Source organism: Humulus lupulus, chromosome X, assembly GCF_963169125.1.
Source record: "Humulus lupulus chromosome X, drHumLupu1.1, whole genome shotgun sequence".
Classification (NCBI taxonomy): Eukaryota; Viridiplantae; Streptophyta; class Magnoliopsida; order Rosales; family Cannabaceae; genus Humulus; species Humulus lupulus.
In genome coordinates, this window is record NC_084802.1 from 88037033 (window position 1) to 88109121 (window position 72089).

At 38.1% G+C, this 72089-nt stretch overlaps 2 protein-coding genes across 2 annotated transcripts; both read right to left on the reverse strand.

Annotated features, from left to right (window-relative positions):
- Positions 1-24821: 24821 nt before the first annotated feature.
- On the reverse strand, positions 24822-26018 carry LOC133806030 (zinc finger BED domain-containing protein RICESLEEPER 2-like). The gene has a single exon (XM_062244166.1). It carries the CDS (start codon positions 26016-26018, stop codon positions 24822-24824), a length of 1197 nt encoding a protein of 398 aa, XP_062100150.1.
- Positions 26019-27125: 1107 nt separating this feature from the next.
- LOC133806031 (rho GDP-dissociation inhibitor 1-like) lies at positions 27126-43676 on the reverse strand. Its single transcript, XM_062244167.1, has 2 exons — positions 43418-43676; positions 27126-27337 (listed from the first exon to the last, which is right to left on the reverse strand). Exons 1-2 carry the CDS (start codon positions 43674-43676, stop codon positions 27126-27128), a joined length of 471 nt encoding a protein of 156 aa, XP_062100151.1.
- Between the last annotated feature and the right edge of the window lie 28413 nt (positions 43677-72089).

Below are 72089 nucleotides of genomic sequence, written 5' to 3' on the forward strand. Positions count from 1 at the left end.
AGGATCTTTCTCAGAACCTAAGTCCTTGGATTGATCACTCCCACTAATCAAGGCATTTTCAAGAAACTTTACATTCCTTGATTCCACAATCCTAGTGCTATGAGATGGACAATAAAACTTGTAACCTTTAGACCTTTCAGCGTAACCAATAAAGTATCCACTTATGGTCCTTGGGTCCAGTTTCTTTTCTTGTGGATTGTATATCCTAACTTCAGATGGGCATCCCCAAATACGTACATGTTGCAAACTCGGTTTCCAACCTTTCCATAATTCAAAAGGAGTTTTGGAGACTGCCTTGGTTGGAACTCGATTTAATATGTACACGGATGTCTTTAGAGCTTCAGTCCACAAGGATTTAGGAAGTTTAGGGTTGCTGCTAAGCATACTTCGCACCATGTCCATCAATGTTCGGTTTCTCCTTTCTGCAACACCATTTTGCTCGGGTGTACCAGGCATGGTATATTGGGCAACAATCCCATTTTCTTGAAGAAACTTTGCAAAAGGACCAGGTGCTTATCCATCTTCAGTGTATCTACCATAATATTCTCCACCTCTATCTGATCTCACTATCTTAATTTGCTTGTTGCATTGTTTCTCTACTTCAGCTTTAAATATCTTAAAGACATCTAACGCTTCGCTTTTGTTATGAAGTAAGTAGATATACATGTAGCGTGAGTAATCATCGATGAAAGAGATGAAGTATTTCTGACCATATGAGTCCATGTCTGGACTACATATATCAGTATGTATGATTTCTAATAGGTCGGAACTCCTATGGACACTACTTTTCTTAGACTTGGAGGTATGCTTTCCCTTAATGAAATCCACACAAGTATCAAAATCAGTCAAATCTAAGGTATTGAGTACCCCATCCTTTACTAACCTTCTAATTCTATCAATGGAGATATGTCCCAATCTCCGGTGCCATAATGTAGAGGAATTCTCATTCATAACACATCTTTTATTGCCAGCGTGAACGTGCACAGTATTATAAGCGGTATTATTTGGTAAATTAAGGCAGTAAAGACCATCAGACAAAATACCATTTCCAACACATTCAGATTTATTATATAAATTAAAAGATTTGTCTGAAAATGTAAACGAAAAACCAAAAGGTACAAGTCTTGAAACGGAAATCAAGTTTCTAGAGAAACTTGGTACATAAAATGTCTTTTCTAACTTTAAAACAAAACCGCTACTTAAAACTAAATGGCACGTTCCTATAGCCTCCACATGTGAGCCCATCTTGTTTCCGGATAAGATGCTTTGCTCACTTCGCACTGGCTTCCTTAGGTTTTGTAAACCCTGCAAGGAATTTGAAATGTGAATTGTTGATCCAGAATCAATCCACCATGTGTTAATATTAACATTAGCCATATTAGATTCATAACATACGAATGAAATTGGATTACCTTTGTCATCCATCCATTTCTTGAACTTGGCGCATTCCTTTTTCGCATGTCCCTTCTTTTTGGAGAAGAAACACTTGATGGAATCCTTCTTTATATCACCTTGGGGAGGCACTTTATTTTTCCCCTTGTCCTTCTTGGATGGTTTGCGTTTCTTGCATTGGGTGGCCATGTGAGCACTTTCACCTTGTTCCTGCAGGAGCCTTGCTTCTTCTTGAGCACACATGGTTATCAGTTCATTGATACTCCATTTGTCCTTATGTGTGTTGTAGGAAATTTTGAAAGGCCCGTATTGAGGTGGAAGATGGTTAAGGATGTAGTGGACCAGGAAGGTTTCAGGAATGACTACATCGAGTTTCTTCAGTTGAGCAGAAATGTCCCTCATCTTTGAAATATGTTCTCTAACTCCTTTGACACCAGTGAGTTTTGTGGATGAGAACTGGTGGATGAGGTTGTTGTAAAGTGGTTTGTCCGAAGTACCGAACTGCGCATCGATCAGTTTGATCAAGTCTTTGACTTTCTCAGGTTACTCTACTGATCCACACATTCCTAGAGGGATCTTGGACATGATGAACATGATGCTGAGGTGATTGGACCGCTCCCATTTCTCATATAGTGCGATCTGAGCAGCAGTGCTAGTCGCAGTGATTGTAGCAGGTTCGTCCTTCCTTATTGCGTAGTCCATGTCGGCGCAGCCTAAATGAAGAAGAACTCGTTCCTTCCAGATTTTGAAATTATCACCCCTAAGCTCAGGAATTTCGGTAAGGATTTCAGCGAAACTAGAGGATGATGAAGAAGCTGCATGAATAGGATTACAAACTTAGATTTTGAAGATTGAGGTTTAATGAAGTCATGTTTTACCAATGTATAACATGCTGAAGAATGAAATTTTATTAAACAAAAATTGCCTGTGGGCTAAATTTTTAATATAATAAAATTGGATGTAAATGATGATAGATTATTCAAACGAATTATTTGGGATAAAGTAAGGTTTGATACTTCTATCTTTATTAAACTTTATGATAAAACTATTAAATTAATTTTCATAACTCCTGTGGGTAAATTAAGAAAATTAATTTAATATATTATCCTAATTAATTATATAAATATAATAAAATCCCTGTGGGGTCAAATTATTATATCTATATAATTAATCACAATTTATGTCCATTATGTGATCCTTTCAAATTAATATATAATTTTATATAATTAAAGATGCTGTGGCTACTCCCTAATTATGTAAAATTATATAGTTCACTAGACATTATGTTTCAGGCTCTAAGGAAACCTAAGAACAATTTTGTTATAACATAATAGGCAATCACAGAGAGTAGTGCTCATAGTGTGGTCGTCCGACGATCATTAAAAACCGTTCTAGATTGAGCATTTGTCTCAGTTTCATGCGTTCTTATGTCAACCACAAAATTGTTTATGAATTATTCATAATTTTATTCACCCTAAATGTTTCATGAATATTTTATGAATAAATTATGAAGATTAATGTGCTAAATATTATTCAACCTATCTTAATGTTTGAATATAATCTAAATATATCTAGCATAATCAGGGAATATACAACGTATTTAAAATTATAAATCCATACATATAAAATTAAAGATAATTATACTTAGAATAAATTTGCATGAATAATAACAAAATAATCATACAATTAGCATAATTAACTATATGTACGAAAGAAAATACAAAAATTCCATATATATGCTTGGTAGAAATATTCATGCTAAATAAGACAATAAAATCATTTATTGATTTGGTGAATTAATATAATAATTGTACAAACTTAATTGTAAAACAAAAAGTAATTAGATTATTAAAATAGCACAATTATTTAATATTGCATGAATAAAAGAAATATACCATGCAATAAATACACCAAAATCAAGTAATTGCACATTTTAATTAATTTCCAAATATACAATTTACCAAAATTATATGTTTTAATTAAATGTGCAAAAATTAAAAATGAAATTTATTATCTAAATAAGCATTAAAATCAAGAAAATAATAAAATCCCAAAATAAATAAAAATTGTAATTTTCGGAATTGTTCAATTTTTCTTAATTTGTTTTTTTTTTTTTTGAAATCTGCCACGGGGAAAATGACATGTCGTTTTCCCCTTAGAATCGTCAAACGACTCGTCAAACGACGAGTCGTTTTTTCTGCAGCAGGGGGGAAAAACGACATGTCGTTTTTCCCGGTTTGGCATCGTAGGACCCGTCAAACGACGGGTCGTTTATGCAGCAAAGTGTCATTTTGGTCATCCTCTTCAGCCAATCCGAGTCGTTTTGACCCGATTTCCTGCAAACAGGTCATACAGAACCCGGAATGAAACCCGGTCGGAAAAATGCATTCCGACGACCAAAAAACTTGTTTCAAAGCACAGATCACACGTAAATGAATAAATAAAGAGATCCATGACATTATATATATTAAAAAACTGCTAAAATCGAGGTTTTAATGACAATTTTTTTTTATCATAAACGGGTCCGAATGAAACACAACGTTTTTTACATCCAAATTCATATATTTTCGCCCATAATGAATCTAAAACAATGTCTAAAGAGATTCATGATGTTTTATTGCTTAAAAAATAAATTAAAACCGAACTTTAATATCAAAGAAACTTTTGGCCATAAGCGTGTATGAACGAAGCAAAAAATGAGTTTCAATGGTTGAAAAAAATTGGTTTTTAATACACAAACCAAAAGAAATATGAATCTTAATATATTTCTAATGGAATTAAAAACATAATAATAAAGAAAAACCATACACCAAAGAAATAAACCAATCGGCAATAAAATATACACATATATGAATATGAATATAAATGCATATATAAATCAAATAAATATATATATGCAGATAAAATTAACAAGGCAGAGATAATTATGGCGACTGATACCAAATGTTAGATTAAGATGAAATGTATGCATATGAACAATTCTATATACATGTAGGCGGAATTAATATATAGAGTGAACATATACAAAAAGATGATCGAATATTGTATACTTCCATCCATTGCAATTGATAACCTCGATCTAGCTTTAGATCTACAAAAGAAAAGAAACAGAAGTTAGAATGAGTACACGGGCTTCCAAGCTCTCACTAACTCTTTTAGATGGAGTTATTGAAAGTCAGAATGAGTAGCAAGCTTGGGGACCGGTACTCTATATTTATAGAGTGAGACCTACCATCAGAGTCTCTGCCACAGATTGAGATATTTTCTCAATCAGTTGGGATATGAAAAATCGGGTAACAACAAAATCAGGTAACAAACAATGTTGACCATTAATTAGAATATTTTATTAATAAATTAAATATTGACTTTAATATATTAAATCAATTAGTTGTAACAAATTGATTTTATATACCAAATCTAAATAAATATTCTAACATATATATATATATATATATATATATATGATCGACCAAATATATAATGCTTTTAGGCTTGTAGTTATATGTATACACCTGTAACGTGGGGTTGTTTAATTAAATTTGGGTGTTTTTAAGATATAAAATTGAGAATGATACATAACTCTTTATTATTATTATTATTATTATTATTTAAAGTGTATAGACTAGCAGAAACAAATTATATAAATCATACGTGGGAGACTAATTTATAAACAAATTAACATGCATGCATGAATGCATGCTAGACGGTGAATCCTTCTTGGTTTTTTTATCATTAATTAACTATGTTTTTTTTATTTAATTGGAAATTGTAGTCAGTCAATTTTGTTTACTTTAGTCATGCCAAATGTTGTTGTAGCTTAGAAAGTTTTGGTGGTGTTTGATTATTGTGAAAGTCCTCTTAGTATTTGAAATTCTATATTTTATACTTACCCAAGTGATTAGAATTAAAAAATTTGTTTAAATGCGGAATATGAATTAAGTTGTTTAAACAGATTTATATGTTGTTACCATAGTTGCAAGAAATATCAAAACAGAAATAGAAAGCAAGTAAAAATTGACACAAGCGAATTTTTACGTGATTTAAAAATTCTTTCTAATAACCTATATCCACGAGGCCACGCCCAGAGAATAAATCAATTAGTAAAGAACCAATTTGTACAAAATCATTGATTTAAATAATGTAAGACTCCCTCATACACAATTATCGCAATCTTGTTGTACTATTCTTTACGAATCTAGTCTTGATGAAACGTTGAGTCTCTTGAAGTCCCCTAAAAGAATAGCGAGTGCTCTCTTCCTCCCTAAGTGAGACTTGATGAAATCTTCTCCCAAAGATCCATAAGAACATGTTCACAAGAGACACCACCTATTACACAAGGAACACGATAGATACATAAAAAAGTGCACTCGGCACACCCACAAAAATTAAAGTGAACAACTTAATCTATTCAAAGAAAAACTCCTCAAGAAATTAACAACAAGTGATTTCAAATTCAAAATGAAGGAGGTGATTTTTCAAAGGTCTTGGAAATGTATTTATAGCTGAGAAAAAATCCAATGGCAGCTCTTCTGAATCTTGCAATTAATACAAGAATATTTACTTATTTCTTTGATTGAAAAAATCTATCAGCCACGAAGATTCTATTTTGACAAAATAGGAAACTTTCGAGTCAACATAATCACCAGTCTTGATTGGCTGTAACGAATTTGGTTACTTTTCTTGACCATGTTCATTTTCAAATCTTTCTTTTCAAGAATAACTCAATCCTTAAAATTACTCAGTGAGAATAAGTCAAATATATTATCCTTATCACAAGGTAAGAGATGTGACTTTTCGAGAGCTCTTGCTATCTATTTATTGTTGTTTGTACGTTCAGAAAAGACTCTCTTGCAATTTGGGCAATAAAGAAATGATTAGCGAATTTCTTTATAAGGAAAAAATAAGTCAGCCTGTCTAATTTTGTTTTAACAGTTTGAGCATTCGTCTGGACAATTTTTGTATCTAGTAGATTTAAGTCTAGATTCATTTAAAAAAAAAATCAATCACAACCAGATCTTTTTTATCCTGAAAATATTGATTTAATATGTACGAAATCAATAGGATAAGATCATATCTTCGAAGACTTTAATTACAATATTAAGAAAAAAAAAATATTTTTTACATAATGACAAAGACTCAAATTTTGACAACTCAAATGAGTCAATCACAATATTTTACAACACACAAAACCAGATTTTTATTCAAAGAAATCATGAGTAAATAAAATTCATTGTCTCCAAAAATATTTTCCAAACAAGGTTTTAACATTCTCCTCGTTTTGGTATATTTTATAAACAAATCACATTTATTTTAATTTAATCAAGAAGATCATGCAAGAAGCACAAGATTAGTTTTGCAAAGGGAAGAAACAAACTCCCCCTACATACAACATCTAATTCAAAACAAGACATATCAAAACATATCTGAAGTGCCAAAACAAAACAACCAAAATAAAACAAATACTACTCCCCCTCTTTGTCTATCGAAAAGGCCAAAAGGCAAAGACAACACAATTTTTCAGGCATTCTTTGTGGTGACCGAGAAGACTGCTACAAATGGGAAATGCGTGGACTCCTTGAGGGAATATGAACCACTACCTCAAGTATCCACCATGGCTGGAAACAAACAATAGCAGAGAAAAACAAAGAGAAAAGAATAGAGCTTTTTGTTTGAAAGAATGAGGAAATGGGTCATTCTTTGACCAATAATAAAGAGAAGAAAATGACACTTAGGGGTTTGATTTTATTCCTTTTTTTAGACCAATTTTTGAATATATGCGAATTAATAAATTAATATCCCAAAAATATTTTTGCAAAGTCAAGGAAAATAAGCCAAAAATAGAAACTTTTGAAGTCAAATAATATAATAAGTGACAAAATCAAAAGCAGCATATAGATACCACACTTCCCTTTCTTGATAGACACGATCAAGTTCTCCTTCTTTATAAATATATATATAATATACTATACAAATTAAAAAAAAATAAGGATTGCAAAAAATATCTTATTCTGATTGTGCACAATGTCTTCGTGCCATGTCCTTGGAGGAAGTAACAAATATTAATTCATAACATATTTTTACTATAAGGTTAAAAAATATATTTAATATAGATCATGCTTTTGATTTAAAAAAAATCACAAAATATTTAGTCATGTCACAAAAAATAGTTTAACCAAATCAATAAGTGTGTATGAGTCTTACAAATTTTTTACAACAGTTCTCCACGTATTTGTGTATGATTGTGAAAACAGATATCATTGACCTGTATGGCAATTCTTAGCATTTTTCATGGTCATTGCCCTATGTGGCAATTTTAAGCCATTTTCTTAATTTATGCAAAAAGTACCCAAATTAGACGCTTTCGCACTACACCGAAGACAACCTTTTCAGTGGTAGAGTATCTTCTACATAATTTTTGTTACAAAGTTCTAACTTACTCAAAGACAGCAATCACACAAAAATGCAGGTAGCTCTATTCTAAAATGGAACTGGAAGATACTTTTAGAGATCATATGCTCACACACTATAAACACATATTGATTTGGAAGAATATTAATTTGAGGGACTATTTATTTTGATTTTATTTTTAAAAAAATATGCATGACATATATTAACTTTAAAATCTAACCAATAGTAAAAATACATTTTATCATAATGTTTTAGACTTTCTCTTTGGACAAGAACAAGAATATATCGAACAACACTTTCTAGCACATGGATATGACACATCGCAAAAAATATTTAATTAGTACAAACCCCCAAAGATTTCCCGAGGGAATCAAAGTTGACTGCATATAGGAATTTTGTGAAAATATCTGCAATTTGTTTGACAATCTTAACTTATTCTAAGACCAAAGTTTTATTTTCAACAAGCTCCATTGTACATTGTTAAACACCATCAACACAAAAACATTTTTATGGGAAATTTTCAAATGTTTTCCCAATCGACATGGTTCACACTTACCAAAAGAATATTTACCCAAATTAGGTAAATCATAAGCATGACCCACATTTCAAAATTTTACCAAGTTTTCAAAATCCACTTGACCATGTTTTTATGACACAAATTTGTTTCACGGGTAGAGTTTGTGTGACAAGTGTGTGATTGAGATAATGTGTAACAATTATCAATAGATTTATAACATTTCAACACACAGTTTTCATCTTGGTTAAGCACAAAACAATCATCATGAGAAAATTTTACAAACAAGTGTTGGTCACAAATTTGACTTATACTAATTAAATTAGTTTTAAGTCCATCAACCAAAAGAACATTTTGCAACTTTGGTAGTCCCTCAGAATTTAAATTACAAATACCAAGTACCTTACAAGTCTTGAAGTCATTGAGTATGTTTTTGTCACATGTCATATGCCTAGAACAACTACTATACAAATACCAAGATTTAGAAGCACATGTTCTAAGACAAGTAAAGGCAGCAAGACATTTGAATTAATTTATATTTACCCAAATTTTCTTAGGTGGTGTCCTTTGTTGGGAATATGTGGCTTTAATCTTTGCAAACCAACAATTAATAATGGGAATAGTTCAATATTTAAAACCCTAAATTCTAAGCAAGAAACTTATTCAAAGTGTGAATACAAATCTTGATAATCAAACAAACATGTTCATAATAAGAATGTCAATCTTGAATATAAGAAACTAAATGATTAAACGATGATAAGATGAACTTAGAAACATTTAATCATAAATGCTAACAATGAAAAACACAATAGAGTAACACAAAAAAAAGTTAGGGTTAGATATATACAACCTTAGATTTAGAGCAACTTGAATCTTCAAACTTAGGGAACTTCTAACGCTTATACACAATAAGAACATTGCTGTCCAAAATCTCTATTTCAAGCCTTCCCTTATTACTTGAAGCTTCAACCAACTAGAATGAGAATTGGGATTTAACAACCCTTAAAACTCATGCAAGTCAAGCAAAGCTTGACGAGTTTCTTGGAGAGAACATTGCTCTTTGAGAGCTAGAGAGAGAGAGAGGTTAGAGAGAGATTTGGAAAGTGTGATCAAGGTTTTACAACTCTAATAACCCATATTTATAGTGTAGGCATCATCGTTAGTCTAACTAATAGGATTAGATCATTTAAACACATCATTTAGAGTATTTTACATAAACTGTATGGACACCCGTAACATCCCAGGTGACGCATCGCCTGGTCTATCTCAGCTAAGGTTTTGAAGCCCCAGGCGACATGTCGCCTCCTAGGAGGCAACACATTGTCGATGCCTCTGATTTGGCACTCCAAGACTTTTCTCAAAACACCTCCAAATTCTCTCAAAATTTTTGGGAATGTTTGGATACCTCATTGTACCACTTTAGACCCATAAAAGTCACTTTTAAATGCCTTCTACACAATCTCATGATTTCACTTCTCCTTAAGTGAAAACCGTAAGAGTTTTCACTCAACGTGTAAACAACTTGTTGTCTGTATTTTTGCATCCAACATGTGGCAACTCACAATGAATGGCTCGGACGGTCATAGATGTCTTGAGAGTATGTTACCTCCTGAGGGCTCTATTCGAAGCGAATATCCTTTTAGGAGTTCGCCTGTCTTTGCCAGTGGGTAGATTACTCTTCGAGGCTTGCCCTCGGAGCTGGAGGTTCTCCAGCTGAGGCAATTAAGGCGAGGGTTCTCCTACCCTAGTCGTTTCCCAGGTCTGAGGTTTCGGTTCTCCAACCTAAGATAAGGCGCTAGGTGTCAGCCAGTGTGGATTTGCAGCGCCAGAGGATCATATGACAAGCTTTTTGGGCGATTCGTCAACAGTGTTGTCGAGTGTACGACTCGACAATTCTCACTCCCACTACGCTGTCTAACATGGAGGTACTTACAGGATGCCCTGACAGTACCCGGGCCATGTTCCCCATACAGTAGGTACCTTTCTGTGGTGGGCCCCATAGATCTCGCTTGGGCCGTGGTCTCTATTCAATGCAGCCCAATGTATTGAATTGGTATTAATCGCCCAATAATGGGAAGAATGTGTATTAATTATTGATGATTAGTATTAATGACCCCAGCCTCTATAAATAGTGTTGGGAGTCTCATTATAAATGGGTCAGTTTTTTAGAGAGAAAACACCTTGTACGTAGATCAATCTAAGTGTTGCCTGAGAATACACCATTGGAACTTGCCATCACAAGCTTCCAATCCTCTTAATACCAGAAACTCGTGGACTAAGGTTCTTTTATAACTTGTACCACGTAAAAATCCTTGTGTTCGCATTGCTTATTTCTTTAATCTTTCGTTTTAAGGTTGATAACGAAAAAGAAAGTCAACACAACTTAACCATTATATTTAACCAATCTCAACATTCCCCCACTTGGTTAAATATAATCCTCTCTTCTTTGCTTAACAATTTTGGTGCATAAAATAAAGTATCTTTCTATTTGAACATTATCTTAGTGAAAGTGTTACAAAGCCTTATCGAAGTCATCGGTGTCTAAAAGATTGAACCAAGTACTCCTTAATGATAAAACCAATAACACCTCACACATCTCCACTTGATCATTCATTTTCCCACTTTTCTCGCTTAGCACTCATATGGCCATGTGCTCATCCATTTCATGAACTTTCTGAGGAGAAACTTCAACTCCCATGAGAGGCGGCACCACCTCTAAGTTCACATAGGTGAAGTTCTTACAGCATCTTTGCTACCTTTAGAGCTGCTTGTTGCACACAACTGAACTTCATTAAAAGCCCTAGGCTTAACCCTCACTCGGTAGCAACCAACACTAACCATCCTTGGATGGAACTCGTGACTTTGTTAGTGTTTAAACAATTCACCCAATAACTTGTTCTTACCCATTGAAATCTTGCCCTTGATGTTTACAAGTTTGGAGTTGGGTTGCCATCATTGGTGAATATATTATTATAGGAGTTTTAGTCCCATCCCTTTTGAAGTGTAACTTACTAAACTCTTCGGAAAAGGTTTTTTTGTAAATGGATTCGCTAATTTCTCACGTGTCCTTATATATGAGATCGATATGATTCCTCCTCGAATCAATCGTCTCACATACTCATGTCTTAGACTTAAATGTCTAGAATTCTCATGCCATTATAAGCTCTAGCTAATATGTCTTGTTTATCTCCATTTGGATATTCCTCATGAAATCCCTAAGCCACTTGGCCACTTTGCCATTTTTCGTTTGCGCTATAAACCCATTCTCCATGGTTGAGTGTAATATATGTTTGTTTCATTGGGCCCTAAGAAACTGCTCCTCTTTTGAGCATAAACACCCAACCACTTGTGGAGAGATTATCTCCCACACTCGATATTCAACTTGCCTCAGAATATCCTTTAAGTATCTTAGAAAACATTGGAGATCTAGCTTCTTGGTCATCTCTAGGCACCCTAGAATTCTCTCAATTTGCCTTCCAATGTTCGATACTTAAATTGCTACTAAACCTACTTAGTTTACTAACCGCATATGCAATATTCGCCCTTGTACAATGAGCGGTGTACATTTAGACTCCCAAATGCACTTGCACATCAAGTTGAGACACCGCTCTAGCATTATTCTTTTCAAGTTTTATGCTTGAATCAAATGGTATATTCACCTCTTTGATTTTGAGATGACTAAACTAATCAAGCACTTTCTCAACAAAGTGAGCTTGACTTAAGGCATAACTCCCACTATTTCTTCTCCATTTTATAGCAAAAAAGGTATCGACCTCTAAAAGGTCCTTCCTTTAGAAAGTGGAAGATAGAAACATCTTCTTTTCTATTATGCCTCTCATCTCATTACTCAAAATCAACAATCTTCAATATATAGACACAGAAAGATGACATAGTCATCACAAGTCTTAGAGTATAAGCACTTGTCCATTATTATGTCTACACCCATCCAAAACAATAACTTTACCAAACTTCTCATTTTATTATTTCGGTGCTTGTTTTAAACCATATAATTATTTAATAAGCCTACACACTTTATGTTCATTTCTCCTTAGAACAAAACCCTCCGGTTGTTCTATATAAATCTCCTCATTGAGATCTCTATTTAGGAATGTCATTTGGACATCCATTTGATGAACATAAAGGTTATATATTGATGATAAGGAAAATAAAACTCTTTTTTTTTGTTGTCCTAGCAACTGGTGCATATGTGTCAAAATAATTGATTCATTCCTTTTGTTTAAACTCTTTAGCTACTCATCTAGCTTTGAAGGTTTGTATGTGTCATTGGTGTGATATTTCCTTGAAATACCCACTTGCACCCAATTGGTTATGAGCCTAGTGGAGGGTCTATGTTCCCATGTGTGGTTTGAAATAATTGAATATTCCTCATCATTTATTGCCTCCTTCCAAAAAGTGGAGTTTCTCGAAGACATTTCTTCTTGGTAGGTTTTGGGATCATCCTTAAATTGAAGAATAATATGAATTTATCATGTTACTTCTTATCTCTAGTTGAGAAAATTTCTCAATTGAACCCAAATTTTTAAGTCTTTGGCTTCTCCAAGGCAATGTTGGTTGCTCATCAATCTTTGGATCTTTCTCTTTAAGAGATTCTCCAACATCTGTGGGTGTTTTAGAGTTGCTATCACAATATAACATATTCTCAAAGAACTCCACTTCTCTTGATTGAATTATCACTTATACTCCATGTTTAATAGCCTATAGGCCTTGCTATTTAAGGCATAACCAACAAATGCACACTTTATGACCCTTGGACCCATCTTGGTCCTTTTAGGCTCTGTGCTCTTGCATTAATCAAGGCACCCCCACACTTTAAGATAGCCTAGGTTAGGCTTATTTCCTCTCCATAACTCATATAGAGATACATTATTCTTTTTCATAGGACCTCAATTCAATATATGCATGCAGCAAGAAAAGCTTCACCCCACAATTGATAACACAATTTAGCATGTAAAACCATAGAGTTAATCATCTCAAGATAGATCTTATTCTTTCTTTCAGCTATTCCATTTTGTTGTGGAGTGTATAGTGTAGTGCATTCATGTATATTTCCATGTTGTTCACAAAACACATTAAAATCATTTGAACAGTATTCACCACCTCTATCACTTCTAAGAGTCTTTACTTTCCTTTCCAATCGATTTTCTACTTCAGCTTTATAGACTTTAATTGCATTAAATGTCTCATCCTTACTCTTAAGTAAATACACATAAGTAAACCTAGAGCAATCATTTATAAAAGTCATGAAGTATCTATTTCCTCCTTTAGTCAATATGTCGTTCAATTCACATAAGTCACTATATAAAGTTTGAATATCTATCAACACTTAGAAAATATTTCTTTACCATATTAGATTTAACACATAATTCACATTTATCATGGTTATTCACATCACAATTAATCAATCCACATTTAACTACTCTTTTAATTGTGCTATAACCTATATGAGCAAGTCTATTATGCCACAAAGTAATAGAATTGGAATTAACCACATTGCAAGATTTAGATGCCATATCATTATTGTCACTATCAAGAGTATATAGTTTGATAATTCCATCACATGTATAGCCCTTTCCCGCAAAGGTGCCCAATTTAGTCAAAGTGAGTTTACCGCATTCAAATTCCATTTTGATACTGAATTTACTCAATAAACTTCCACTCACAATGTTTCTAGTCATATCGAGAACATAGAAAACATTAATTATGGTCACTTTCTTTCCATTAGTAAAGAACACATCAATGCAGCCCCTTCCAAGTACATTTGATTTCTTTTCATTTCCCATTTGAACCTCAAGTCCCACCTTTGCAATTTCAAAGGTTATGAAAAGAGTTTTATCATTTGTTGCATGAATGGTGGCACAAGTATCATACCACCATCCTTGCACCTTTCCTTGGGTTGCAATGATCTCAACATAAAATGCATTAGCCTTAGTTTCTTTACTTAGGTTTGTAATGATGTCAACATCAAATGCATTGACCTTAGTATCTTCACTGTCTTTTGCAATGATCTCATCATCAATTGCATTGACATGTTCACCTTCTCTTAAGGTTGCATTAGTCTTGTCACTACATGCACGAACCTTGTCAATTCCTTTTAGGGTTATCATACATTCCTCATCGAATGCATTATTCTCAATTAGGGTTACAATGCATTTCTCATTAAATGAATTAAATTTAATCAAAGTCACAAAGATCTCATCATCAATTAGAGTGACCAAATTAAATTCATTTAAAAGTGCAATGATCTCAACATCAATTGCTTTAACCCTAATCTTATTATGGTTAATTTTATAATTACCATATCTCACATGATGATCAATAACTTTACAAAAAAAACAAGTATAACAATCATGCTCGAATTATTCATTAACATTCACCATTGTACTCTTAATGTTAGCAATAAACTCAAACTCACAATGATATGGCAGCAAACACATTTCATTCAAATTCTTGAAATCTACACATTTAGAAATAATGAATTTGATGATATCAATCTCCTTCAGCATGTCATCCCATTAAGTTATCTCATCCTTTGTTGATGAAGACTTTGAATACATATCCACATTCATGTAGAGCATATCCATATAGAACTTTCTTTGTTCTTTCATGGTTATGTGTTCAACACAAACCAAATCTTGAAACAAGGAATTGAAGGTTGTAGAAAATGAACAAATTTCCCTCATTGTTGATTATGAAAAATACAAAAATAAAAGTAATTAGAAATAGATATTTTGATTTTTGATAATATATGGCTTTACTCTTTGCAAATCAACTATTAATAATGGGAATAGTTCAATATTTGAAACCCTAAATGCTATGCAAAAACCTTATTCAAAGTGTGAATACAATTCTTGATAATCAAACAAACATGTTCATAATATGAATGTCAATCTTGAATATAATAAACTAAATGATGATAAGATGAACTTAGAAACATTTAATCATAAATAATAAAAATGAAAAACACAATAGAGTAACACAGAACAAAGTTCGGGCTAGATAGATACAACCTTTGATTTAGAGCAACTTGAATCTTCAAACTTGGGGAACTTCTATGGCTTATACACAATAAGAATATTGTTTTCCAAAATCTCTATTCCAAGCCTACCCTTATTGCTTGAAGCTTCAACTAAGTAGAATGAGATTTAGGATTTAACAAGCCTTAAAACTCATGCAATTCAAGCAAAGCTTGATGAGTTTCTTGGAGAGGCCTTTGGTCCTTGAGAGCTAGAGAGAGAGAGGTTAGAGAGAGAGAGAGAGTTGAAGAGTGTGATCGAGGCTTTACAACTCTAATAACCAATATTTATAGTGTAGGCATCATCATTAGTCCAACCAATATGATTAGAGCATTCAAAACACATCATTTGGAGAATTTTATGTGACACCCGTAACAGCCCAGACGATGCGTCACCTAGTTTGTCTCAGCTAGGGTTTTGAAGCCCTAGGTGATGTGTCGCCTCCTAGGAGGTGACACATCACTTATGCATCTAATTTGGCACTCCAAGACTTATCTCAAAACACCTCCAAATACTCCCAAATTTTTTGAGAATATTTGGATACCCCATTGTATCACTTTAGACCCATAAAATTCACTTTTAGATGCCTTCTATACAATCTCATGTTTTCACTTCTCCTTAAGTGAAAATAGTTAAGAGTTTTTCACATCAACATGTAAACATCTTAACCATTGTATTTAATCAATCTCAACATCATTTTCTTCAAAGGCATTTGTCTCAAATTACCACGATGATTAAAATAATTATTTTGGAGAAAATTAATTAAGGTAAAACATTTAGGTCGAATATGACCTTTCACTCCACAGAAATGACAAATTTGAATAAAATAACCAGTTTTTTTTTTATTCTGAAACTTTTTGGTCTGTTTCTCAACTGTTGTGATAGATTGAGAAGTTGAGGCCACATAAGTCTGAGTTGTTCCAGAAAAAGGTCAGTAGTCAAAACAACAGGAATATTTCCATAAATAAAAATTGTTTTTCCTTTAGGTTTAGATCCATTTGATCCTAACCCAGAAAAATCACAAGCTTTTTGACCTACAAGTAGAACATGATCGAAAACCATAGATCTAAGATTAAACTTTTTGACACCTTCCACCATATGATCAACGATATTAGAAAAATATTTGATTTCATAATCTTTAGCAACAATATCAATTTCATATTTTTTAACAAAAGATTCAAGTTCTTCATTTAACTTTTTGAGAACTTTGATATTGTTTGCCATCAAATGATTATTTGTACACACTTTCAACCGTTGATCAAGCATGCTTTTGTATGATTCTTTCAAGGAATCCTCATCCAAATCAGATTCATTCGAATCACCATTGGAACCCTCATCTGTTGAAATAGTATTATTTAAACAGACAACATTCTCATTCACCTGCACAGAAAGTGGTAAGCAAGAAAAAATAGAAGTTAAGTGAAGATTAGAATTTTCTTCCTCATCACTACTTTCGGAACCCTGGTCACTCCAAGTGGCTGCCATGACCTTCTTATTTTTCTTTAAGGTATTGGCACATTCAGATTGAATATGTCAAAAATCTTCACACACTCTGCATTGAATACTTTTTTTATTGGTGGATTCAAAATGCTTGGAAAAATTATTACCTTTGGAGGATTTAGATATGTTTTTCTTGTTACCAATCTTTTTCATAAACTTCTTGTAACGCCCTGGATAGCCAAGACCATTACACTATATATTCAAATAGTGATGGACTTGCTAATCAAGTCATTTGGATATAAACGTGTAGCTAAGGACAATTATCGGATTAGGGTGTAAAGATTTTGATCGTAGAAATAGTTGTTTTCATTAAAAAGTGTAAGTCTGTACATGGGATCCCGAAAATAGAATTACAATGCATTTACAACATCAAAATTAATTACAACATAGGTTGACCTAGGCGGAAAAATTAAGTTTTTGGTTGTAGTCCTTATTGATCCCTCGGTCGTAGCGGTCGAGCAGCTGCAAATGTACAAGCCACCCCTAAAGCTCTCCAACTCATGGTTGGTCCAGCTTTCCCTTTCCCTTGCCTGCACCACATAGAACCCATGAGCCAAGGCTCAGCAAGAAAACTTAAATCAATATATTCAACAAACAACATAGTAATAACAATAGGCTTAGCAGTAATATTCTGCTTATTCAAACACATAATTCGGTTTAACAATCAATACAATTTAGACAAGTGCAATTGGCACTTCTTGTATATTTAGGTGAAGTTCAAGCCTGGCTCTATAATGCCTTACTACCCAGGGACCGTTACGTTGTGAATTTTAAACAGTGCAAAACTCGTTAACCGAGCCATTTGGCCATAATCGTGTAATTAAATGTTATTAACAGTTTAGGGTTAAAAATTCTGGTTAAAGATACAACGTTTCACTAAAACGTTTACTGTATACATTGGGATCCCAAAATACATTTTAAAGGTTAATTACAATAAAATATTTACAACCAGCCGACCAAAGCGGAAAAATAGGATTTAACCCTAGTTCCTCATTAAACCCTCGGCCATGGTGGTCGAGCAGCCGCATATGTACACATCATTACCTAAGCTCTTTAACTCAAGGATGGTCCACCTTTCTTTTACCTTTACATGCACCACATAGCACCTGTGAGCTGAAGCTCAACAAGAAAACTCAATATGCTCATGAACAGGTAATAACGTGTCACTGAATCATAATAGGCATGCCTAGCAATAATAGTCGTATTCATGCATGCAGACAAGTCCAAACAAAGGAATGTGGGCCTTGCCTTTCTATATGGATGACTATCCAGTCAATCCTAAGTGAATATCAATAATGATTTTGGTAATCATGTTGGGGCTTGTAGCCCAATCAGATAAGTGACTAAGGAGTCACGAACTTGGGTTCCACACCCTAACTAGATAAGCGACTCTGGAGTCACAAACTTGGGTTCCACACCCTAACCAGATAAGTGACTATGGAGTCACAAACTTGGGTTCCACACCCTAGCCATGTGACATTACAGTCACCTGAGCCTTTTGGCTCTGGCTCTAAGTAACTAGCCTTTAGACTAGACAAGCGCTTTTGATTTCATCGAACTTAGGGTCGGTCAAGCATTTCATGCGTATGTTGATAAGGATTATGATGATTAGATCTAATAATTTCGGCATGTGTTAAACACATTAATGCCGTTCTTGACTCTTAAGCCAATACCATACAACCAGTGCTCATATCACTGCTAAACTTGACTAATAAGTCACAGCTTCATGATCAATACTGTCACCATTGTCGTTTCTGACTATGGAGTCAGTTCCAGTCACAAGTAAGCAATTAACCCAGGTGTATATCATATGTCAAATATCCAAATATAAGGCATTCAGCATGCTTAATCAATAATCACAAGCATAATAATAATCATGCACAATTACAGAGACTCAAGCTCTAATCAATCTCATATTCAACATTCATGCCATGCCCTAATCACATGTGTCTTATGCATCACATGTATCACATATTGGGTGCAGTTTTCTTACCATTGGTCCAAGCAAAGGTTACTAATAAACGAGCCATAAGCACGATCATGTTTCCAAGCCCCTAGCGATAACCTAGTCACAACCATTATATAGAATCCCATCAAAAAGGGTAAATAAATACTTCCAGACCAAGTCCTAGCCTCCGGGATGTCGAATCCTACCAAACCGGGTAGTAGGCATGTAAATAGGGCGGGTCTGCCCCGCCCCGATTAGTTTCTTGGAGCGGGGCGGGTCGCCCCGCCTCGTCTTAATCGGGGTGGATTTGCCCCCCTTTTTTTTAAGAAACATTAAATTTTAATTTTAGAATTCTCTTTAAACTTAAATTTTTTTTTTATTACAATTATTATTTTTTACATCAACTACACCTTCAAATATTTTATTTTATTTTTATTTTATAATTTACAAAAATAATTACAAGAATAAGGATGAATTAAATAAATCATATTTTTCAATATTACAATTCTTTCATATAGTAGTTATGGAATAATTTTTTATTTTTTTTTATAAATCTTACACCTAAAGTCTATTTACAATTAAGGATATTCTAAACCACATATAAAATGTTAATTTTACATATTATGCATGTAACGCCCTACTTCCTTAAAGCCGTTACTAGGTGGGTTTTAAAATGAAAAATGTGCAATAAACTCGCTAACTGAGGTTTTTAAAACAAAAGTGTGACTAAGCAAAAGTTAAGGCTGTAATCTTTAAAAATGCGTTGTTTCATTGAAAACTTCTAGTATTTAACATCTGGGATCCCAAAATAAGGTTTGAAAACTAGTCACAACTTAAAATAAGTTTACAGTCGATTAATTATTAAAATCACAGATTAATACAACCATTTCTCAAATAAACCCCCAACCAAAGCAGTCGGGCAGGCCAAACATGTACGCGTCGCTTCACGCTCTCCGTACTCATGGCTGGTTGACTCAATCTTTGCCCTTACCTGCAACACAGAGCACCCGTGAGCCGAAGCCCAGCAAGAAAACTCATACAATATATAACATATGCGGATTATATGGTTAACATATCAGATTATCCACAGATAAATGAGTATTCCATCAAACTAAACAAACACGGCCATGCCGTCCCAGAGGCATTACCTAAGCCTAGGGTCTCGGTCCTCACCGTAAGGATATCCCCTGTATCCATTGGGGTCCCACCCTGTCTACAAGCACTTCACACGCTAAGTGTTACTTCCGGCCCCACTGCCATTCTCGGCCTTTCGACGTTCTCAGCTCCCTTGTCGTTCCCGGCTCCGTTGCCGTTCCCGGCTCCGTTGCCGTTCCCGGCTCCTTTGCCATTCATTCTTACTATAATCACAAATAGCATAAATCAAATAACATTCAAACATATATCAATTCAATTAAGTGTGCACCCTAACATGTAATGCAATATAGGGCCGTGCCCTGATATCAATTCAATTAAGTCTGCACCCTAACATGTAATGCAATATAGGGCCGTGCCCTGATATCAATTCAATTAAGTCTGCACCCTAACATGTAATGCAATATAGGGTCGTGCCCTGCAATCACACTATGGGCCCATGCCCTGTCCTACGGGTGCTATAGTTTTCTTACCTGTCAATTTGATAGCTTTCAACACTTGACTCCTTGAGCACGATCCCACTCGAGCCCTAGCGCACACCTAAACACAGCCATAGGTCAAAGTCATCACCGAACCTCAAGTCCGAAAACCTAGCCTCGGGACCAATCCCGAGCCCCCCGGGAAGTCCTAGATCCACAAAACAAGATGGTGGAATCAAACCCTGAACCCTAGGTCAAAATCCCTTAAAAATAACCCAAAAACCCCTTTCTGGGAACAGGGTAGCGCTACAGCGCTCAAAAGAGAGCGCTATAGCGCTACAAGCAGAACCGCACCACCCAGAAACAGGGCCTAGCGCTACAGTGCCCAAAGACTAGCGCTGTAGCGCTAGTTGCAAGCAGGCAACACCAGTTTTCTTTTTCTACGATTTCTTTGAGCCAATCTCAACCCAAACTTCCCCAATTCTTTACCAAACTCAAAATCAAGCTTATAAACACTCTCCACTCATCCCAAGCATCCCCAAATCTCAAAACCCAAGCTCATGCATCCCAAATTTCAAGATTCACCATAGATGAACCCTAAACCCATAAATTCAGTCAAACATCAAGTTAAAGGCTTAGAATTCATACCGTTGATGCAATTTCGACTTTGATTCAACTCCTAGACCTCCTTAGCTTTCTCTTCTCAAAGCTTGCCCAGAAATTCCCCTAAGATTCCCATCAATCCAGCTTAGATACATAGCCCAAACCAGTCAAAACCCAAAACTGAAAACTCTAAAAACTTACCTCAAACATTGATGTGATCTTGCTAATCCCTTGCCAAATCTTCAAGCCTAGCTTAGGATCCTTGATGCTCAGCCTATCCTAGCTCTCCTCTGAGCTTTTCCCCAAGAAATTTGAAGAGAAATGGTGTTAGAAACCTCAAACCGCCTCTTTTAGGAAAACCCTCTGTTTTTCTCTCTTTTCTTCCTTTTTCTTTCTTTTCTTCCACAGCCATCACACTCTCTCTATAAATCCCACTAAGTATATAAAGCCCCAATATACTAATCTTTAAGAAGCCAATTGATCAAAATGCCCTCCCTACTAATTCTAAACCTTTTTGTCCAAGTAGGGCCATTTTAGTCATTTTACCCAATTCCCGCTAATTCCTCAAGTGTCTCTAATATTTTCCCGTTGCTTCCCAATACTTGATAAATCACCAAATAATATTCCTCGATATCAAAATAGACCCCAATATACTCATCAGATTCCTATTTATACCCCAGGCTTGCCCCGAGCTGGGTATAAATCCCTGCCTTGACTTTTCCGCTAGTCTGCTCTCTCTGGGATCGTCTCGAGTCACAAATCACAGGTACATCCACATCACAATGTGGTCTCAACAATCAGCACATATCAATACAGTTATGCCCAAAATGGCCAAAATTACAATTATGCCCTTCTAACACAATCAGGGCCTACATGCATACTAATACACATAGTCATGCATCTCAAATAGTCAAATAGTCATATAACATGCTTTAAATCATAACCATACATTCGACTCATAAAAATCACACATAAATTCCATTATGCCCTCCTAGCACACTAATCAAGGCCCTTAAGCCTTATTAGCGATTTTGGGTCGTTACCTCATGAAAACAACTCTGTCATCTCATGAAACACTTCCAACTTGTCACACAATTTTTGTAATGCCCCAAATTTCCTAATAAGGTTTAGGACCTTGATTAGGAGGCCGGGAGGGCCATAATTGATTTATTATGATATTTAATGAATATATGCATGTTTACGTGAATTATATTATTATATGATGGTAAATGCATGCATATGGGCGTATTTATTATTATAAGGGTATTTTGGTAATTTGGCCATTGTGGGCATAGTTGTGTATTTTGGGTGCATGATTGTGATTAATTAATATAGCCACATTATAAGGTGGATTGGTTCGAGCTTTTCGACATGAGACGATCATGAGATGTAAGAGTTCGGTCTAGTCATAATGGGTTTAAGTTCGGGGCTCGGGGTGAGTCTCGGGGCGAATTTAATGATTAGAGCATTACCGGGAATTAAAGGGTAATGGGATATGATTTATTGGTATTTGGTAATATTGAGAATAGTGGGAATTGGAGAGCGTTAATTATAATTAACGAGATAGGCGGGAAAGGACGGTTTTACCCTCGGAAGCTTTTAGAGGGGTTTATTGGCTTAGGGGCATTATGGTCTTTTGACCTTAAGGATTTATATCAGCCTAAGGGAGTTTTGGAAGGCTGTGGAAACAGAATAAAACAGAGCCAACCTCATCCTTTCTTCCTTTCTCTCCCGTACAAACTTTCCATCATCCTTCTCTTTGAATTTTGAGAGCCATCTTGAGGAGTTAAGCATGGAGATCAAAGGGGGAAGCTAGGGAACTTGTCACAGCCAGTAAAGGGGATTCAAAACCATGTTTGAGGTGAGTTCCAGTTATAAATTTAATGGTGTGCTCTGTTTTTGAGTTAAGTTTTGAATTTCTTAAGATTTTAAGCTTAGAATTGGACTTTGTGAATTGTTGAGCTTTTGGTTGGTTTGAGCTTCAGGTTTTGGTGGTTTTGGACCATTGGGAAGTTTGGTAACTTTGGTTTGGTGATTTGGAGATGTTTAGATGGGTTTTTGGAAGGTTTTAGAAGTGGAAAAACGAAGAAAAATGGCTGGTGCGAAGTTGGGCCGCGGCCCTAACTTGAAGAAGGTGGTGGAGGCTCTATCAGGGGGGCGGGCCGCAGCATGGTCCATGTAGGGCCGCGGCCCTTAAGGGAAAAATTTCCCAAAAATGTTTTTTTGTGATGGAAACTTAACTCTAAGGGCCTAGAATCGATCCTACTACTTAGTTGAGTGGGATTCGATGTTCCGGAGGCTTGGGTTGGGTTTGGAAGTATTTAATTACTCATTTTGATAAGGTTTTATGTTTGGTTATGACTAGGTGACCGCTAAAGGGCTTAAAGGTTGATCGTTCTCAAAGGTCGTTTCTTTTATTAATTCTCGCTCGAACCCAAGGTAAGAAAACTGCACCCTGTGTATATGTGACATGCATGGCTATTATAGATGCATGTTGGTTGATTATTGAGCATGACATGCATGGCTATTATGATGCATGTTGGTTGGCTATTGAGTATGACATGCATGGTTATTCTTGATGCATGTTGGATGTTTAAATGTAAACATTGATAGCATAGTGAATGCCTGGCAATCTTGCCCATTTGCATATGATGATTAATGAGGCATGCTGGATGATTAAGTGTGATGCATGTGATGCACGAGAAACATATGATTAGGGCATGCCATGAGTGATGAATATGAGCTTGGCCAGAGCTTGAGTCTCTGAGTTTGTGCATGATCATGATTATGCTAGCAACTGTTTAGTAAGCATGCTGAATGCCCTATTCTTGGATAACTGGCATATGATACATATTGATAGCATTGCTTACTTGTGCATGGTACTGACTAATTAGTCAGATTTGGCAAAGGGGCTAGTATCAACTGTGAAGCTGTGACTTATGAGTCAGGTTCGACAGTGATACTGGGCACTGATCACGATGCACTGACTCTTCAGTCAGAATTGGCAAAGGTGTTGGTATCAGCTGTGAAGCTGTGACTTATGAGTCAGGTTCGGCGGTGATACGGGGCACTGGTCACGTTGCACTGACTCATCAGTCAGAATTGGCAAAGGTGTTGGTATCAGCTGTGAAGCTGTGACTTATGAGTCAGGTTCGGCGGTGATACTGGACACTGGTCACATAGCGCTGACTGATTAGTCAGAACGGTCTTAGCGTGGTTCACGCAAGCCAACGGAGATTAGATCTAATCGACCATCAGCATTGAATGGCTCAAAGAGCATTAATGCAAGACCGACCTCGAGGGTCGATGAATGAAATAAATGCTTGGAGGCTGGTGGCTTACCTAGCAGCCACTCTCCCTCTTGAATCATGTGATGTTCACTCATTGGTTTGGAAGCTTTATGCTCCATGTGATTATAATGATAATCATTTGATAATGCATATGTATAGTGTTATGTTTTCTTGCTGGGCTTCGGCTCACGGGTGCTATGTGGTGCAGGTAAAGGAAAGAGGAAGCTGGACCATCCTTGAGTTGAAGAGCTTAGGTGACGATGTGTACATATGCAGCTGCTCGACCGCCACGGCCGAGGTTTAAAGTGGAACTAGGGTTGAACCCTGTTTTGCCGCTTAGAACGGCCTGTTGTAAATATTTTCTGTAATAAACTCTGAAATTTGTATTTTCGGGATCCCAATGAATATATTAAACGTTCTAGTGAAACGTTACATCTTAACCAAAATGTTTAATCCCTAAGTCGCTAATCACACTTAGTTCACGATTTTGGCCAAATGACTCGATTAGCGAGTTTAGCACTGTTTACAAGGCACACCGTAACAGTCCCAGGATTTGGGGCGTTACAATTTTTGAGCTCTAATCCAATCATCTTCTGATGGCGCATATCTAACATACCTTGAATCACGTAGTTTTAATCGTTCAAATACTCTATTGTACAATAAAGCTATGTTGAGCATCAAGTATGTTGAATTCCACCTTGTTTGACAATCAAGTGATAACTTTTTAGTACATGTCACTTCAAGAGAATGAGCAGTGTCCTCAAATTTCTCATACGTCTTGGGTGTGCCCGACCAATAAGCAACACTGTCTCGAATCTTGTCAATGCTATCACCAATAACAGACAAGCCATCCTTGACAATAAGATTCAAAATATGCGCACAACAACGCATGTGAAGTAGGTTTCCTTTTAAAATGAAACAATTTGAATTAAATTTTTCCTTCAAAAGTGGAATCATTGCATCGTTAGTTGTACAATTATCCACAATCACTGTACTAATCTTGTCTTCAATATTCCATTCAGACAGACATGAACTCAATGTATCAGTAAGTGTTACAGCATCATGTGGGCATGGTACATACTTAAAACTTATCATCCTACTATGCAACTTCCAAGAGTCATCTATGAAATGAGCTGTCACAATCATATATCCCCTCTTTTGATGATTGGCAGTCCACATATCAGTGGTTATAGCTATTCTACTTCTATTCTTCTCCAAAATTTGGCTACATTTTTCCTTCTCAACCTTGTACATTTTAAAAATATCATACCTAATTGTATTCCTTGAAAACATTTTAAACATAGGGCAAAGAGTATTTGAATAGTTTATAAAACCACTATGCTCAACCATCGATAAAGGGTATTCATGTAGAATGATCATTTGAGCTAACTTTTTTCTCCCTAGTTCAGGATCAAAATTGTAAGTTGTGACTGAAGGACTAGCATTAGGATTAGGATTCATGGCAAGTTGTTCCTTTATTACTGGGCATCTTTTCACATGATCAAGCAAATGTTTAGTCCCATTACTACTCTCTCCCCCTAATTTCCTCCCACAATGGTTACAAACTGCCTTCAGTTTACCATCAATTTTTTGCAATGTAAAATGATCCCATGCAGGAGATGTTCTCTTTCTTTTAGTACTTCTACTCTCACTTTCATCTCTTGTATTTCCTAAAGATTGTGCCTCTTGTGTATGTGTTGAATGAACATAATCAACATCATCGACAAAATTAGATTCGATAACATCTTGGGTAGACATGTTTAGTGTTTGATCTAACCTACATTATATCCACATAGCAATTAGGAATTGCTTGGCTCCAAAAATATTATACATATGTATAAATATAACTTAAAGATTACAACACATAAATTCTAACCAGTAAAGACTTTGACCAAGAAAATAGTGCCACTGATAGTCCTAATGAAACAGAATCCGCAGGGGTCCCTGAGTAGAAGAATCATCATGAAACCTATTATTATCAATGACCCCACCAAAACACAAAACAAAAGTACACATAGCAGAACATAACATTAAGTTTTTTATTTATTTAAGATTGTTTTGCATTTATTTAAGTTCTAGCAAAACACAACAGAACAGAACAGAAGAATTTCATGTCTCATGAATCAAAGATGAACAGTACCAAGGCCTAAAATTACAGCACCGATTGAACATTTATGGCTCAACTCAAACTTCCAAAAATAATAAATGTCAAGGAAATAACATATAGATAGATATATGATAGTCATAAAGTCAGCAATGAAACGTAAATAACACACAAGTAACTTGTTTGAGAATTTGTTTGGTTTCTTAAAAGTCAAGCTTTCCAACACCAACATATTTGTGTCAAATTTCAATTACTGATGTAATGTAAACACAAAATAATATTAGTCATCAAGATCATGATGATGATGATGATGATGGTGGTGGTGATTATGATAGCAATGATGATGAAATGGTTCAATGTCAACCAGAAATGGTTCAATGATGATAATTATGACAACCACATGGACCAATCATGAACTCTAAGTTAACTAGCTTCAATGTCATATTATAAAAACACATAGACTGAAAACGAGAAGGGTATAAAAACACATAGACATAATTGCACCTGAAACCCAAATAAATTAAGTATAACACAAATATATATGCACCTGAAACCCAAATGAATTAAGTATAACACAAATATATATACACCTGAAACCCAAATGAATTAAGTATAACACAAATATATATGCACAGAAAAGCAGAATTATAACTTGAAAATCTATTGGTTTCTCAGCAAGAAGTGCACTCTATCAATGTGTTGTATCAGAAAACAACTTAATGTTATACTAGTGAAAAACCAAACTTGGCACCTTTGATTCCTCATTTCCAGACAGTGTTGGAGTAGATGAGACCGGAAACGATGTTGTGTAACACACTGAATGTTAGCTTAAGCCAATAATGAGACCCCTCTTTGAGTGTGAAAAGGACATTGTTTCTTTCATTTTCATTAACAGGTAAGGAAGTGATAATCTCCCCAAAGTCATCAAAGATGATTCCAATGGAATGGAATTTGACTTCAGGTTCCCTTTGGCCTAATTAAGAAGACCAATAAGAGAGCAGAACAAAGATATGGAAAAAAAGATAGAATGAATATTGACAATAACATAAGTCTTAGAAGAACAAACCACTCAGATCACTTTCCAAAGAACCAAGCAACTTTTATTTCCACCTCCTTAAGCTATAATCATCTAGGAAAGTGACTGATAAACTTCATAAGCTGTGTTCATAGAAGCAATACCGATCTAAAAAAATGAATAGAAGATCTGAAGATGGAGATGGAGAAGAGAACACTCACCATTACCCAAAACTTAGCAAAGAAGATGGAGAAGGTTGGATCGGCAGTAGCAGCTTTGGTTTGGAGAAGAAGGGTTTCGTTTTGGCCTTTGGAGAAAAAGGGTTCAGAGTATTGTATAACTCACTTGAGAATAATAATAATAAAAAAGTAATCGGGGCGGATCTGCCCCGACCCGCCTGAATTCATATCGGGGCGGGGTGGGTTAAAGCCCCGCCCCGAATTCTGCCCCAATTTTACCGGGGCAATGATGCCCCGTCGGGTCGGGGCCCCAACCCACACTGCTCCATAGCCCCATTTTGCCATTCCTACCGGGTAGTAAGATTGATACCGAGTGCTTAGGTTTAAGTTCCCATGACTAAAAACCCACTTTGGCCACTTTTTCCCTTTTAAGCTGCGGCCCCAAACATTAGAGCCGCATCTCCACTCAAGTCAGGCCAAAAAACCCTTCTCTTACTGCATTAGAACCGCAGCTCTCCCCAATGGAGTCGCAGCTCAAATAGCCCAGCAGTCCCATTCACCTGCTTCTTCAAGCTTGAGCCGCAACGCCCAAGAACAGAGCTGCGGCTCGACCTCGAACCCAGCCAGAAAACCTCCACTTTTTCATTTTAAAACCTTATAAAAACCTACCCAAACATATCTAAATCCAAAAAACAAAGTTCCCAAACATCCCCATGATCCAAAACCAACAAAACCTAAGCTTCAATCCATCCAAAAACTCATCAAAACACAAAATCCAATTCAAGCTTAAAAACTTTAAAAACTTAGAACTTAAAACTTCGATTACATTTGATTGAGTCGTTTCCCAACTAAATCCTTCGGGTAATAATCTTATAATCTTCCCTAGAACTGTTATGCCTAGATCCTTGCTTGAATCCGAGTCCTAAAACTCAAGTTTCCTTCGAAAATGTGATCGGACGTTAAAAATGGAACAAGAGGGAGAGAGAACGTTCTGAACATTCTTTTTATTTCTGAACAGGTTACTTCAAGACTAAGTAACCTAAAGCAAATCCTAACGCTGAGGGTCCCAAAAATGCCCCTCGGGGTAAAATAGTCAAAATTCTCATAATTCCCCTATGATCTCACTAACTCCCAATTTATCATCAAATATTTATTCCCATTACCCAATATCCCGATAATGTGCTAAATACCCAAATTACCCCTTGAATCACTTTGAGTTAAGTATGAATCCCGTTGTGACTTTCCCACTAGCTTGCCTCCTAAGATCGTCTCATGTTGAGGAACCCAAGCATAACCAAATAATAATGAAGCACCACACACATACCACATATATGCCAAATATACCTTAAGCGGGCCAAAATATGAAAATTGCCCAATTGAACAGAAATGGACCCACATGCATATACCTAAACATGCATATCTAGTCATATTATAATGTTATTCACATATTCACATAATGATACACATATATATATCATATATTCACATAATTCCATAATTTTCCATCCTTGCCCCCTAATCAAGGCCCTAAGCCTTATTAGGAAATTTGGGTCGTTACAGGCTCTCTTAGGCCAAGTTTCCCCATCTTATAGCTGAATTCAGTTCTCTTAGGCTGAGCTGCATTCCGCACGCTTTATGTCGACCCCTGCTCCCTTAGACTAGGCTTTCAAACTAGTTATTATCAAGCATATCGACTACATAATGCATAAACAGATGCAGCATATACAAGCATGCACAATCGAATAATCACATTTATAACCACAGTTATATCCATATATAGGGGGGGTCCAAGCTCTGACCACAACCAGGGTGCAATTTTCTTACCTCGAGTCTTGACAAAATAGTGTATGTTGATCCCAATCATGATTCCTACTTTCGAGCCCTAACAGTATAACCTAGTCACAATGCAATAATGGATAACCATCAATCACTTAGACTATTTAAGAGCTTCAAGGTAAATTCCTAGCCTTCGGGAACTTGAATTCTACTAAATTGAGTAGAAGACTCCTTCCCGAGCCTTTAGATTTGAGTTCCCGAGCTTAAAAACACTAACTGGCCAAAGTTCCTTATTTGAGTCGCATCGCCCCTCAATAGCGTCGTGGCCCTCTGCAAATCAGAGAGCCTTCTAAGTCTATTTCCTAGACATGTACCATGATGCAATCTACCCAGCGACGCGTTGCTAAGGTGGTTCAGTGAACTCCCTAGGCCTCTGAGTTCTTGTGGGTCACGGCGCGACCCCGCGAACCCAGAAATTTCAACATTCTTCTTGTGGTTTCCCCAAGCCAAACCCATTAGAATTCACCCTAAACATAACTAAACCCAAAAATTGAGTCTAGAACTCACAACAACATAGCATAGGCACTATAATTGCCTCAGAAACCAAACACAATTCTTACCCCAACTCAGTAATCAAAGCTAGCACTAATACTCAGCCAAAACCTAAACTAATCAGAAAATTCACAATAAAATTATGTTGTCAAACTTACCTCAGAAGTGAGTTTGACCCCTTGAACTGAACCTTAATTAATCCCAGCCTCCAACCTCCTAGATTCCCATACTAATTCTCCACAATTCCAAATGCTTCGCAAGGCGCAAAAGAGAGGGAGAGAGAGTGTGTGTGTGTGTGTGTGTGTGTGTATCTGTGTGTGTGTGTTTATGTGTTGAGAGTGTTTTTGGTTCTATTTCCTCAATTTTTCTATAGCCTAGGTTCATCTAAGGTTACAGAAAAAGACTCAAATGCCCCTTGCCCCATCCTTAGTCCTTTAATGCCTCCAAGAGCAAACTCGTCATTTACCATCCTTTTCCCGCTAATCCTCCAATAGCACTATAGATTCCCAATTAATCCTGACATACCCAAATAATCACCAAATAACTACCCATCACCCGATAAACCCCGAATACACACTAAGTTGTCCCAAGATACCCCTTGGCTCACCCCGAGTCGAGTATTTGACCTCGTTGTGACTTTTCCGCTCACTAGGATTGCCTCGAACCAAATATTGCTAATATATCCACATAATAATGTGGTTTCAATCACGTAACACATATATTTACATTAATGCCCTTAATGGGAAAAAAATTACAAATATGCCATGATAAACAAGAACAGGCACACATTCATATTTAATACACATAAACATGCATATATATATACATATTATCATGTAATTCACATATGCCACATAATCACACATAAGTTCAATTAATTCCACATAGAAATCCAATTATGCCATCCTGACACACTAATCAAGGCACTAAGCCTTATGAGCCAATTTGGGACATTACAATTATCCCCTCCTACTAAAAAATATTTCCTCAAAATTTACCTAAAAAATTCGGGATGTTGATCCCGAATAACCGACTCTAGCTCCCAGGTTGCTTCCTCGACGTTGTTATTCCTCCATAAAAGTTTAGCTAGAGGAATTGTCTTGGTCCTTAGAACCTTATCTTTTCTATCTAGGATCTGAACTAGTCGCTCCTCATAAGACAAATCCGTCTGTAGCTCCAGATCCTCATATCCCAATACATGGGTCGTATCTGACACATATTTCTGAAGCATTGAGATGTGAAACACATCATGAACTTTCAATAATGATGGGGGCAGAGCCAATCTATAGGTTACCTGCTCGATCCTCTCCTAGATCTCAAAAGGTCCAACAAACCTAGGGCTCATCTTGCCCTTCTTCCCAAATCTCCTTACTACCCGTAGTGGTGAAACTCGCAGAAATATGTGGTTCCCCACTTTGAGCTCCACGTCACGCTTAGGGTCAGCGTAGCTTTTCTTTCTACTCTATGAGGCAAGCATTCGAGCTCGAATCTTCTCAATATCCTCATTAGTCCTCTAAATAATCTCTAGACCCAAATACTTCCTTTCTACCATCTCATCCCAATGAATGGGTGACCTACACTTCCTTCCATACAACATTTATTATGGAGCTACTCCAATCGTTTATTGATAGTTGTTATTGTATGAAAACTCAATCAACGGGAGATACTTACTCCAAGACCCCCTCAAAGTCTAGCACGTATGCTCTAAGCATGTCCTCCAACATCTGAATCGTCCTCTCAGACTGCCTGTTTGTCTGAGAATGAAAGGCTATACTGAATTTCAACTGAGTCCCCATAGTCGTCTGTAAGCTACCCCAAAACTTGGAGGTAAAAATCGGATCCCGGTCCGACACTATAGATTTTGGAACCCCATGGAGACGGACAATCTCCCTCACATATAGCTCTGCATACTTGTAACGACCCGGATTTTCAAGACTAGATAATGCGGAAATATAAATGTTTTCATTTAACAAAATGTCTCAAAAACCCATAGAAAAAAAAACATTTTAAAAAGTCGTATGGCCATACTTAACATTTAGTTACAAACATGTTTTATAAAGATTAGAGTGAGCCTAGTTTAGGAAAATTACACAACATTTCCAAAAATAAAAAGGCTTCCCAAAAGGTCGGTCCACATGTACATTTGCAAGGAAGACTCCAGCGCTCACTGCTCTGCCTTGCCCTTGCCCTTACCTACAACATGAAACAACTAGGTAAGCGAAAATGCTTAGTAAGATCAACTTTCAAACAAAGCAGATGGAGAAATAGGGATCCGGACCCATCCGGATCCTACACAATCAATTTCAAGAACGCTAAAGCGTCCTGGCAAACTTATGGTCATGCCTGATAACCAAGGATAATTTAATTCATATCTAGATAAAAATCCTGCACTCAGAAAAATCCCAGAACAAGCAGATATATTATATCACAGCTAATTCTTATCAACAATTATATCCCTGCACTCAGAAAATCCCAGAGCAAGCAGATATATTATATCACCATATAATTTGAGACCAACACTCGACAATTTCCAACAATTCAGGCGTAATGCGCCCTCCAACACAATTGTTAATCTGTCAAAGAGAACCGAGTCTCCACACTAAGATCTAGCCAATAAATATTCTCATCAAGGGTAACTATCGTGTTACCTAGGGCATCGCTACTTATTCAAGAGTGTAATCCAATTTACACGGTTTTACGGAGACTTCTATGTTAATCAGTGGTGCTGGTGAGCAGTTGCCCCTAGGGTGTTCAGCCTCACTCAATCTTGGCAACCCCTAGTATCTCTAGGCACTCTCACTGAATGACCAATATTCACGGCTGCTATCCGGGAATAACTTATCAAAGCACTTGCTCGGATTCTAACCGTCCAATGATTAAGTAAGCATGAGGGCCCCTAGGTCCCATTTAACTTGGCGCCCCTAGGTTTAACCAGCTTATCCTCATCTCATGGCCACTCGTCGCGGTAATGAACCGGACATAAATAAAATCAAGCAGTGTGACGGGGATCAACCGTCTAGGATATGACGGACTTCTACCGTTCATATTTTCTAAATCAGCACTCACTAGACTAACGTCTCTAAGCAACTTTCTATGACAGCCTATATATATGCATGTATCCCTATACTAACATACAAGACAATAATCATTTCATGTTGCAGCCATACAATATAAGTTGACTTACTTGGAGTCCTTAGCGCTCAGCAGGTTTTCACCCTCCAACGTTCAGTCCAGTTACGCTTAGCCAATACTATAGTTATCCATACAGTATACTCGGATTAATTATGGCACTCATAATTCATTACTATTATTTTGGGCAGTTTGGTCATTTTAATAAAAGTCGTTTGTAAGGATTTATAATCCTTATTTGGTTTTAAACCTATTAAGGAAAGTCATGCAAAATATTCGAGACTAAACCCTAAGTCTCGGGGAGACCTATCCTAAGGTCTCGATACCTAGGCTCGGGTATCACAATGGTATTTCCCCACAACCCGCTAAAAATCTTATTCTTTCAAGGTATCGCTATTAACCCGCACTTTCGACTAGTCGGTTAAAATATGTAAGATTTTAGCCGGTATTATTTCCAGAAAATACAAATAAATTCCTTAATTATTTTTAAAGAAAATAAACTCTTTAAATTTTCCTTTTATTTTTCTTAAGGTTTTAATATCTAAAAACTGTTTTAAGAAAATTGCCTAATTTGTCTTAATTAGGAAAACCGTTAAAAATTTCTCATATTGACTAATTAATTTTCCAAAAGCAATTAATCAATTTTACTTACTAGAAAAATAATTCATTTAATTATTTTCTCAAAATATAGGGTTTTAAACCCTCTTTTAATTTATTAACTATTAATAAATTAAATCTCTTATTTTTAAAAAGAATAAAAACTCATTAATAAAAATAATTCATTTAAACTCAAAGGGGTAATTTTAGTGAAAATATGATTTCAAGACTTACCATTTATATCTTGAAATAAACAAAATTTTACTTTTTACCTTATGTTCCAAAATCTCATTTTTACACTAAGTGTGAAAAGTCTATTTTTCACATTTTTAACTATATACTTCGTTAGTTCATAACTTGAAATTTACTTACCCAATTGTTACCAAAATTTCCCAATTCCATTTTTGTTATGCCATTTAGGTCTTTGTAAAATCTTAGGTCAAAATGAGCATTTTTGGTTGGTGAAATCATTTTCCAACAATGAGGTAAAAATGACCTTATTTTCAAGTCCTTATTTTTTCCAAACTTTGACAGTTAATAACTTTCAAACCGTTCAATATTTTCTTACCAAATTTTACAGTGGAATAATAGGTTATACCAGAAATATGTCCACAAAATTTTAGAAAAAACTGGGTTCATTTTCCCTATACAGTGGCTGTCCAAACTTGGTTCCGAAAATAAGAATACGAAAAAAACTGTTTTTCACCTAAACTTTGAAATAGCATAACTTACTCATTTCTAAACATTTTTTAGTGTTTCAAAAGCTCAATTTTATGTACTCAATATCAAAAACATCACAGTACAATTTAATTTTACAAAACCAATATACAGTGGCTGCTTGACCCCTTGGAAGTCACAGCTCAAAACATGTTTTGTTTTAGGGTATCCTACAAAACCCTTGGGGGTTTTGGTTCCCATCTTCAAACATCAATACACATGCATCATAAAAATTATTAAATAACTACCATAACCTTATTACATCACCAACAAGAAACTTTAAGCATTAAATATACAAAATAATGCTTAAAACTAAAAACCCTACAACAAAATCATGAAAAGTAAATTTTTTACCTCTTTGGTGTTCTTGCTTAAGGTTTTGACCTTCCTATTAGCTTTGGCTCCTCCAAAACCTTTCAAAAACCCTAACCAACTTCCCCCAACAACATAGGTAATTAGCTATTTGAAACTCTATGATTAAAACTTGACAAAAGTCTAGATTAATGAAACTTTACCTTAGGGAAAACCCTTCCTAGAGCAAGACTTAGCTTCCAAGTTTCTTTGGTGTTCTTGGGGTTGAAAATGGAGAGAACACTTGAGAGAGTCTTCAAAAATCAGGTGAGAGTGAATGAGGGAGGGAGAGTGGTCGGATTTGGAGGTTAGAATGGCTCACACAACTCTTCAAAATATCACAAAACACTTGAGTGCTTTTCTACCCACTTGCCCACTTGACTTCTTAATTAAATGGGAGTTAAACTTTATAAAATTGGGTTCACATCACTCTAAAATAGCACATGGCCGGCCACCCTTTGCCATATATGTGATCATTAATTTTTTTTTTATTATATATATATATATTTGTATAAAGGTTAATAAAGGTTTCATAAGAAGAAAAGTCCAAATTGGTTTTTAACACATTTTTTCACTCTTATTAAGTTTTAATAAGAGAGAATATCTGTAACAATCTTTTGTAATCCCCCTTGAGCCTATAAATAGCAAGAGATAGCTCAAGGGAGGGGACTTTTGGCTTTTGATACGTGAGAGATAATAGTAATTATCCTAGAAATATCGTATTGTTCTTGAGAAAGTGGTGAAACTCATTGAACCCTAGTTCTTTGATCACTCTTCTGGTTTTTATATCAATATCAATCTAAGTGGACGTAGGTCATTACCAGATCCTGGGGCCGAACCACTATAAAATACTGTGTCTTATTTACTTTTGTCATTACGTTCTTTTCATCTCTTTCATTTATATCAAGCATATTTTGACTCCGTGTCAGTTGGCCAAATCTTGGGTCAACATTCTGGTGCTTTCATTGAGAGCTTGATTTATCGTTGTTGAGAAAACTAATGGCGAAAGCTGGAAAGAAAACTGGACAGGCGGCCGCCGTTGCACCGTCAAACCCGCCATCTCCTCCTCCTCCTCCTCCTGCAAGCATGGCGGAGGATGAGCCACAACTGGACTTTGAGGAGGAGGAAATGGATGATGCAATGCTGAAGAGTACCCTGGGCGCGTTGCAGGAAGAGCTGGCTAGTCTGAGAGCCAGTCAGGAGACTGCCGCTAAAGTTATGGCGCAGCAGCAGCAAGAGATTGAACGGCAGCGCGCGGAATTGAGCGAAAGGCAGGCGGAGGTGGACCGCCGCCAGAACGAAGCCATGGCAGCCCTTGAAGCAGCCTTGTTATTGGCCAGAAATCAGACTGCACCTGCCTTGCAGCCTGACCAACCGGTGAATGGGCCACCCCAGAGGGGTCCTAATCCGAGCCCACCGATCCAGCCTTCGAGTCCGCAAAGGCCCGAGCAGCCTCAGATGCCCCATGATGATGTCCCACAGGATCCTGAAGCACAGCCACCATCCTAAGATGCTCGGGGTAATCCCCTGCAACAGAGGCAGAAGAGGGCCGAGCATCAGCCTCGCAGCCCTAGACGTCGTAGGGATGATGGGCCGAACCTACCGAACAGAGGTCAGTACCCTCCTGGCAACAGGAGAGATTCAGAGTTAGGCTCTGCGGTCCGGGGCCCCCCACGGCACGATGATGCACGGGGACACCACGACCAGCGCAGGCCACTCTCTAACGCTCGGGATGGTTCAGCCAGGAACGGACATCGAGGGAATAGTCGATCTCACCATAGTCAGTCGAGGTTCAGAGATGGCCACGGATACAATGAGGCCGACTCAAGCAAGGGAAATGCCAGTGGGAGGAATGGAGAAAGAGGTAAAAGCAGGAGCTAGGTACCTCAAGATGACCAACCAAATAGACAGGATGCTGGGGGGCAGCCCAGACAAAATAATGTCTTCAACCGCCTCGGGGGTAGCGAGCAGCGGAGAAGAGAAGAGGACCTGAGAGATGTACTCAATGATCACCGCGAGAGGCACGACGAGAACATCCCCCCAGCAACAGAGGCCACTGCGATTCCTACCGCAGTGCAGGCCCAGATAGACGCACTCAACCAGGTTGTGCAGCAGCTGGTCGGGGGAAGGACTTCTTACATCGACCACGATAGGAGAAAAGACACTCCTTTCGTACAAAGGATAGCTAACGCCGAAACTCCCAGAAAATTCAAGATGCCTACGCTTCCAAACTTTGACGGCTATGGAGACCCAATCTCGCATGTCAATAAGTTTGAAATTCAGATGGACATTCAGAAAGTGTCCGAAGACGCTCGATGCAGGATCTTCCCTGCAACACTTTCTGAAGCTGCGCAGGAGTGGTTCTTTAAGTTCCCTCCCACGAGCATTGTTTCTTGGGAAATGTTCGTACGGGAGTTCTACGAACAGTTCTATGCTGGTCATGTGCACCCAACTGAAGCAAACTAGCTAGTCGAAATTCGCCAGTAGGACGGGGAGTCAGTAAAGGATTACGTCCAGCGCTTTATGCGAGCGGCGGCTGGAGCAAAAACAGTAGGAGACGAAGGCAAGATGATGGCCATTACCGCAGGGGTTAAACGTTGCTCTCCCCTCTGGAAAAGTCTCCGAAAAGAAGGAGTGAGAACTACCCAAGAATTCTTAGACCGAGCTGGCCGCTACATCAAGCTCGAAGAAGCCATTGCTAATGATGGAAAACCCTCAAACAAGGGTAAGAAGGCCGCCAAAGCCGCCAATGGTTCCAAACCTAATGGCAACGGCAAAGGCAACGGGAACGGCAACGCTAATGGCAAGAATGGTGGAAAACGGCCGTATAACGAGCCTTCCACCTCCGATAACAAACGAGCTAAGGGTAATCGTTATGAGCCTCGGTTCACTAACTACACTGCCCTCGTTGAGTCTCGGGGAGAGGTTTACCAGGCCACAAGCTCCAGTGTGCCTTACAAGAAACCTGAACCCATTCGAAAGGACATTTCAAAAAGAGACACCACCAAGTTCTGTCGTTACCATAACGACTACGGACATGACACTAATGAATGCAACCAGTTAAAAGACGAAATCGAGTTCCTTATTAGACAAAGACACTTGAGAAGATACGTACGGGCCTCGGGAAATTCCCAACGAGAAACTCCAGTTGGCAACGAGCAGGCGTCCACACGCCAACGTTCACCACCATTACAACCCGCCCCCGTGGCTGGAACACTCTTAACCATCTGTGGAGGCCCGCACCTCGCGGGAAATAGCGGAAAGGCCAGAGAACGATATGCTCGGACTCTGCACCACGACCAGGACATCGAGATGATGACTGTGGAGGACCGTGCACCGAAAAAGGCTCGGTCAGAGGAAAGTGAGATAACCTTCTCTGATGGCGATGCTCAACACGTCCGGTTCCCACATTCCGATCTGCTGGTCGTGGATATCCAGATGGCCAATATGATGGTGAAGAGAGTACTGGTCGATACAGGAAGTTCAGTGAACATCCTGTATAAGTCAACACTGGAACGCATGAAATTGTCCGTAAAAGACTTGGAGCCCTGCAATTAAACGATATACGGCTTCTCTGGAGAAGGACTCGCCCCAGCCAGAATGATCAAACTCCCAGTAACGACAGGTACAACGCCTGCAACAAGGACATTACTCGCCACTTTTGTAGTGGTCGATTGTCCTTCGGCGTACAACGCCGTTATTGGAAGGCCCATACTAGCTGATCTATGGGCCGTCATCTCTATGTGGCACCTAGCCATGAAGTTCCCAACAGACGCGGGGGTAGGACGTGTTTTGGGAAACCAAAGAGAAGCCAGGGAGTGCTACAACGCCTCGATCACAAAGGCGAAAAGCGGAGCACCGAGGAGCACTGCCCCAGATAGATTGCAGAGGGCAGTTGATACGCAAGCCCAATCAGGTGATGAAGTCACCAAATAGGGTGTTGCCCAAAGTGAGGATGGAGATTTGGATCCTCGCTTTGGGGATTTTGAAGAAAATGTTGGACTCGTCGAGGACCTGGAGGAGGTCCAACTCGACAAAGAAGACCCAACCAAAGTCATAAAGGTTGGGAAAAACTTAGAGCCTACCACGAAGCACGCACTGGTGGAATTCTTGCGAGAGAACCAGGAAGTTTTTTCCTGGTCGCATAAAGACATGGTTGGGATAGATCCTGCAGTAATCAGCCATGTCTTGAATATAGACAAGACCTTTCCACCCGTGCAACAAAAAAGAAGGCTGCTTGATAAAGAGAGATCACGAACCTTAAAAGAAGAAGTGGAAAGGCTAAAGGAGAATGCATTCATAAGGGTGGCTTTTTATCCGTCGTGGGTCTCCAATCCGGTGCTGGTCCCCAAGCCTAACGGCAAGTGGCGGACTTGTGTGGATTTTACAGACCTCAATAAAGCCTGCCCAAAAGACTGCTTCCCACTCCCAAGGATCGACCAGCTGGTCGATGCTACTGCAGAGCACGAGATCCTCTCATTCATGGATGCATATTCGGGCTATAACCAGATTAGCATGCATCCCCCTGATGAAGATCACACCAGCTTTCGGACCGATACGGGCTTGTATTGCTACAGAGTAATGCCCTTCGGACTGAAAAACGCAGGTGCGACTTACCAGCGGCTAGTCAACCACATGTTCAAGGAGAAAATCGGTGTAAATATGGAGGTATATGTGGATGACATGTTGGTAAAATCTAAGAAAGCAGAAGGGCATGTGAGGGATTTACAAGAGTGCTTTAATGTGTTAAAACAAGTACCAAATGAAATTAAATCCCCTCAAGTGTTCCTTTGGAGTCGGATCAGGGAAGTTTTTGGGGTTTATCGTAAATTCATGAGGAATCGAGGCCAACCCCGACAAGATAAAGGCCCTGATCGACATGAAGTCGCCAGAAAGGATCAAAGATGTACAAAGTTTAACTGGGAGAATCGCAGCCCTAAGTAGATTCATTTCAAAATCAACAGACAAGTGCGTCCCATTCTTCAATCTACTTAGGGGGAATAAAAAGTTTGAGTGGACAGAACACTGCGAGCAAGCATTCCAGGCGCTGAAAGCTCATATGGCACAGCCTCCCATCTTATCAAAGCCGATCGAAGGAGAAACTTTGTTTATTTATCTGGCGATTACTGAAGTTGCTGCCAGCGCGGTGCTAGTGAGAGAGGAAGAAGGAGCACAAAAAGCAGTCTACTATGTCAGCAAGAGACTGATCGGGGCAGAATTGAGATATCCGCCAATCGAGAGGTTAGCACATTGCTTAATCCTTGCCTCTAGAAAGCTGCGCCCCTACTTCCAAGCTCATCATATCACGGTTCTAACTGATCAGCCCCTTCGGCAAGTCCTCCAAAAACCCGAGGCGGTTGGGCGATTGTTAAAATGGGCAGTCGAATTAGGGCAGTTCGACATAACCTATTCACCGCGAGCAGCAATAAAAGGAGAAGTCTTAGCCGATCTTATTGCAGAGTTCACCGAACTCCCAGATAGCGAGCAATGCGAACAGCCTGAAGCGCCCGAGCCTCAAGACAAAACTCCTTCGTGGAAGCTATTCACGGATGGTTCATCCAACAAATCCCATGCTGGAGTGGGAGTGATATTGATAACGCTGGAAGGGCATCGATTTCACTGCGCCATCAAGTTCAACTTCACTGCATCAAACAATGTAGCAGAATACGAAGCACTCCTCGCTGGATTGAGAATGGCAAAGGATATGAGCATAAAGACGCTTGATATCTACAGTGATTCACAACTGGTGGTGAATCAGGTCCTTGGAGAATATCAAGCGCGAGGTTTGGGACTGGAACTCCAAGAATAATATATTCATCAATGATGGAAATCTAAATCCAAACTTTTATACATCATGCACAAGAGTTCAATGGGCAAGAAAAAATCATTGAGTGAATAGTTTCAACACTAACATAATCGTGAGTTCCATCCAAGAATGGTTAGTGTTGGTTGCTACTGTGTGAGGGTGTAACGCCCTGGATAGCCAAGACCGCTACACTGTGTGTTTATAAAGTGCCAGACTCGCTAATCAAGTCATTTAAGTAAAAACGTGTTACTCAGATAGTAGAGGTACTAGGGTTAAAAGCATTTTTGTCTCAAAAGATACATTTTCAATATTAAACATTGTTTATGTACATGGGATCCCAAAAATGACGGTTTAGAAGCCTTTTACAAAAGTTACAAAGTTTAAATACATTAACAGCCATGCTAAGGCAAAATGAGCGGTTAGGTGATCTCTGTCCTGACACACTCCTCGATCATGGTGATCGAACGGCTGGTTATGTACATTTCACCTCGGAGCTCTCCACCTCAGGCTTGGTCCAACTTGCCCTTGCCTTTACCTGCACCACGTAGCACCCGTGAGCCAAGGCCCAGCAAGAACATACATCAATAATAGAGCATGCACATTTAGCTGTCAGGTCAATCTCACATATGTCATCTCATAAACTTCAAGCATAGCAACAATCAAGTATTTCATATACAAAGCATATCAGCAATCAAGTATTTCATTTACAAAGCATATCAGCTCATATAACACAATGCACAGATGATAACCAGAGCTAGCGCTCACAAGCTGCTCCCTTTGTTATCCTTTCATTTCTGGCTCCCAGTGGCCAATTCGCGTCCCATGCGCTAAATTCATGAACGGTACCCTTAGACCGCTTATACGTGTCCCTTGGCATAATACCAACGATGACACAAAACAATTCTCGGGAGCACTTAGTCCCATCACAATCATACATTCGGGTGCAGTGTTCTTACCTTTCAATTCACTAGTTTTCGATGTCACGACACCTTGAGCACGATCCCACTCGAGCCCTAGCGCTTACCTAAACACAATCATGGTCAAAGTCAACATCAATCCTCAAGTTCAAAACCTAGCCCCGGGGCTAATCCCGAGCCCCCGGGATGTCCTAGTTCCACCAAACAAGGTGGTGGAACCAAACCCCAAACCTTAGGTCAAAAACCCTTGAAAAACACCCCCAAAATTCCCTTCAGAAGGCAGGGTAGCGCTACAGCGCTCTTGGAAGGGCGCTATAGCGCTACAGACAGAACCAAAACCCTTCCAGCATATGGGCCTAGCGCTACAGCGCCCAAAGGCTAGCGCTGTAGCGCTAGTCACAGGCAGCCCAACACCAGAATTTCCTTTGTGCGATTTCTCTCGAGCCAACCTCAACCAAACCTCTTCCAACTCTTACCCAAACCTAAAAACAACCTCATGACCACACTCCACTCATCCCAAGCACCCTAAACCTCCAAAATCCAAGCACATGCAATCACAAACTCAAAATTCACCATAGCCACCTCCAAACTTCAGAACCTAACATAAACCAGCTGAACATCAGAACTAGAGTTTAGAATTCATACCTTTGATAGAATTTCGCCCACAAGCTAACCCTAGGCTCCCTTGGCTTGCTGCTCCTCAGCCCTAAGCTTGAATTCCCTAAAGTTTCATTCAATTCAACTCAAGTACCACAGCTTTAAACAAACCAGAAACAGAGAATGGATGAACTCTAGATTCTTACCTCAAGTATTGGTGAAACCCTGTTAAACCTCTGTCAACTCCTTAGTCTTAGATCAAGGTTCTTGATGTTTGGTTATCCCAGCTCTCCTCTAGGCTTTACTCCAGAAATTCTCCAGAAATAGGTGAAGGAAAGTGTAAACCGACTCAAGAAACTCTCTCTGTTTTCCCTCCTTCTTTTCCCTTCTTTTTCAGACCCTTTTGATATTCTATAAATCCCACTATCTTAAAACCTCAGTAATACCCTTCCTTAAAAGTCAAATGACCTTTATGCCCTCACAGCTAACTCTAATCCTTTAGTCCTCTTAAGGGTATTTTAGTCATTTGCCTAATTTCCGCTACTTCCTCGAATGTCTCTATTATTTCCCGCTTAGTTCCCAATACCTTACTAATCACCAATAGCCTTCCTCAATGTTACAATAATCTCCAGCTCATCCACTAAATTCCCATTTACACTCCTGAGCTCACCCCGAGCCGGGTATAAATCCCCGCTATGACTTCCACGCCACTTTGCTCACTAGGATCGTCTCGAGTCATAGATTACAGATATATCCACATAATAATGTGGTCTCAACATTTATCACATATATCAAAGCAGTTATGCCCATAATGGCTAAAATTACGATTATGCCCTTCTAACCTAATCTGGGCCTATATGCACACTAACACACATAGTCATGCATCTCAAGTACTCAAGTAATCATATAACATGCTTAAGTCATAATAATCACACATAATTCCCATCATGCCCTCCTGGCACACTAATCAAGGCCCTTAAGCCTTATTAGTGAATTTGGGTCGTTACAGAGGGTTAAGCCTAGGGATTTTAATGAAGTCCAATTGTTTGTAACAAGAATCTCCAAGGGTAGCAAAGATGTTGTAAGAAATTCACCTATGTGAACTTAGAGGTGGTGTCGCCTCTCATGGGAGTTAGAGTTTCTCCTTAGAAAGTTCATGAAATGGATGAGCACAAGGCATGCCACATAGTCACACATTTAATCAATTAATCACACATATATCCAATTATGCCATTCCGGCATGCTAATCAAGACACTAAACCCTATAAGCATTTTTGGGATGTTACACGCATGTACCTAAGTACTCTTGTAATTGTCTTCCAGTGTTCAACACCGGGATTACTCGTGAATCGACTTAAAGTACTTACAGTGTAGGCAATATCTGGTCTTGTACAACTCATCAAGTACATTAAACTACCTATCACTCTAGCATACTCTGCTTTAGAGACACTGTCACCTTTATTCTTGGACAGATGATGACTTATGTCAATTGGTGTTCTGGACACACCAGAATCATTTTTTCCAAATTTGTCAAGAATCTTGTCCACATAGCGTGGCTGACTCAAACTAAGTTCAACTGGCATCCTTGTTATATTTATTCCTAGAATTACATCAGCCAATCTCATGTCCTTCATGTCAAAACTTGAGTTCAACATATCTTTGGTAGATTTTACCATTCATTGGTTGCTTTCGACAATGAGTATATCATCTACATAAAAACAAAGAATAATATATCCATCGTTTGTATTTTTGATATAAACACATTTGTCACACTCATTGATTTTGAAGCCACTGGTCATCATGACACTGTCAAATTTTTCAAGCCATTGCTTTGGAGCTTGCTTAAGTCTATATAAGGACTTTACCGATTTGCACACTTTCCTTTCTTTTCCTGAAGCTACAAAACCCTCGGGTTGTTCCATGTAGATTTTTTCCTCAAGATCCCCATTTAGAAAGACAGTTTTTATGTCCATTTGATGGAATTTATGGAATTTATTCTCGTCACAGGAGAATACGTGTCAAAGTAGTCATGGCCTTCTTTTTGTTTGTAAAATTTTATTACAAGTCTAGCCTTATACTTATTAATTCTTCCATTTGTTTTCATTTTCTGTTTGAAAACCCACTTGGACCATAGAGGTTTACATCCGGGAGGGAGGTCAACTAGTTCCCAAGTGTGATTTTGCATGATGGAATCAATTTTTCTTCTTATGGATTCATTCCATAAAGGATCCCTGGTAGAGCTCACAACTTTTTTATATATTCGAGGTTCTGCCTCTACCATATAAGTTAGAAAATCTGGTCCAAAAGAATTTTCTATCCTTGCCCTTTTGCTTCGTCTTGGCTCTACTTGGACTTCTTCACTCTCTTCTATTTCTTAATCATGGATACTCTCATCCATAGTCTCAAATGTTCGTTTAGAAGAGCTTGGTCCATCCCCATTAGGTTTACAAGAAAATACATGTTCAAAGAATGATGCATTTTTGGATTCCATTATCGTATTATTGTGGATGTTAGGGTTTTTCGACTCGTGTACAAGAAATCGATATGTGTTGCTATTTTGAACATAGCCAATGAAAATAAAGTCAATGGTTTTAGGACCTATTTTCATCTTCTTTGGCAATGGTACTACCACCTTTGGAAGACACCCCCACACTTTTAAGTATGTTTAAGAAGGTAGCCTACCTTTCAAAAGTTCATAGGGCATCTTTTGTTCTTTCTTTCTGGGAATCTTATTTAAAAGATAGTTAACCAAAAAAATGGCTTCACCCCATATGTTCTGTGGAAATCCAAAACTTATTAACATAACATTCATCATGTCCTTTAGAGTGCGATTTTTCCATTCTGCCACTCCATTGGATTGAGGAGAATAAGGTGGTGTGACATCGTGAATAATTCTGTGTGGTGCATAGAATTCACCAAAAGGTTGTACATATTCACCACCACGGTCACGTCTTATCATCTTAGTTTTCTTATTAAGTTGATTTTCAACCACTTGCTTATAGAGAGTAAATTTCTCTATAGCTTCATCCTTGCTTTTTAGCAAGTATACATAGCAATACTTTGTACTATCATCAATGTAAGTAATAAAGTACTTGTTACCTCCTCTTGTTTGAGCAAACTGCAAATCACAAATGTCACTGTGAATTAAATCAAGGGGTTCAGTGTTTGTTTCAACCGTTTGGAATGATGACCTGGTTAGTTTTGCCTCTACACAAGTTTCACACTTATGTTTGGAATCAATATTAAATGTGGGTATGTGATTCAAGTTAATCAATCTATGCAAAGTATCATAATTAATATGACCCAGTCTTCCATGCCATAAATTTGAAGACTCAAGCAAGTAAACGGAAGAAGTAATAGCATTATTATTATTAATTGTCTTTGGCTTAACAACCATTACATTCATCTTCCACATTCCCTCTTTTACATAACCCTTCCCAATAGGAACACCAGCTTTAGTCAGTACAACTTTCTAGGACTCAAAAACCATCTTGAACCCATGTACTCTTAGCAGCGTTCCAGAGATCAGATTCCTGCGAATGTCAGGCACATACAACACATTCTGCAACTTGGCACTCTTTCTCTACGTCATCTTCAAGTACATAGTACCCTGCCCCTTTATCTCAGAGGTTGTCGAGTTGCCTATGTAGATTTTCTCCCTATTTTCCACTGAAGTAAGGTTGGAGAAGGCAGACTTGTTCGCACATACATGATGAGTAGCTCTAGTATCGAGCCACCATTCCTTTGGATTAACACCCACCAGGTTTGTTTTAGAGATCACAACACATAGGTCTAGGTGACGAACCTCTTGGGACATGGCTTCCACAGCATTGGCGTCATCGCCTTTCTTTTTCAGTAGTCTATAATCTAACGATTTATGTCCCATCTTGTTGCAGTTAAAGCACTTCCCTTGGAATTTCGGCTTCTTTGAAACTCCACCTTTTGGTCCTAGTTTGGACCTGACTTGGGCTTAGGCTTCTTCCCCTTGGAGCCTTTGTCATGCTCCACCACATTAACCTTGGCAGCATTGGGATTTGAGGATTGCTTCTCAGCACTTTTGTTATCCTCGTCAATGCGAAGTCTGCGAATGAGATCTTTAACAATCATTTCCTTTCGCTTGTGCTTCAGATGATTTTTGAAGTCTAGCCATGCAGGGGTAGCTTCTCTATAAGAGCAGCTACTTGGAAAGACTCACTCAAGACCATCTCTTCAGCATGTATTCCATGGATGATCAACTGAAGATCTTGCACTTTGCTTATCACATTTTTGGAATCCACCATCTTGAAGTTTAAGAATTGGCCAACCAAGAATTTCTTGGCTCCAACATCTTCAGCTTTGTACTTGTGGTCAAAAGAATCCCACAATTATTTAGCCGTTTTCTTCACACTGTACACACTATACAGCGAATCAGACAATCCATTCAGAATATAATTCCTACAAAGGAATTCATCATGCTTTCATGCCTCAACTGCATGTTGAGTTTGTACAACTACTTCGTCCTCTCCAATAGTGTGAGGATCCTCTTTCAAGAATCTTGCAAGACTTAATGTTGTTAAGTAGAATAGCATTTTCTATTGCCAGGTCTTAAAATTCACACTAATGAATTTTTTCGGTTTCTCATTATGGTTCACAGGAACCGTTGGAACTGAAACTTGCACAGGCTAGTCCCTTGAGGACTGGCTCTTTGTGGTCGAAGTCGGAGTTCAGAGAGATCCACCGGTGCTTTTAGTAGGAATAACATCCATGTGTTTCAGCCATATCTGAACGGTTACATAATACTTAGAGAAATAAGTACATATAAAGTTATGTCTTAAAACAATATAATTTTTCATATGGAAACTACATACCCATTAAACATAATATATATACATAGCATGCATAATATATTTAATATATAAGCAAATATAAATACATGGATATAGCAGTTCAAGAGAGCGAGCAAATATATATATGTGAACATATATATGTAACTGTACATATGGAAGTTCATGCAAGTAACGCCCTACTACCCAGGGACCGTTACGGTGTGCATTTAAACAGTGTTATACTCGCTAATCGAGTCATTTGGCCATAATCGTGTAACTAAGTATGATTAATGGTTTAGGGTTAAATTTTTTGGTTAAGATACAACGTTTCACTAAAATTTTTACCATATACATTGGGATCCCAAAAATATAATTTAAAGGTTAATTACAACAAAAGATTTACAACCAGCCGACCTAAGCGGCAAAATAGGGTTTAACCCTAGTTCCTCTTTAAACCCTCGGCCGTGGCGGTCGAGCAGCCGCATATGTATACATCGTCACCTAAGCTCTCCAACTCAAGGATGGTCCAACTTTCTTTTGCCTTTACCTACAACACATAGCACCCATGAGCCGAAGCTCAGCAAGAAAACTCAATATGCTCATGAACAAGTAATAACATGTCACCAAATCACAATAGGCATGCCTAGCAGTAATAATCCTACTCATGCATGAAAGCAGGTACAAATAAATGTTTGCAGAGTCCTAAGCTCTGAGTAGATGACTAGTAAGTCTCTCACTCTGAGGTAGATGACTAATAAGTCTCTCTGAGGTAGACGACTAATAAGTCTCTCTCTGAATAGACGACTAATAAGTCATACTCTGTTTAGATGACTAATAAGTCTATCCTTATGTAGATGACTGATAAGTCTATCTCTGTATAGATGACTAATAAGCCTATCTCTGTATGGATGACTGATAATTCTATCTCTGTTAGATGACTGATAAGTCTATCTCTGAGGTAGATGACTAATAAATCTTTTTGTATAGATGACTAATAGGTCTATCCTTATGTAGATGACTGATAAGTCTATCTCTGAGGTAGATGACTAATAAGTCTCTCTGTATAGTTGACTAATAAGTCTATCCTTATGTAGATGACTGATAATTCTATCTTTATTAGATGACCGATAAGTCTATCTCTGAGGTAGATGACTAATAAGTCTCTCTGAATAGATGACTAATAAGTCTATCCTTATGTAGATGACTGATAAGTCTATCGCTGAGGTCCCATACCCTCCTAGCCATGTGATGTGTAGGTCATCTTAGCCTTTTGGCTCTGGCTCTAAATAACTAGCCTTTAGACTAGACAAGCGCTTTTGTTTTTCATCGAATTTAAGGTCGGTCAAGAATTTCATGCTTCTAATGATAATGCTTATGTCGATTAGATCTAATCTTTTTGGCTTGTGTTAAACACGCTAATACCGTTCTTGACTCATAAGCAAATACCATACGACCAGTGCTCAATACTACTACTAATCTTGACTGATAAGTCACAGCTTCACAATCAATACTGACTCCAATGCCGATCCCTGAATAATAAGTCAGTGCTTCCTCAATGAGGTAATGCAAACAGACATATATCATATGTCAAATATTCATATATAAGGCATTTAGCATGATTAATCAATAATCAGAAGCATAATTATAATCATGCACAAATACAGAGACTCAAGCTTTGATCAATCTCATATTCAACATTCATGCCATACCCTAATCTCATGTATCTTATGCATCACATGCATCACATACTGGGTGCATCAATCTTACCTTTGGTCCAAGCACAGGTTACCAATGAACAACTCTCGAGCACAATCCTGTTTCCAATCCCCTAGCAATAACCTAGTCATAACCATAAACGGTGTTTCAATGAGTTCAAGTTCCAAAAACCCAATCCTGGGACCAATCCCGCGCTCTCATGACCTCTAATTTCACCAAACAAGGTGGTGGAATCATCCCCCGAGCCCTCGAGTCAAAACCCCAAAAAGTACCCAAAAAAACCAATTTCTGAAGGTTGTGTAGCACTACAGCGCTACAAGCAGACTCAAAACCCCCAAAACAGAGCACCTAGCGCTGTAGCGCTACCAACCTAGCTCTACAGCGCCCGAACTAGAATTTCAAATTTCTGGGCTTCTCTCTTCGTGTTCTTCGAGTTCTTCGAGTTCTTCGAGCTTCAAAGCTCCAAATCCGACCCCGACCTATCAAAATCTCAAAATTAAAGTTCCTAAACATCCTAATCTCCCAAAACCAATAAAACTCAAGCTTCAATTCATACAAAAACTCATCAAAACATAAAATCCAATCAAAGCTTAAAAACTTTAAAAACTATGAACTTAAAACTTGGATTAACTCTGATTAAGTTGTTTTCCAACTAAATCCTCCGGCTAATAAGCCTCTAATCTTCCCTAGAATCACTATGCCTCGATCCTCGCTTGAATCCGAGTCCTAAAACTCAAGTTTCCTTCGAAAATGTGATCGGGTGACGAAAATGGAACTTTGAGGGAGAGAGAATGTTCTTTTATAATTCTAACAAGTTACTTCAAGCTTAAGTAGCCTCAAGCAAATCCTAATGCTCAGGGTCCCGAAAATGCCCCCCGGGGGTAAAATAGTCAAAATTCCCAGAATTTCCCCCTGATCTTACTAACTCCCAATTTATCATCAAATATTTATTCCCATTACCCAATAACCTGGTAATGTACTAAATATCCCTTGACTCACTCCAAATCAAGTATGAATCCCATTGTGACTTCCCCACTAACTTACCTCCTATCGTCTCGTGCTGAGTAACTCTAGCATAACCAAATAATAATGAAGCACCACACACATGACACATATATGCCAAATATACCCGAAATGGCCAAAATATGAAAATTTCCCAATTGAACAGAAATGGGTTCACATGCATATAATCATTTAATTGCATAATAAATCAATTATGGCCTCCTGGCCTCCTAATCAAGGCCCTAAGCCTTATTAGGAAATTTGGGTCATTACAATGCATATGTGTATAAACAGATTTATGTATAGACTAAACAAAATTAAACATTTATATACATATATATATATGATATAAATAAGGTATGCATGTGAGTTTATATGTAAAAGACAAAAAAAAAACATATACATATACCTATACCTATATAATCAGTGCATTAAGTAAAAGAAAAAAAGATACATATATAAACGCGTTTCCATATATATATATAATTTCTCATTTATTAACATGCATATAAAATAAAGAAATAAGTTAATGAAATACATATATTATGTATGTATATTGTATTCTTATAAATAAAAACACGTTAATTCATTTATTAACATTCATATTGTATTCTGATACATATATTATGATAGTTTGTCTAATATACATATATTATGTTTGCATAAGTTAATGAAAACACTTTAAATATATGCAACACATATTGTGTATGCTTATTTATTCTCTATATACACAAATAATTGTTTATAAATAAAGCAAGAAAACTAATCATAGAAAATGTATTGTAAATGACAAATATAAAATAAAGAACCTTTTGCTAAAGAATCAGGAGCATACATTTACAAAATTGTATGATTATATATATATATGTTGTGTGCTTAATAAAGATATATACACATACATATATTAGATAAAATTTGGAGAATAGAAAGATAATAAAAATATTCTCAGCATCGATTAAATAGCAAAACAAAAAAATAGAAATGGTTTCCGCCCTTCAACATGTTTGTCTTCTCTGAAGGAGTCAAAAATCTACTTTAAGATTGTTAGAAATAATATAGTGGAGAAGAACGAAATATATATTAATATATTTAACTGAAGAACAGAAATGAAAAAAAAACAACAGAAAAAATAAACCAAAGTCGAGGCACGCGAAACGCGCTTTCCTTAAAGCAAATTTTCTCCCTCTACCTGAACGGTGCTAGAGGATTCGTGAGCAACCACTTCTCAGGATATAACAGCTATCAAGCAGGACGAAAGCACCACCGCGTCTGCTTAGGCGAACTCGCACTACAAGAAATTCGACATTTACCTACCAATATTATTTGTGGGTAAAAATGTTGCATTGGTAGGTAAATGTCTTTACCTACATATTTTGACCAATAACCTATTGGTAGGTAATAGTTAGTCGAGAAATATATTATTACCTACGATTAGTATATTGGTAGATAAAAATCACGTGGGCCCCACAAAAATGAGTCAGCTTCCTTGAGATAGTGTTTGACGTGGCATCATACGTGGCAAGTGATGTGGCACCTGACATGGCACCTAACGCAGCAATTATGTGTCAGATAAAGGATGACATGTCATCCGATGTGGCACATGACGTGGCTTAGTGGTCATTTTTTTACATATGGCAGTAACCTATTGGGCCACGTGGCGTGCTCTCAATGGGTCATGTGACACGTGATCATTAGGCCACATGGCATATTATCATTGGTCTACATGATTTTTTTATGGATTGAATACATGAATTGTTCTAGTTATAGTTATGTTGAATAAAATTTTATATATGTTTAAGTAAATAACAACTTTTTATTTTTTTTTACAATATTAATAATTTTAAAATTTTCATAAAAGCTAATAATAAAAATAAATATACATAATGTACATTACATTAATGTGAAATTTCATAAAAATGGAAGTTTAAAATCAAATACAAAGTTACAATAATATAAATTCTCAAATTAAAAATGAATAGCATAATAAATCTTTGTAAATACAAAGAATCTCCCTAATTCTCAACTTTAAATCAGATGTCTCTCTTTCCTTTGCCAGTGTAACCAGTTTTGGTTTTATTTCTTCATGTTCTTAGTCTTTTGAACTATAACTTCTCCACCTTTTCTCCAACTGCACAAACTAAAAACCAAATCCTAATTAGAGAAAGGTCATCATATGCAAAAGGAAATCAAATAACTTGTCAATAAGAAAGGAGCTTCCCACTCTCCATCATGATAAGCAACATATTCAATACCTTTGAATGTTTAGTGGTCTCGAATTAGAGTAAAGAGTTAGATTGGATGCTTGTGGCAGAGGTGAAGAGTTTAATTTCAACACAATACATATCCCCAATTTAATCATCATAAGGATTTCAGAAAATATATGACTTATTGTTATGGGCGTTTATGACACTTGGCATACTAGCATATATTAAAAATGAGCACATCAAATCTCATAATCACCAACATAAAATAAGTACACTTATTCTTGAACATCATAGGAAAAATGAATTCAAAGTAACAATGGCATAAATCCACAAACTAACTAACAAACTAAAAATCAGATTATAGACACAGAACCAGACCCTACAGCCAAAGAGCAACACTAAATCTTAATACAAATATCAGAAACAAATTACCAAACAAAATATACTAACACTACTACAAAAAAGACTTTTTAGGACTCGCGGGGCGCGAGTCCTCTATTTGAGAGCCTTAAAAAACTGGGGTTTTTTAGGACTCGCGTTGCGAGTCCTAAAAGAATGTTTTTAGGACTCGCATTGCAAGTCCTAAAAACATTGTGAGTCCTAAAAGAATGTTTTTTAGGACTCGCATTGTGAGTCCTTAAAATTTTTATTTTTTATTTTTAAAAAAATAATTTGTGGGTTTTGAATCCGGTGGCGGGGCTCCGGCGACGGTGGTGGCGCCACCATTAAAAGGTGATGGTTTGGAAAACAAACTATTGGGTTTTAAGCCCAAGAAGCAAGGAGTATGGTGGTGGTGGTGGTTTAGCTCGTGGTGGCTTGAGGTGGCCGGAATATGCTCGGAAAGTTTGGGAGAAACCCATGAACGACCAAACTTCAAGTGCTCCGTTGAGGGCCTTAGGCCGCGCGTGAGGTCACCATCTCCGGGGGTCGGGGGTTTCGGGGGACGGCACTTCCATTGGACCGGCGCGTGGCGGTGGCCGGAGGTGGGACGACGGCGTAAGAATGAGTGATCCGTTCCCCTGCAGATCATGGCGGTGGCACTTCGGGAGAGAGGGAGAGAGAGAAAGAACTTTGGGAGAGAGAGAGAGGGAACCGAGGAGAAAGAGTGAAAATGTGGGTTGTGTGATTTTTTTGGTTTTTTTTTAATATATAATAATAAAACTTTTGTTAAAAATAATTGGAGGGAATTCGAAATTTTTCAAAATTCAAAAGTTTATGATACACATAAGTTTTTAGGACTCGCAACGCGAGTCCTAAAATACTCCATTTTTTTAAAATTCAAAATTTTATGATACACATAAGTTTTTAGGACTCGCGAAGAATATTTTTAGGACTCGCAAAACTCTAGTTTTTTTAAATTTAAAATTTTATGATACACATAAGTTTTTAGGACTCGCAATGCGAGTCCTAAAAAGTCCAGGAGGTGTTTGTTTAAAAAAAAAAACTCAAACTTTTAGAACACACATAGTTTTTAGGACTCGCTCCGCGAGTCCTAAAAGGTCGAGGAGACTTTTTTAGGACTCGTATTTATGTGAGTGTCCTAAAAATGTGTCCTAAAAATGTGTTTGTGTAGTAGTGTAAAACATATCCTAGCTCAAAAGAGATCCATTTGTACATAGATGTTAAAACAGATTCCTTCCTCAAAACAGAACCAGAGAACCAGAACCTACAAGCAAATAGAAATAAAAATGTAGCTAGTGAAAGGTGTTAGAACCAGACCCTAAACTAACTAACAAACTAAAAATCAGACTATAGACATAAAAAAATGACAAATTAAGGTGTTAGAACTAGACCCTAAAATAACAAACAAACCAGGATCTGAACCCAGATTCACTCAAACTAAATGACTAAGGTATTTTTCAATGAAATATTTACAAAAACAAGATTACAAATATTATTTATGCTTTAGAAAAACACTTGAAAAGTTGAGATTAATGTAAAACTTTTGAAATAGGGAAAAAATAAATAAATAGACTCAATGAACAATAAAACAAGCAAACTACTCAATTCTTGAACATCAAATCAGAACTGAAATTCCTCAAATCATTCAACAATAATTACAAGCTTTAACAAATCACATATTCTTCATAAAGACATCTCAGAACCATCTCAAAAAATTAGAAAATAAAAAAAAAAAGCCTTGGGACAATTTTTCATCATAAATCCTTCAAACATATGGGGATTAAATCAATAATAATCATACAAATATACCTCAAAAATTTAAGGCAAATTGGCTCAATAAATGGAGAGAGCTAGAGGCCAAGGGTGTTACAAAATACAAATAATAAAATATCCCCAAATTTAATCATCATAATGATTTCAGAAAAAAGAAACTAATATGACTTTTTATGGGCATTTACAACACTTGGTTAGCAACATATATTAAAAACATATGAGCACACCAAGTCTCATAATCACCAACATAAACCGATCATACTTATTATTCAAATATCATTGGCAAAATAACTAAAAGACACATAAATCTTCAAAATAGATCATAAACCATTTTCCAAAGCAAACAAAAACACAATGACAAACAAAAACAAGCCAGCAAGGACTAGACAAAACAAAAACAGAGAGGCACTAAGGCACAAATAAAATAAAACAAAACAAAAATTACAAAATGAAGGTCCAGTCCCTAATACCAATTCTTAGTTTGTTTGCATAAACTTTAAGCTTCTGCTTCAGTGTGACTAACTTACAACTCAGAAAAATTGCTAATAGTCATACAAGTTAGAAAGAATCAAATCATACAAGTTACTGATTTAGAAAGGACATAGAACCCACAATTTTTTTTTTAAAATCAAATCAGAAAGAAAAACATTGAATAGAAACTATAGAAAAAAAAAATCAAAGTATGAATGGTTTCTAGTTTCTAGAATTGAAACAATTTATTTTTAAAAAAGACACAAAAACCCAAATCTATATACACAAAACATTTGAGGTTCAAATTGATAAAACTGCAAATTGAGATTAAATAAAAATAGCCAAAGCTAATATATATCAATCAATCAGACATGTAAACCAAAGGCACACATTTAGATTAGATTCAAACACAACAAACCAGAGCAACAAAAAAGGATCAATTCTTTATCTCTATATTTTTTCTAAGGAAATAACTTGCAAAACTCCCATGTACAAGAAATTCTTTTGTTTTTTTAGTATAAACATGGTAGTATACAAAACAAAGCAATATAACACACTGCAAAATAAACATAGAAAAACACAAAACAGCTTAGAAATACAAAAATAAAAGTAAATCTAAAACTAATATGGTATTTTAGGCACAATCAAGCTGTAACCAGAAACAAACCAAGCTGTAATCCAGATTATAGACAAAAAAGTAATAGATTAAGATTAAATAATAATAAGCAACATTATAGATAATCAAACCAAGCTTGTAATCTAGAATATCCAAAGCCAAAATGAAACACTAATGAACAGAATGCAAACCAGAAAGTCGATTATGGTAAAAACAAAAATCTAATTACAATTGAAGAACAAAATTTGTAATGTCACTAATCTCAAAGTTAATATAGAATCTCCAACATAATAATAATCAGATTATAAACACATAATGACCCAAATCAGAAAAAAAATTATAAGAAAAAACCACAACTCTAATAATAGCCAAAATCATACATAATATATAAGAATGCCTTAAAAAAGCATAACAAAATGCCTCTGAATAATGAGTCATCATCAATATTTCAGATTGTTGGGGATTTAATCAACAAAAATCATACACATTTACCTCCAAGCCACCAGTTCAAAAATCTTAAAGCAACCAAGCCTAATCCAAAAATCGAAGGGCCACCAAGCTTAATCCGAAAACTCAAAGCCACCAGCACCAACCAAAAACTCTTAAAGCAAATGAAACCAACCTGAAATAAAAAATCCTCTAAACAAATCAAACCTAATGAATCAATACACCTAACATACTAACAATAATCAGAGCAAAGCCAACATAATCTTCACGAAATCACAAAGCCAATAGAAACAATTTTAATCAAACAAAAAAATTAGAGAGGCTAAGAAAGGTTTATGGTTTACAGAGCTTTAACCAATGAGGGGTGAGAGAGGTGTGAAACAATGGCAGTGGCGCAGATCATCAAAGGATTCAATCGAGCTCATAAGAGTCATGGAATGATGGTGGCGGCTCATATTGTTCTCGAAAGAGGCAGCCACTCACTGATTTCTAGAATGAGGCAGCAGCTCCAAGCTTTGTTGAAGTGAGGCGACATAGACAAAAGACAACAAAAAAGCTAATCAACCCAGAAAAAAATGAAGGCAGTAGTGGATTGTGTCTTCAAGAAGAAGAAGAAGAAGAATAAGATGGGCGGCGTGAGTGTGTGGAATAGAGTTTAAGGTTGCAGGGAGAAGAAGAATAAGAAGAAGAATGAGAGGGGCAGCGTGAGTGTGTGAGGAATTAGAGATTAGGTTTAAGTATATTAGGTTTTTGTTGGGATTTTATGCCCTAATTAAAACTCAAATTCTTTGTAATCTCATTTTATTATCAATAAAAGAATAGAAATCATTTTTTTGGTCAATCACTTTGCTCACATGTTTTATTTTCATGATTATTTGTTTAATATAAACTTCTATTAAATCCCGAGCATATAGCTAATCTTATTTATAGTGACGTAATCACAGTGGAATATAAATATGATTATATGTTCAAAAATAAGTTAGTCCTAAGATTAGTCAGTGCATCAGATTTACACTGACTTGCCAATCTACGATATGATCTACTTACACATTACAGTGTTATGTTCTTTCCAGAATATTAGCAAAGTAGATAAGATCAGATGTATTTGTTACATCGGACAGGACCGATATTGACAGTTGATAAGATAAGTAAACATACCGTTATTATCTATTCTAGTCATATCATATGGTTGACCATAGGTCAATTCAATCTCAATTCTGAGTGGTTAGTATTCTAACTTATTGTATTATTTGAGTTCTTTGACTTGTTCGTTACCAGCTTACCCTACGGACTAGCCCATACTTACATCTTGGGAACTCGGTAGTATAATTGAGTGGGAGTGTTAATCATAGATATGAACATCTATAGCTTCTGATGAAGAAGTGAAACGATGGTTTCCTTTTAGTTTGGTTCAAGGTGATAAATGATAGAGATCTCATTTCAGTAATTAAATTAGTTTACTGAAATATCATTTACAAGGAACTAAGTGTTTTAAGGATAAAATACAATGAGGGGTAAAACGGTATTTTAGTCCTATCTCATTGTAGACCGCCTATAGAGGATTGAGTGACAATTATGGTTGTAACAATGGATAATTAATAGCGTATCTATATTTGTTATAGAGCGTTCTATGAATTCAAGAGTGCAATTCCAAGTCTATAGTGGAGTCACGAGGAATTAATAAGTTAGTAAATTTATTTGTTAGATTTATGATAACTTATTGGAGCTTGATTTCATAGGCCCATGGTCCCCATTGTACCTTGGATAAAATCATCTAGATAGTCTCAATTAATTGATTTAATTATCAATTAGAATTATCAAAGTTGACCAGGTCAATTTTGGATAGTTTCACAAAGTTGTGTAATTTTGAGAAGAAAAGAGAAATTATGGCAGATTTATTAATTAAGATAAATTAGTATCTAAATTAATAAATAAATTTAAATCAAGGTTCAAATTATAAATAATTAATTTGATAAAGGATTTAAATAATTAAATCAATAGAAAATAATACATGCCTTGATTTTAAGTCCAATGGGCTTATAATCAAATGGGAAATTTCACGGGCCTATAGCCCATGATAATCTCGACCTAGGGCTTCAAAATGGCTGTTATTTTATTGACTTTATAATTAAATTAAATGGCCTAATTGAGTCTATAAAATGAGTGCTTAGAGAGAAGATTTAAGAGACGACAGATAAGTCTCAAGTCAGATTTTCTGATAGTTTTATATTCTCTCTAAACACAAGTCCTTTTCTAAGCCTCTTTGTTATTTTCTCTTCTTCTCTCTATATCTATCTCGTGTGTTGAGAATTGCCCACACTAGACTAGGTGGTTCTAAGGATACATTGGAAGATTGTGAAGAAAATAGAAGATCGGTTCAGTTTCTTGATAATACTCTGCGACAGAAAGGATACAAGAGTTAGAGAAACTGAAGGAAGGGCTCTTAATTCCGCTGCGTATACTGTAAGTATTATATTATATGTTTCTCTTTGAATTCAATTTTAGAAACATGTTTTAGGCTATGTTGTATTAATTTGTTTAATATTAGATATACATGAAAATAAATAAAGATCCTGTATAAGTTTTTTCCAACAGTTTTAAGTTTTAATTTTTTTTTATTGTTGACGCCGTTTTTTGTCAACTTAAATAAGAGAGCAAATTAAACAAGAAAATAAAGGAGGAAATAAGTAAAGATGAACACATCAGGTTTTTTAAGTGGTTCAGCAGTTAAATATGCCTAGTCCACGAGTCTATGTTATTAAGACTTGGAGGTTTTCTGGAAAACTTTTTAGAGAATAGTTGCCCATAGTTTTCTCTCTAGAAATCAGAATTCGGTCCTCTACAAATGGTGCTTCCTTCTCTATTTATAGGGAAGGTTACAAAATTCATTCCCACATATTTTGGGAAGATATCCTGGAAATCAATTAATATAATGCTTTTTAATGCATGATTTCCCACATACACGGAAACGTCCCATGAAAAATGGGATCGGATAACAGATTAAATGATATCCCTTAAACATTGGGATTGTACAACAATAAACATATTCACACATAACTGATTAATCCGGATACTAGATTCATCAAATATTCGAGATCAGCAGCTGACATTTGAACTCTCCAAGGCTATCAGTTGATCACGAGCTCGTCGCCTAGTTTCGCCTATGCACGAGACAAGTAGATGTTGCCACATTCGAGCTTACACTTCCCGAGCTCGAGCTCGAGCATCTCGCCTGAAGGCAATCAGGGAGAAATATATACAAGTGTCATACTATGGCCATTGCAAGCTCAGAGAATATTCGAGGCTATACATCCTCGAGGTCGTTGTTTACTTCAAAGAGGTCCGATGGTTGGATCATATGACGACCGCATATATTTTGAGCTCACACCTGACGAGCCCAGTTTTTAGGGTCATGACTTCTTATCTCGAAATCTGGGTGTAACATTTTGCCCCCTCAAAAGTATCAGTTTGAATCCTATGAGAAGGAAACTTTTGAACTGCCCTTCTTGGAAACTGTAGCATCAATTGCACTCGAGTGTGGACATGCGTCAGCTAGGTACTTGATGGTCAGGGTACTTGAGTGTCTTTTACACCATGCGCACGTCCGTCCGCCTGCCAAAATTATGGTGCCATCCTTTCATTGGTTCCTATCCATTCGATCAGATAGAGAATTTGGCCAATGGTCCAGATCATTTTGACGCTTGACATCCTTTGGGGCCTATAAATATGCCCATCGTCTTCCTCATTTTAGTTTTACGTCTTGGAGTTTTTCAGAGAAAAGAAAACCAGAACCTGATTTGCCCAGTTCTTGCATGTTCTCCAAACCAAGAAAACAGAATAACATTGGCTTGTTCGATTTCGTGAGATCGTTTTTGCAACCTCTCCTTTGGTCATAAATTTCTCTTTACCCACCATCTACATTGTGTAAGTATCTGTTCTTGACCCCATATGTTCGTGCATATATTTTGTTTTCCCATGCATGTTTATGTTGTTGCACTTTAGGCACATTTGCTAGTTTTTTACTAGAATGCTTTAGTCAATATTGTGTTGTTTTTAGGCTCATCTGGTGTTATGGATTTCCAAGCCTAGGCTTTGCATAAAAAATGAAAATATGGCTTTTACTGTGTTATTTAGATTTCGGATATCATATCGTGTAGACCAAGAAACGGGGTATAGAATTAGGGTTTTCAAATTGCACGTTTCTCAAAAATATCACTTTTTTGAGTAACCGCCAACTTTTTCCCTGAAAATCCGGGATTCTAAAAAAATCCACTTTCCCCCCTTTACATGGAATACACGCTCCAAGCCTGATCTCGTTCTTTTGATCGAGCTTGTTCCATGGTCTTGAGCATTCAAGCTCAGACCATCTTGATTTTTATCCTTAATCTCTTGTACTTCTGGCCCTCACCCTTTTTCTTTCTTGCTAGATGTCGCAGAATTTGGAAAAGTGGTGGGGGTGGGGTCAATACTTGCGATTCCTTATTCACCGACAACATCGAGCCTAGAGTCACCCTTTACTCAGAACCAGCGACTGGTCCATGAGCACGAATTGAAGTGTGAGCAAGAGGATACTCGAGCTCATTTTCGACGCCAGATCAACGAGGTCGAAGAGAGAAAGACAAAAAAACTTAGGGTCGCTATCTATCTAGACCCGGACCCCGAGCCTACCCTACTCTTAAAGTGACAGTAGCTTTCAAACCGGGCGAACTCAAATTTTCATTGATGGAAGAATTAGCAAATCGTCCATCCACCTCGAAGCCAACTGCCATTCCCACCTCGAGGGGAGAATTTTTCGAGGCTGAGCATTATTGGAGCTCGGTCTCCTCATTGGGGCCGATAACCAACATCCTAGCTCACCACGGCTTAGCATTGTCAAGTTCGCTAAGGTGTCAACCGCCGACTTCCAACGAACATAGTTGTTACGCCTCGGAAGATGGAAATCCCGACAATAAGTTGAAGCTCGTGGCCTGGAGCCACGAGCATATGAGGGCAGGGTCCTTATTGCCCTTGAAGTCCTTTTTTAAGGACTTTCTGGATTTTTTTGGGCTCACACCCTTCCAACTCCAGACCAACTCATACAGGGTCTTGTCAGCCCTGATGTCGCTTTACCACGAGTTGAAGTGGGAGAGACCTTCGCCAAAAGAGATTTTGTATCTCTTTTGCTTGAAAAGCAACCCCTCCCGAGATCGGGAAGGAGATGGCTTCTACTACCTCTCGAGCTATCCCAGAGAGAAGAAGATCTTCGAGGAACTGCCCAACCATCCTCCTAACTTCAAGCTGGCGTTCTTGTCGACGGACGACCTGGCTCCCTCCAGATATTATTCGTTTAGGCGAATCCGTAAGTACACGATATTTTTCCTCTCAAGCTTGAATTTTGTGTAGGCTAGAATTACCTCATAACATATTCTATTCTTTCAGCCAATTATTCGTCCCACTCCCACAGACGCAATGGGGGAGCATAAAGAGACTTTGCTCTAACTTCCTTATGGCAGGCGCTCCCTATCTTATCTTCTTCACAAAGATAGACTTCGAGCCTGTGGTCTCCTAGAGAAGGACCAATCCATAGATGATAGGGCCTACAAGAACTACACCAAGTGGGAGTTTGTGCCTCTCCCAACCGGTAGCCTTCCTCTGAGCGAAGCTCTAAGGCACGATCCCCAGCTCACCATTGTAGGAGTCCGTGCTCCGGGAACGATGCGAACAATGAGGCCTCGAGCTCGAGTGATAGAGGTAAGGTCATTCTTAGCTCAGTCTTGTGGTCTCCTTCCCTACTTAAGCACAAACCCGACACCCTGATCTTATGTGAAGACGATAGGGACAACTTTTACGTATGGTCCTGGGTAGATGATAGGGTCCATAGGTTTGATAGTTGGCTAGGGAAATACGACACAATGTATAGTCTAAATCTAGTCGGCCCGCTAAGGTCCCTAAAAGGACCAAGGTGACCCCTCCCCCAGCTCGTACTATTCCGAGCCTGGTTGCGGACCCTACTTCCCAGGTCGACACTTCCACAACAGATGTTCCTCCTTTGCCTCCTGCTATCCAGATCCTCCCAATGCTTGACCCACCTCCGAAGAAACCAGTGACCTCAAAAGGGCGCCTGTTGTTAATTTCTACTCATGTTGATGAGTATGTCGTCGACAACACTGCCGGGACTCATGGAGCCACACTTGGCTCGGACGTCCTGTCTCGGGTAGGCCAAAGCATCAGTAGTCTTGAGGCTCCCCAGTGGAAGTTTTTGGTCAACGCTCGAGACTGCAACGTCCTCTATGACAAGAATGTCGAGCTCGTCACTGCAATAACCTCTCTCACCTTACTATTTGTTGTAATTTTGCTTAGTGTATATTCTAACTTGATCCATTTGTGTGTTAGTCTTTAACCGCAGTTGCTCAGCTAAATTACAAGCTGAACAACGAGGTCACCACCCTGCGGCCCTCGCGTCTCACCGCACTTTCCTTCCAAATCTTGTTCTCCGCTTCCTCAACGGTAAGAGCCTTCTCAACGACCTGGGAATAAGTTGTTCCTCCAGGTACCGTTGTAATTCTAACATCTCGGGCTATCATAGCATTAAGTCCCCTGATAAATCTATCTTGCCTAGCATCATCAGTAGGCACAAGATCTAGTGCAAATTTTGCAAGCCTGTCAAATTTTAGGGCATACTCAGTAACGGTCATATTGCCCTACACCAAACCCACGAACTCATTAACTTTTGCAGCCCTGACGGCAACATTGTAGTATTTATGACTGAACAAGTCTCTGAAACCTTCCCAACTCAAAACAGTAACATCCCTGGTCTGCGATGCCACTTCCCACCAGATGCGGGCATCCTCTCTCAACATATAAGTGGAAACCTCTCCAGATTGCACAACTGGTACCACTGCAGGTGGTACAATAGGGGCAACACTCCCTGATGGAGCCTGCTGTCGCAAAATACGGATCTACTCATCTTGGCTCTGCAACCAAGCCTGCATATCGCCCATAAGTTGCTGCCAGTTCTCAGGGACTGGTGGAGGAATCTGGCCCTGTTCATCACCCCCGGTCCCAGACCTAGTGCCAGCTAGTCGCGTAGATTTTCTTGGACGCATAGCTATCCAAGTCAATCTGCAATCAACGACTCGGCAATCAGACCATGATGACAGGGTAAAAACTTCTCCAAAATCCACCAATGGAACATAACCACACACAAACAATCAACATATAGGCATTTATCCACATGCACCGACTGCTAATAAGCATGCCCCAATCTCACACAATAGCTATGAAACAAGCACTCATCCATACACAATATACAATTAATCATCCAAATATTCATTTACATGCACGGCGATGCTAATAAACATGCCTCAATATTCTCACACAACAGTCAAGGGCCAGGCCCTATCAGTATCTCATGCTCCCTATTAATCCAACAGATAACAACAATCATAGTTCATTCCAGGCATATAAGCATATAAACACATATACACATTACCAAACCCTGAATCGAGCTTGTCTCTAGCAGCAAATGTACATGTCCAGCCGGTCTTCAGGAACCCTTAATCCTAGGACGCTCTGATACCAAGTTGTAACGCCCTGGATAGCCAGGACCGCTACACTGTGTACTTATAAAGGTGCAAAACTTGCTAATCAAGTCAATTAGTCAAAACGTGTCACTAAACCATAAATGTGCTAGGGTTAAAATGGTTTTGTTCTCAAAAGATGCATTTCATATATTCAAACAAATTTACGTATGGGATCCCAAAAAGGAATAGTGTTTAAAGGTTAGTTTACAAAATTTCCAAAATACAGACTACCATCAGCCACTCTAAGGCAAAACAGACATTTATAGCTTTTCTGTTCCTGTTATCCTCTCAACTGTGGCGGCTGAGCAGCTGATCATGTACATTTTGCTCACAGAGCTCTCCAAGTTAGGGCTGATCAAGTTTACCCTAGCTTGACCTGCACCACGTAGCACCCATGAGCCAAGGCCCAGCAAGAAAACATATTACACATCTCAACAATCATATCAAGAGAATAATTCATCAAGCATGATTAACCACTTAACATTCCACACTAATCACATAGCATGTAATCAGAATCAAAGATGCAACCAATCATTAATAACAGTCAAATCACATAATAACTAGGGCCAAAAATTTAGGCCGCACCCTCTATTTACCCCACTAACTCTGACCCGCTTAAACTGAGCTCAGTGCATAATAAGCTGTCCTCGGCTACCAGTGGCCGAACCGCGCCCTGTGCGCAAGTGTAACCTTTGGAACTCTTAGGCCGTTGGTTTACTATTTACATGGCTTAATACCATCCTTTCCAAAGCATACATATTAGGGAACCCTTAGTCCCATTACAAATACACAACCAGGTGCAGTTTTCTTACCTTTGGCTTCCAAGTGAACTAGTTACGAGTGATGCTCCTTGAGCGCGATCCAATCCCCGAGCCCTAGCTTAGCATCTAGTCACAACCAAGATAAATGATACCATCAACAATCGTAAATGAGCTTCTAGAAAAAGTTCTAGTCTCCGGAACATTGAACTTCACCAAACATGGTAAAAGATTCAATCCCGAGCACCCTAGGTTAAATTCCCAAGCCTAGAATCTCAAAATCCCAAAATCCCTTAAGGGTCGCGGCATTAGCCACCCATGCCGCGGCATGGCCCCAACCAGAGACCTCCCAATGCCCAAAAACAGCTAAGGGCCACGGCCCTACTCAGACCATGTTGCGGCCCTCCTTCATTCCTCAGCACCCATCAGCTTCGAAGGGTCGCGGCTCACCAAGAACTATGCCGCGGCCCGACCCCTTCGAACCTAGAAAAACCTCCATTTTTTACTCTCAAACCTCATGCAAACTCACTCAAAACTACCCCAATTCCACAACTCAATTATCCAAAAACTTCTCACAAGATTCCAACAACACAACCCAGCTGAAACCTAGACTAGAAACCCATTAAAACCCTATTTCAATCACTGAAACTTTCTAACTCAAGAACTCAAAACCCAGCAATGGAAACACTATAACTCAAACTTTAAACCTTAAATTAGAGCTTACCTCAGCCTTGATTAAGTTCCTTTGACAGTCCTTGAGCTAATCCTCTAAACCCCAGCTTTTAATTCTTAGAATTCTAGCCAAGACCTCTAAGTTTCTGTGTTTTTCTTTGGGAGAGAAAGAGAGAAAGGAAGAGAGGGTCGGTTTGCTATATTCCACAGTTTTCTAAAATCTTCTTAAGTCTATCCTTAAGCAATTAAGTTAATCCCAAAGCTCGGGTACCGGAAACGTCCCCGAGGGCAAAATGGTAAAATTACCCAATATTCCCACCTAGACTTCCTAACCTCGAATATATCTCCAATTATTTATTTTCATAACCTGGTAATCTAAATAACCACCTGATACCTGAAATACCCCTTGACTTGTCCAAAGTCAAACATTAGGCCATGTTGTGACTTTCCCGCTATCTAGCTCCCTAGGATCACCTCAAGTCGCCCACTGCAGATTTACCCACATAATAATGTGGTTCTCACAAACATAACATTTAACCACATCTACAATCATATAATCATACAAGCATGCTTATCATGTAATCATGCATTAAATCAATAAATTCACACATAAACCAATTATGCCCTCCTGGCGTACTAATCAAGGCCCTTAAGCCATATTAGTGATTTTGGGTCGTTACAGTAGTGCTTTTGATGATGCTGAGGAGGCTAAGGAGGGTGCTTCTACCTCCTAAATCTCGATCCTGGGCTGCGTCCCTCTGGGATTTTTGTAATAGTTTTTATCTTTTGCTTTTTATGCCCTTGAGGCAAAAACGATTTACAGCTCGTAAAAGAGCTATTTATTTATGATATTTGTAATACCATATTTGACTTCATTTTAATATTCTTGCATTACATCTCTTGAATCGAAATATTTCAATCAATATATATTAAAAAATTTCCTTTATGTTTGTTTATTCATACAAACACACGCTGGATTTCAGCTCGAGTATCTATGCATTCTCGCATAGTTTGTTCGATATATCCGTGTCCGATCTCGTTATTTGTCAAGGTTGGAACTTACTTTTACCATGCACTCAAAAGTACTTATATGACGTCTAAGATAGGTAGTTTAGTTATATCCTGCTTTTCTAGTTACTTTTCCTCGTCCCCGGGTACCTCCCCAAAGTTATGAGGTCGAAACTATCTTTTTGCAAGATATTCCAGCCTCGATCTTGACTTAATTTGAAGTGGGTTTATTTATATCCCATCTTTCTGTCGATTAGTTTTAGCTGGTTTGTTCCAAACCTATTTAGGTCGTGTGTGGTCTATAATCCATACACTTTTATATTTTAATAATCTGGTTTCGTTCAAATTATCTAAGCTCGCGCATTTGGTTATATCCAAACAGTTTATTTTTAATAATCTAGTTATGTCCAAATTATTTAAGCTCACGCATTTGGTTATATCCAAACACTTTATTTTTAATAATCTGGTTATGTCCAAATTATTTAAGCTCGCGCATTTGGTTATATCCAAACACTTTATTTTTAATAATCTGGTTATGTCCAAATTATTTAAGCTCGCGCATTTTGTTATATCCAAACACTTTATTTTTAATAATCTGGTTATGTCTAAATTATTTAAGCTCGTGCATTTGGTTATATCCAAACACTTTATACATACACTTATGACTTCTATGTCGGGTTAATAGTCCAGACATTTTTATGTTATTTATTTTTTCAAATTAATGGTATATATATACCACTGATGCCCCCTTAATATCCTATGAGTGTGACCATAGGTTATTAAATTAAGAGAGTTTGCAAAAAATACAACATATTGACATGAAAATGATCTTTATTCAATATCGAACAATTTTATTAACATAAAATTTGTAAAGATAACAAGCATGGTTACACGAGACATCGTTCCTACACTATTGATAGTAAGGTCGTAGATGTTCGCCATTCCATGCTCGTGGTACCAATTCCCCATTTAATCTTGCCAATTTGTAGACGTCAGGTTGGATAATTGACTCGATTTGATAAGGTCCTTCCCAATTGGTCCCGAGCACGCCAGCAGCTGGGTCCCTTCTTGCTAGGAACACACGCCTTAGCACCAAGTCTCCCAATTTGAATTTGCTATCCTGAACCTTTTTATTGAAATATCGGGTTGCTCGCTATTGATATGCAACATTTTTCAATTGAGCTTCATCCCTTCTTTCTTCAATCAGGTCCAGGCTTACTTCGAGTGGAGATTGGTTCGAGGCTTGATCATGAGCTTGGCTCCGAATTGTGGGTATTTCGACCTCGATTGGTAACATGGCTTCGCATCCATATGCCAAAGAAAAAGGGGTATATCCTGTTGAAGTGCGAGCTGTGGTTCGATAGGCCCACAAGACTTGGGGCAACTCCTCGGGCCACTTTCCCTTAGCTTTTTCCAATTTCTTTTTCATAGAACTTTTGAGAGTCTTGTTCACAGCCTCGACTTGGCCGTTTTCTTGGGGATGGGCAACAGAGGATAAGCTTTTCATTATCTCATTTTTCTCACAAAAATTGGTAAACTGTTCACTGTCGAATTGAGTACCATTATCTTATACTATTTTTCTTGGCATTCCATATCAGCAGATGATGTTTTTTACCACAAAGTCCAAGAATTTTTTCGAGGTAATTTTTGCTAGAGGTTCGGCCTCGGTCCACTTTGTAAAATAATCGACTGCGACTGTTGCGTACTTAACTCCACCTTTGCCAGTTGGCAACGAGCCTATGAGATCAATTCCCCAGACCACAAATGGCCATGGGGAGCTCATCATAGTTAGCTCAGAAGGTGGAGCTCGCAGGATTGTAGCGAACCACTGCCATTTATCACATTTTTTGACATATTCAAATGCGTCTGCCTTGACAGTGGGCCAGAAGTATCCTTGTCTTATAATTTTCTTAGATAGGCTATGCCCCCCAATGTGGTCCCCACAGAATCCTTCATGAATCTTTTCCAGGATTTTTTTAGCCTTGGGTGGAGTCACACATCAGAGTAGTGGCATAGAGTATCCTCTCTGGTATAACCTTTCTTCCATAAAAGTGTATCTGGGAATCTGATACATTAGTTTCCAAGCCTTGTTCCGTTCTGCTGGGAGAATGCCGGTTTCAAGTTAATCAACTATTGGGGTCATCCAGGTTGGCTCGGAGTTAATCATGTAGACATCCTCCTGTTCAGGCTCGCTAATACTGGGTGTCGACAGATGCTCGATTGGCACAACATTCAGCGCATCAATCTCAGTGGATGTGGCGAGCCTGGCTAGGGCGTCTGCATTTGAATTTTGTTCTCGTGGAACCTACTCTATTGCATAAAACTCAAAATGTTCGAGTGTCGCTTTCGCTTTTTCTAAGTATGCGGCCATCTTTGTTCCGCGAGCCTGGTATTCCCCTAAGATCTGGTTGACCACTAACTGTGAGTCACTGTAGCAATGAATTGCTTTAGCCTTGAGTTCCTTTGCTATTCGAAGTCCTGCCAATGGTGCTTCATATTCAGCCTCGTTGTTAGATGCTTCGAAGCCAAACCTTAAGGCGGAATGAAATTGATTTCCAGTTGGAGTGATCAATATGATTCCTGGCCCTGATCCATTTTCGTTGGAAGATCCATCAACATATAATTTCCACAGCTCGCGGGCTGGGGTTATAACTTTGTTGTCAGATACACTAGTACATTCCACAATGAAGTCTGCCAGGGCCTGTCCTTTTATGGTCATTCTGGGATGATAAGTAATCTCGAATTGCCCGAGCTCAACAGCCCATTTTAATAATTGTCCCGAGACTTCTGGTTTTGACAAGACTTGTCGTAGTGGTTGGTCAGTTAGCACATGGATGGGGTGTGCTTGGAAGTAAGGTCGGAGCTTTCAAGATGAGTGGATTAGGCTGAGAGCCAATTTCTCCATTAATGGGTATCTCGATTCTGCCCCCAGTAATCTTTTGCTGACATAATAGACTGGTTTTTGTACCTTATGATCTTCTCGGATGAGCACGGCGCTGATGGCGTACTCGGTTGTAGCGAGGTATAGGTACAAGATTTCTCCTGTGATAGGTTTTGACAAGATGGGAGGTTTTGTGAGGTGTTTCTTTATCTCCTAAAATGCGAGCTCGCATTCTTCTGTCCATTCAAATTTTTTGCCCCCTCTCAAAAGGTTAAAAAATGGAAGATAACGGTCTGTAGATTTCGAGATAAACCTACTTAATGCCGCCATCCGTCCAGTTAAGCTCTGGACATCTTTATGTTTTCAAGGTGAGGGCATGTCAATTAGAGCCTGGATCTTGTCAGGATTAACCTCTATTCCTCGCGCGTTTACTATAAAGCCTAGAAACTTCCCCGATGACACTCCAAAAGAGCATTTTTGTGGGTTGGGCTTCATGTTGTACTTTCTTAATACAATGAAGCATTCTTCAAGGTCGTCCACATGGTTATTGTTATGTTTAGATTTAACCAACATATCATCAACATATACTTCCATGTTGTTACCTATCGGCTCGAAGAACATCCTGTTTACAAGCCTTTGGTACGTGGCTCCAACATTTTTAAGCCCAAAAAGCATAACATTGTAATAGTACAGCCATTTATTTGTCACAAAACTCGTATGCTCTTGGTCTAGGGCATGCATGGCAATCTGGTTATATCCATAATAAGCGTCCATGAATGATATAAGACCGTGCCCAGCTGTGGCATCTACGAGCTGATTGATCCGAGGTAGGGGAAAACAATCCTTGGGGCATGCCTTGTTGAGATCAGAATAGTCAATGCAAGTCCGCCACGTTCCATTAGGTTTCAGAACCAAAACCGGGTTTGCGACCCAATCAGGGTAGAAGGCGTCTCGTATAAACCAGTTCGCCTTTAATCTGTCGACTTCTTCCTTCAAGGCTTTCTTCCTATCATCGTCCAGGAGCCTTCGCTTTTGCTGTTTCGGGGGGAAGCTCTTGTCAATCTTAAGTGCATGCCTTATTACGTTAGGACTTACCTTACCATGTCTGAATGCGACCATGCAAAAACATCCTGGTTCTTCCTTAAAAAGCCAATTAATTGCTATTTTTTTTCTTCTGAAAGGTTTTTCCCCACCTTCACAGTTTTTGGAGGATCAACTTCTTCGAGCTTGACCTCTTCAAGCTCCTCTAGAGGCTCAAGGTCAGCCCTTTCTTCTATTCTTGGATCGATATCTTCGTCTATTTCGAAAACTGTCCCATTCTTATCTTTAATTACAACAAGTGTTTGTGCACTCGTCTGCTTCTTCCCTCTAACGGAAATGTTGTAGCATTCCCTCCCTGCGAGTTGGTACCCTTTCAAAGTCTCGATGCCACTAGAAGTCGGGAACTTGATGACCAGATCCCTGACGGACGAAACTGCCCCCAGCCCTACTAGGGCGGGTCTCCCGAGCAAAACGTTATAGGCAGATGGGAGATCCACCAATACGAACTCCATCATCTTGGTTATCGAGACTCGGGAGTCTCCCAATGTTACATGGAGTTCGATGGATCCCATGCAGGCAATCTGTTCTCCTAAAAAGCCATACAATGTAGTTGCACAGGATTTTAGGTCGTGAAGCACGAGTCCCATCTTTTCTAAAGTGGCTTTGTAGAGGATATTTGCCGAGCTCCCATTATCAATCAGGACTCGGTGTACCCTCTTGTTCGTGAGCTGAAGGGTGATGACCAGCGGGTCATTATGAGGGAACTGTACATGGGACGCATCATCTTCAGTAAAAGTTATGGGTTTAGATTCAACCCTTTGTTGTTTCAGAGCTCTGAGTTCAGGTTTGTAGGGAGACCTGTCACCAGTTTTCAGCTTGTTCACATATCTTTTCTGAGCATTCCTACCTGATCCTACAATATGGGGCCCCTCGAGATGGTTATGACATCTTCTCCATCAATCGGAGGGGGTCGTTCATCTTCCCGTGCTCGTGAATTGCTGTTCGGGGCAGGCAGTGCAGCTGCTGCCCTTTGGCTGGTGGAAGCCTGGTTGGGGTTTTGATTTCTCACATACTGCCTGAAATACCCTCTCGAGATCAAACCTTCGATCTCATCTTTTAATTGCCTGCATTCATCAGTTGTATGTCCGATATCTCTGTGGAACCTACAGTACTTGTTGGAGTCTCTTTTCTCCTTTTGGTTTCTCATAGGGCCAGGTCGTCTGAAAGGGACCTGGTTTTCGTTGGCTAGATAGATATTCTCCCGAGACTCATTGAGCTCGGTATACACCTTGTATACGGAGAAATATCTTTCCCATTTCTTCTTCTTTCCTTCTTCCACCTCGGGATTCCTCCCTTCATTTTTCTTTCTCTTAGAAGGGTTGTCCCCAGGGGTTTTTGAGGTCGTAGGATCCGCCTCGGCCGAGGCCGAGGCAAAGTTTGTGTTTGTTGTTATAGTTATGGGCTGAGAGGTCATATTTAACGTTAACCTCGCTTCTTCTACATTAACAAACCTCTGAGCTCGTTGATTGAACTCTGTTAAGGACCTTACGGGCTTCCTTTGCATATCCTCCCAGAGAGGACTTCCAGGCATTACTCCAACTCGGACAGCCATTAAATGGCCACTGTCGTCGACGTCGCGAGCTCGAGCGACTTCCAAGTTAAACCTTGTGAGATAACTTTTCAGTGTCTCATTTGGCTGCTGTCGGACGTTGGTCAAGGTAGATGCCTCGGGCCTAATGTTGACCATGGCCTTGAATTGCTTCTTGAAATCTCTTGATAACTGATCCCAAGAAGCAATCGAATGTCTCTTATATTTTTCAAACCAGTTCTTCGTTGGTCCCGTGAGCGAGGCTGCGAACAGTATGCACCTGAGCTCGTAGCCCACATTACTGGCTCGCATAATTGTGTTGAACGTTCTTAAATGACTGTACGGATCCGAATTCCCATCAAACGGTGGGACATGAGGAATTCTGAACCCTTGAGGAAATGGAGTGCTGGAAATATGCGGGACAAAGAGAACTGTTGACACCGTTTTTTGTCAACTTAAATAAGAGAGCAAATTAACACAAGAAAATATTGGAGGAAATAAGTAAAGATGAACACAGCAGGTTTTTTACGTGGTTCAGCAGTTAAACCTACCTAGTCCACGAGTCTATGTTATTAAGACTTGGAGGTTTTCTGGAAAACTTTTCAGAGAATAGTTGCCCAGAGTTTTCTTTCCAGAAATCAGAATCCGATCCTCTACAAATGGTGCTTCCTTCTCTATTTATAAGGAAGGTTACATAATTCACTCCCACATATTTCGGGAAGATATCCTAGAAATCAATTAATACAATGCTTTTTAATGCATGATTTCCCACATACATAGAAACGTCCCATGAAAAGTTGGATCGGATAACAGATTAAATGATATCCCTTAAACATTGGGATTCTACAACAATAAACATATTCACACGTAACTGATTAATCCGGATACAGGATTCATCAACTATTCGAGATCAACAGCTGGCATTTGAACTTGCCGAGGCTATCAGTTAATCACGAGCTCGTCGCCTAGTTTTGCCTATGCACGGAACAAGTAGATGTTGACGATGTTGCCACATTCGAGCTTACACTTCCCGAGCTCGAGCATCTCGCCTAAAGGAAATCAGGGAGAAATATATACAAGTGTCATACTATGGCCATTGCGAGCTCAGAGAATATTCGAGGCTATACATCATCGAGGTTGTTG

What these genes read in the sequence shown, in the direction of transcription:
- LOC133806030 (XM_062244166.1), bottom strand. Translation starts at nt 26,018, where the DNA reads ATGTCTACCCAAGATGTTATCGAATCTAATTTTGTCGATGATGTTGAT.
- LOC133806031 (XM_062244167.1), bottom strand. Translation starts at nt 43,676, where the DNA reads ATGGTAAAATCTACCAAAGATATGTTGAACTCAAGTTTTGACATGAAG. An exon ending in AGAGTATGCTAGAGTGATAG is followed by an intron (nt 27,338 to 43,417) that starts GTAGTTTAATGT and finishes CTTCTTAATTAG; the next exon opens with GCCAAAGGGAACCTGAAGTC.